We start from the raw sequence: 72,089 nt of genomic DNA on the forward strand, positions 1-72,089 counted from the left end.
TTTCATTGAGAATTAATTTTTCATGCTCACATAAAACTAGCAACTTCCACCTGCAGATAGATTATTTTGGAACACTGTTGCTTGAGGCTGAGGTTTCTGTTAGCACTAGTTTTATTCCATAGTTGACAGTCTAGTCCATCAAACCAGAAGAGCTTCTGACAAAGTGATGAAGAACCAACATTGTCTTTGTTTTCTTTATATTTTTGGAACTTGTTCACATAGCAACTATACAAAATAATATTTAAGCCAATTCATAGTTGTAAAAAAATGTTTATAATGTAAGGAATCATCTACCTGAAGATGTATCTGGCAAGTTTAAGGTTGAGAACATCTTCAACAAGATCACAATTGTCATTTAAAAGTTTCTTTCTCTCTGGGCATTTTAACATTTGTTAAATTCATCCAACATTTGTAACCTTGGCAAAGATGGCCTCGCAATATTTGTTTATATTTTTAAGAACCCTTATGAAATTCACTTCCCTGTTCAATGTGTCCAAATAGTGTCCTCGGTCATTTCCTCTAAGTTATAAATTGCTTATGTCTCTGAGCAATGTCATCGCTTCAGAGAAGGCTTTCCTGCCCACCCTATCCAAAACTGTCCCTTACTTATAACCTATAACTCTACACTTCATTTTCTTTATAACACTTATGACAATCTAACTTCAAAATTACAACTAGAGATCAACCATCATGCAGGACCACTGAAATGTAGCTAAATGAAAGTCCTACAACTAGAGATTAAAGAAGAAGTTACTGTGAGGCTGGTAGGAGGGGTGGAGACAGAGAAGGCTGGTCCCACACTCATGTGTGGCTGATAAAAATTGGGAGTGATATCTCAGCTGTAGAGGACCCCTGAGGAGTGAGGGGTCCCAGGCCCACACAGGCCCTCAAGATCAGGGTTCCAGTGCCAGGAAGAGAAATTCCCATAACTTCTAGCTGTAAAAACAACCAGGAATTGTGGCTGATAAATGCTGGAATCCCAGGCAGTACTTCTTGAAAGTCCTATGCACACACTTACTTGGACTCGCTGTCTCTGAGCTCCAGCACTGGGGCAACAGCTCAGAAAGCACAAGAAACATATGGGGAAGAACTGAATTGTCTGGCATGAGGATGAGATCTGGGGAGGGGAAGCTTTCTGCCAGACAAAAGTGATGGCAGAGGCTTTTGTTCCTTTTCTGAGACCTTTCCACACAGAACTGGCAGGTGGGTGCCATATCTGAGTCTCCATCAACTTGGTTCACACTATCAGGCCCACCCTAGTGATTCCCTGATACCCTGCCTCACCCAACTTGTGAGCCCACCCAAGCTTTTTCCAGTGACTTTTCCATATGAACAGCCACTCTTTGCTCATGCTTTAGACTTTGCTAAAATCTCTCAAACAAGCAGCATCTGATCTCAGCATCTGCTGTACCTCTCACTAAGTGGCCTCAGGACTAGCACTAGCAGCAGCCAGTCTTGGCTTACAGCTTGGCCTCACCTGGGCACTCCAAGCCAAGCGCAAGTAGCAGCTATCTGCAAGTCACTTTGTAGTTCATGCCAGGTGGTCCTGGGCAGACTGCAGATGGCAGCTGACCTTGGCCTACACTTCCTAGGAGGCCCCAGAACCAATGGACAAGGAAGACAGCTTCACACCACATTGAAACACCACCCAAATACCTCCAAAAGGCAAAAAACTCAAGGGGCAGACTCAGTGGGCACCACAGCCCAGCTGAAGTAAGTCCTGCTCTGTGGGTGGGCCCTTGCACAGCTGATTCTCCACAGTGACTGGTGGTCACAGCCAGTCCTTGCAGCTGATCCACCTGGGGGTAAATCCTTCCCATTGATGTGCAAACGGTGATCAAGTCTCAACTACAAAATGAAGGTGTACTCAGCCCATACAAGGGGCACACCTGGAGTACCTAACTTGGGTGATCAGTGAGGCTGTGTCACTGGACCCTACAGATCACCACTACATAAGACCAATCTACCAAGCCCAGGAGACCTAGCAACTCTACTTAATTCACAGAAATGAATGCTGGAAGGCTGTCAAAATGAGGAGAAAAAGAAACATTCTCAAATGAAAGAACAGAACAAAACTCTAGAAGAAGAACTAAACAAAATGGAGACAAGCAATCTACTAAATGCAGAGCTCAAAACACTGATTATAAGGATGGTCAATGAACTTAGTGGGAACTTAAACAGCATAAAAAAGGACATGTAAACCAAGAAGAAGAACTAGTCAGAAATGAAGGATATACTAAATAAAATGAAGAAAAATTCACGGGGAAACTACAATACAATAGATGAAACCAAGAATCAACATGGCAATTTGGAATATAAAAGAGAAAAAAGACCCCAAAATGTAAAAAACAAAGAAACAAAACCTAACAGAACAGTAAAAAGAAAAACAAAACAAAACAAATGATGATAGTGTAACGGGCCTCTGGGACAACTTTTACATTTGCATCATGGGTGGAGGTGTGGGAGGAGAAGAGAAAACAAGAAGTTGAAAACCTATTTGAAAAAATGACAGAACAGTTTGTTAACTGGTGAAGAAAATAAAATAGACATACAAGTCCAAGAAGTGCAAAGAGTTCCAAACAAGATGAACCCAAAGAGGCACACAACAAGGCACATCATAATTAAAATGCAAAAGGTTAAAGACAAAAAGAGAATCTTAAAAGCAGCAAGAGAAAAGCAGTTAATTACTTACAATTACACCGTAAGACTGTCAGTTGATTTCTTTACTGAAACTTTGCAGAAAGGATTGTTAAGGAATATTCAAAGTGATGTAAAGCAAGGACTGACAATCAAGGTTATTCTACACATGACTTGAAGGACATATAAAGAGCTTCCTAGACAAGAAAAAAGCTAAAGGAGTTAATCACCACCAAACAAGTATTATATGAAATGTTGGTCTCTTTAAAAAAAAAGAAAACAAATATATGAATGATAAAATGCCAATAAATACATATCTATCAACAATTGAATCTAAAACACAAAATTAACAAACAAGCAGAACAGAAACAGACTCATACACAAGGTCTGTCAGCAAAAGTCCAGCCATTGTTAAGATAACGAGAATGATTTGTGCAAAATCAATGTTACCGGGCAGCCATGGGGAGTGGACTGGGACATGCATGCATGAACAATGATGACTTCACTGTACTAGTCAGTGGGGACAGTAGACACCTTTGATTGAGCATGTGTATTGTGTGGCTGTCACATTCAAAATGACTGAGTGAGTAGAGCAACAAATCCGCATCAAATTTTGCATTAAGCTTGAACATTCTCTGCAGAAACCATTTGGATGATTCAGAAGGCCACAGCTATGGGCAACTGATGATTGGCAGCTTTATCATGACAATCAACCTGTTCATGCATCACATCTCATGCAGAGTTTTTTGGCAAAACATCAAATTACTCAGGTGACTCAGCCCTCTATTGTCCAGATTTGGTACCCTGAGACTTCTGGCTTTTCCTAAAACTAAAATCACCTTTGAAAGGGAAGATATTTCAATATAGAAGCAGCCCAAGTGTCCATCAGTAGCTGAGTGGATAAAACAACTATGGGACATTTACACAGTGAAATACTACTTGGCCATAAAAAAGAAGAAAATTGTACCCTTTGCAACAGTATGGATAGGCCTAGAGAACATTATACTATGTGAAATAAGCCAGTTATAGAAAGACAAATACTGTATGATTTCATTCATATGTAGAATCCTAGAACAAACTGAGTTAACATGGAAAGTGGGGACAGACTCATAAATGGAGAGAAAGATGACAGCTAGTTTGAGGGAGGTGGGGGTGGAGGGATTGAGCAAAAAGATAAAGGGGCTCATGGACAGGGACAACAATGTGGTGATTGCTGGGGGGAGGGTGGTGTAAGGATACTAGATGGTAATGGAAATAATACAATAAAGATTAAATGAAACAAAAGAAAAAAGAAATGGAACAGATTTTGATCGTCGATGAGATTCAGGAAAATACAATAGGGCAGCTGACGGTGATTGGGAGAACTACGTGAGGTTCCAAGGTGCATACTTTGAAGGAGACTGAGGTATTGTTGTCCTAGGTACAATGTTTCTTGTATCTTGTATCTTCTTCAATAAACATCCTGATTCTTCATATTACATGACTGGACACCTTCTAGACAGACCACATACACACAGAGAGTATTTTGACTGTTGTCAAATGAGAAAAGGGTTGGAAGACCAGTGGAAAAAGTGAAGAGAAAAGAAGTAAAAATTTGGGGGACTTCTGGCCAAGATGCAGGCATAGGTAGACACACTTTGCCTCCTCACACAACCAAAAGAAGGACAACAACAAATTTAAAAACAAACAAAAAAAAAACAGAACTGCCAGAAAATAAAACTATATGGAAATCCAACAACCAAGGAGTTAAAGAAGAAACATTCTTCCAGATCTATAGGAGCAGCAGAGATGGGCAGCCAGGGTGGAGAGGACTCGAGGCCAGGCAGTAGCTGGCAGAGCAGGCAGTCCCACATTTGTGCAGCTAAACTGGGAGGAACAACTGGGGAGTGAGACAGACCACACAACCCAGAGTTCCAGCATGGGGAAGTAAAGCCTCAAAACCTCTACTAAAAAAAATCCTGTAGGGGTTGAGGCAGTAGGAGAAATTCCCAGTTTCATGGGAGAGTTCACTGGAGATGCCCACAGGGTCCTAGAATGTACACAAAACTACCTACCTAGGAATCAGCACCAAAAGGACCCGATTTGCTTGTGGGTAGTGCAGGAAGTGACTAAAACCCAACTGAGAGCTGAGCAAGCAGCCTTGTTCCCTCTTGGACCCCTACCCCACATATAGTGCCATAGAGTTGCCCCGCCCTGGCGAATACTTAAGACTCTACCCCTTACAATGTAACAGGTGCACTGAGATAAAAAAAATGGCCCAAATGAAGGAACAGATCAAAACTCCAGAAAAAATATAACTAAGCAATGAAGAGATAGTCAACCTATCAGATACAGAGTTCAAAACACTGGTAATCAGGATGCTCACAGAAATGGTTAAGTATGATCACAAAATAGAGGAAAAACTGAAGGCTATGAAAAGTGAAAAAAGGAAAATGTACAGGGAACCAACAGTGAAGGGAAGGAAACCGGGACTCAAATCAATGGTTTGGAGCAGAAGGAAGAAGTACAGCAAAGAGGGTTGCCCTGCCCAAGTGAAAACCTAAGGACCCACCCCCTTACAACCTATGAGCTGCACTAAGACAAAGAAATATGGCCCAAATGAAAGAGCAGAACATAACCTCAGAACTAAGTGATGAGGAAATTGCCAACCTGTCTGATGGAGAATTTAAAGCCCTGGTAATCAAAAATGCTCACAGATCTGATTGAGCTGGGTTGAAAAATGAAACAACAAATGAGGGATACCCATAGTGAAATAAAGCAAAATATTCAGGGAACCAAAAGTGACAGGAAGGAAACCAGGACTCAAAGCAATGAGAAAGAAAGAAATATCCATTCAGAAGAATCCAAGAAAATGAAGAGAGACTTAGGAACCTTTGGGACAACTTGAAATGTTCCAATATCCAAATCATAGGGGTGCTAGAACGAGAAGAACAGCAGCAAGAAATTGAAAATTTATTTGAACAAATAATGAAGGAAAACTTCCCCAATCTGGTGAAGGAAATAGACTTCCAGGAAGTCCAGGAAGCCCAGAGAGCCCAAAGAAGTTGGACCCAAAGAGGAACAACACCAAGGCACATCATCATTAAGTTACCCGAGATTAAAGACAAAGGGAGAATCCTAAAAGAAGCAAAGGGAAAGGAGATGGTTACCTACAAAGGAGTTCCCATAAGACTATTATAGGCAAGAAGTGGCTGGAAAGAAGTATTTGAAGTCATGAAAGGCAAGGACCTACATCCAAGATTAATCTATCCAGAAAAGCTTTCATTTAGAATGGAAGGACAGATAAAGTGCTTCTCAGATAAGGTCAAGTTAAAGGAGTTCATCATCACCAAACCCCTATTATATGATATGTTATCTAAGAAAAAGAAGATAAAAAATACGAACAGTAAAATGACAATAAACTCACAACTATCAATAAATGAACTCAAAAGAACAGAAAACAAAAACAAAAACTAAGCAAACAACCAGAACAGGAAGAGAATCAGAGAAATGGAGATCACATGGAGGAATTTAGGTGGGGAAGGGGTAGGGAGGAAGGGGGGTTACAGGGAAGAAGCATAATTAGTAGGCATAAAATAGACTGGGAGAGATACAAAATGGTATAGGAGACAGAGGTCTCAAAGAACTTACATGTACAACCCATGGACATGAACTAAGGTGGGGGGATGCTGAAGGGTTTCAGGGCAAGGTGGAGGTGGGATAAATGGGGAAAAATTGAAAAAACTATAATAGCATAATCAACAAGAATACTTTAAAAAAGAAAAATTGGCAGGCATAAAATAGACAGGGTGAGGTTAAGAATTGTATAGGAAACAGAAAAGTCAAGGAACTTATGTGTACAACACATGGACATGAACTAAAGGGGCAATGCTGGAGGGTTAGGGGTTGCAGGTCAGAGGGAGGATAAAGGGGGAAAACTGGGAAAACTGTAATAGCATAATCAATAAAATATACTTAAAAAGGAGTAAAAATTTGTTGTTACAGAATATTCATGGGGATATAAAGGACAGCATAGGAAATATAGTCAATAATGTTCTCCTTTTTATATAATAAATAAATAAATAAATAAATAAATAAATAAATAAAGATTTTATTTATTTTTAGAGAGGGGAAGGGAGGGAGAAAGAGAAGGAGAGAAACATCTGTTTATTGTCTCTCACACTCCCCAAGCTGGGGATCTGGCTCACAACCCAGAAATGTGCCGAGACTGGGAACTGAACCAGCAACCTTTCCGTTTGTTGGCTAGGACTCAGTCCACTGAGCCACACCAGCCAGGGCTAATCAATAACATTCTTATAACTATGTATGGTGTTAGATGGGTGAAAGATTTATCAGGATGATCATTTAGTAAGTTACATAATGTCTAATCTGTGGGATGTACACCTGAAACTAATATAATATTGAATGTCAACTGTAATTGAAAAATAAAAAGATGATAAAAACACTGAAAAAAAGAAAATATCAAATAGAAAGAAATAAGTCTAATAAGAGATATTAAGATTTCTGCAGTGAAAACATTGAATGTTATTGAGAAAATCTTCATATATTTTTTAAAGATTTTTAATTTTTATTTATTTACTTTTAGAGAGGGGGACAGAAGGGAGGAAGATAGGGAGAGAAATATCAATGCAAGAGACTAGGTTGCCTCTCGCACATCCCCAAATGGGGACCTGGCCTGAAACCCAGGCATGTGTCCTGACTGGTAATTGAACTGGCAGCCCTTTGGCTCACTGGCTGGTACTCAATCCACTCAGCCACACTATCCAGGGTTAGAAAAATCTTTAAAAAGCTAAAATAAGTGAAGATCAACACCCAGTTTATGGATTAGAAGACTAAATATTGTTATGAATTAAATATGTCACTTCTTTCTAAATTAACCTACCTATTCAGGGCAATTCCAGTAAAAATCCTAGCTGGTTATTTTGTAACAATTAAGAAAAGGATTTTGAAATTTGTATGGAAATTCAAGTGATTTAGAACTGAATTGTTCAAAGGGGTAGAGAGGTAAGCTTGAGTTAACTCCCAGATTAACTTCCAAAACTATGTTACAGAACTGATTTGAGAAAGAATGAACTCTAGTTGCTGAGAACAAGTTGGCTCTTTTGTGCCATGTTGTAGCCAAGACAATTCTGAATATTAACAAAATCAAAAGACTTATACTACCTGATTTCAAGATTTACTATAAAGCTATATAGTAAGTAAGACGGTCTGGTAGAAGAGCAAGAAGAGACAAATGACAGATGGTGTAGAAAGGAGAGTCAAGAAATCATCCTCACATAGTTGGGGCTTGGATTTATGACACAGGCTCCATGGCAGAGCAGTAGGGATGAATTTTTTTTTAATCAGTGATGTAGGTCAATTGGACATTCATATGGAAAGTTTAATCTTGACACCTACTTCACACAATACACAGTAAGTAACTTGAGAGGAATTCTAGCTCTAAATGTGAAAACTAAAACAGTAAGCATGTTGGGATGGCATATCTTGGCTCTGGTGGTGATTATACGACTGTATGAACTTGTAAATTTGTCTGCTTTGTGACAATTCATCCAACTATAGATTTGTTTTCTGTCTTTTAATCTACCAATCATATGTACTTCACAATAGAACTTACTTAAAAAGCAAAAATGAAACCCTTATAATTATCAGAAATTATGTTATTATTTGTCTACCTTTAACAGTCCAAACACTCCCACCACAGGTAAAATATACCAAGGCAGAAACCTTATCTGTCTTGCTCTCTGTCAAACCCCCAGCTCCAAATAGGAGGCTTTGCATTGCCTTCTTCAGCTCCAGCTTTCCCTACCTGTTCACGTTACTTACTCCCTCACATTCTTCCTGCTCCTGTTCAAATATCACCTTCTCAGAAAGACCTCCTTGACCAACCACTATTTTCTCAATTGGTCTCTTTTGTTTTAATTACTGTCTGTTTCCATCAGGGCTTTTAGTTGTAAGCAATCAAAGGTGACCCCAATTGATTAAGCAGAAAAAGAGTTTAATATAAGGATATTTTGTGGTTTACTGAATTGTTCAAAGGGGTAGAGAGCTAAGCTTGGGTTAACTCCCAGATTAACTTCCAAAACTATGTTACAGAACTGATTTGAGAAAGAATGAACTCTAGTTGCTAAGAACAAGTTGGCTCTTTTGTGCTATGTATTACTTTGGGGCTTCAGCTACTATTACAGGAGGGAGGGAAAGGAGGAGAAATTACCTAAACTATCATATTGTAACTGAATGGAGGTTGAGTTACCTGCCACTACAAAAGCCAATTGACTCAAGAGGCAGTTGCTGATGTAAAGGAAAGTGCAGATGCCAGCCATCTGGTCCTGAAGACAGGGGACTCATGTCTCAAAGCCCATCTCCACCTCTCACTGGAGACAGAGGTTTTTATAAGGGCAGAACAGAGGGGAACAGAACAAAGATGATCAAGGGAGGGGGATGAAAATTCTCTACAGGCAGACAGGCACAGTCCATTACAATAAGGCAAGTGATGGTCCAATGTGCGTCATCCTGGTTTAGTCATCCTGGGTTCATGTCATCCTGACTTTGGGTCATCCTGGCTCCATGATCAAAGGTCAACAAATCTCTAGGAGTTCAGATGCCTGAAGGTCAGAGTCTGCATCTTTTAAAGTTAGTTTCTAGGTTTCTTATACAAACATGCTGTTCATCTACAAGCTACACATTAGTCATAGTCAGCATTTACAGAACAATGTCAAAAGAATGGTGGGGTAGGTTACAATTCCCCATTACAGTTTCCCACTGTTATAATTCTGTTTTTAAAAGATTTTATTTATTTATTTGTAGAGAGGGAAGGGAGGGAGAAAGAGAGAGAGAAACATCAATGTGTGGTTGCTGGGGGTCATGGCCTGCAATCCAGGCATGTACCCTGACTGGGAATCGAAACTGCGACACTTTGGTTCACAGCCCGCACTCAATCCACTGAGCTATGCCAGCCAGGGCTGTTATAATTCTTTTGCATCAGTAGCATCTGATTCAAATTCTGACGTGGATGTATCTGCTTAGTAGAATCCAAGTTATGTGCCTGTGCTCTAGTCTAGATGCAAAGGAGACAGATTGAAGAAACTCCTATAGGAATAGCTGGTCTTTACCTAACACCAAAACTCATGCAGTAGACATTCTCAAAGCATTGGAAAATTTTCAATTGTGTCTGTTATAATTTCCATCACATTACTTTATTCATTTCTATTATAGTCTTATTAGAATATGCAAATGACATGTTGTATATATTTATTTTATTGTATTGGATTTAATTTATTGCATTACTAAAATACATGCACAAAAAGGATGGGAATCCTATTAGTTTTCTATTGCTGTGTGACAAATTAACATAGATTTAGTGATTTAAAACAACACAAAACTTATTATCTTACAATTTTAGAGATCAGAAATCTGACCCAGGTCTTAATGAGCTAAAATTAAGGAGTCAGCTGGTTTATGTTCATCTCCAGAGGTTCTGGGGGATAGTCCATTTCTTGCCTTTTCTGGCTTGTAGAAGCTGTCTGCATTCATTGAGTCATAGTCTCTCACTCCATAGTCAAAGCCAGCAACAGTAGTTTCATCCCTCATATGTCCAAAACTGTCCTTTTTCTCCCATCTCATCTTTTTCCAACCTGGAAAGGTTCTCAGATTTCTTAAGGACCCCATGTTTTTAAATTACATCCACCTAGATAATATTGATTAATCTGCCATCTCAAGGTCTATATCCTTAATCACATTTTCAAAGTCCCTTTGTAAGGTAAGAGTTACAGGTTCTTAGAAAATAGGGCATGGATATTATTGAGGGCTAATATTCTGGCTACCACCATGACCCTGTCATTCTTCACTGTTGTATCCCTAGAGTCTCAAACAATGTCAGCTACAGACTCAATAAGCATTGATGGGATGAAGGAACCTAGATAATGACAGAGTTGGACCGAATTCTATATTCTCCCTCCTGTCTCACACCCAGCCTGCTTTGTGTGGTGGTAAAAGAGAAAGTTTTAGATGGCAAAACTCTATCAACAGTCCATAAGGGAACAGGCTAGCGAGGATGCTTCACCCAGACCATTTTCCACAAATGCCCAGAGCTTCATGCCGGTTTTTTGGGTCTTTTATTTTGACCTGGGCCCCATATTTTTTACCTATCCTGACTACTTGAACCCATATCACTGGCAATCATGGAAAAAATCTTGGAAACGTGGGGTCCCAGAAACTGATGGGAATCCTGAGGAAGGCAATCAGCCTTACAAATGAGTTTATAGTGTTCTCAGTTCAACTAAATCCTGGTGTTGTGACTTCTCAGACAACTAAAACCTCACATTTAGCATCCTCCTCAGTGAAACCCTCTAGATATACCCACCCACATGCAGTCATGCACAGGCTGACTGAGGCTAATGGAGTAATCACGATATTTCTTCCCAGAGAGTCTGTTTTATCAATAACAAGTAATTTGAAACAATATTTTCTTATAAAACAAACATGGACTTATCATAAGGTTAACATATAACGATATCTTAAAATTTCAAAGAAAGCACCACAATACAGTTGTACCTCAGTACCCACTGTTAATTCTTCCTGGAACTTGAGAGGAGCCCTGAAACCAATGAAAACCAAGCGATGAAGCATTTTCTCTTGGGGGGGGGTGGCATTGTGACTCATATAAGTTTTAGCAGGTGCTGAGTGCTTTAACATTTTTTTCTCATCAAAATGCAACGAGCACAAGGTTTGATGTGTTCTGAATCTGATAAGTACTGAGGTATGACTGTATTTTAAAGACTTGCTGCTTTTGAGCTACCCTCAACAGTCCTCCTGTGCCCTGCTTCCATTGGTGTAATTCTGTTGATGGAGTTTTACTACCTAAAACATCCTCCTGTACCACCAGTTAAGGGGTACTTTGGTTGAAAATGTCAAGAAAATTGTTCCAAACCCACCTCAATTATCGATTATCTGGCTTATGATATAGTCAGTGTAAGAACATACAACAGTCTTTCTTTTTATTTTTCTGGGGCTAGAGCTACCACCATGACAGCTGACTAAAGGTGCTATTTTGCAGATATCACTCAAGGTTGATAACATCCAGACTTCTTTAATAAAGTTCCTAAGGTCACAGATTCCTGGGTCAAGAAATACCTAAGGCAAATGGAGACAAAGCTTCCCCTCATCATCCTTTTACCTACGTCTCTCTAGATATCTAGAACCCCGAAGTAGCCACAAAGTTTACACTGGAGAGTATTGATATGCCCTTTCAATACTCTCCATGCTCTAAAACTACCTATCACTCTTTACTCTCCTTCCTCTGTTCACTGCCCTGCATCTTCACCATAAATAATAAAATTGAGCTATCGTTAATTAACATCCTCCTAAAACGAAGAGTCAAGACATTCACATTCATCTAAAGTAATTCATACTGAAATATGAATAGTTCATAAGTATGCAGTTTATATTTTGAAAGTAGAACAGTTATCCAAATTAGTTAATTCAATAGGGTGGGGATTATGTCTGCTTTGTTCACTTTCAAGCTTCTAATACAGTGCTGCCAGGAAATGGGTACTCAATATTTGTTGGTTGACTGGGAGAATATGGGGAAATGGCAGCTTTGTGCAAGGAAACCACCTTAGTGTCCATATTTTTCTTTGACTACCTACATTCTTGCTCATTTTGATAGGCAGAGAAATAAGGCCCCCTTTTCCCTCGCCCACTGCTTATTACTAAGGTCTCTTTTGTGTTGTTTCATAGTAACAAATGCATGGTAGAGTTCTTTGTTTGATTTGGGGGGATTTTTTTTCACTTAGAAATTTCTCTTCCTCCAAACAATGCTCTGATTTTTTTTTCTAGAATTGTTTGGGTTGTATCCTATTTTAAAAAAAAATCCCATATGTAGGGAATATCAGTGCAGTTCTCTATAGCACATAGCACTGACTGAATTGCTGTTGGAAGGCAATATGCAGGATGCAGAGTCTAGAATCAAAGTTCAAATCTATCTCAGGCTCAGCCAGTTGTGTGACTCCTTAGAAGTCATTTAACAGCTTTGGTAAGTTACTTTCTCCCACTATTTCCACATCTTATCCTAAACCTTCTAACCTGTGAGGCTTAAAAACCTCAATTAAAGTTGTATTAAATTGTTTTCAAAGAAAACCAAAATGTCAATGATACAAATTATATAGGTTATAACTCTGTTACATTTCCACAAGGAGATTTAAGATGTGATAGATAAAACATGTTATATGGTTGCAATGAACAATGCTAGAATTTAATCTTGTTATATTTTTCAGTGAGTCTATCCATGTTCCAAATACAAGCTAAGCACAGAATCTAACATGGCCTCGTGGTTCGGGGGAGATGCATAATAATTTCCGCTGAGGAAATGGAACAATCCAGATGTAGCGCTAACAATGATCCTGCATACCAGGCCTCTCCTGGCCACCCCCTTCCTTTTGTCATCCCCTTCTTCTGGGGGTACACTCCCACTGGCAAGGAGTATAAAAGCTATTAGAAAAAGAGACTGGTAACATGATAAAGTATTGACCCAGTGGGCAAGGAAATGAATTATATAACTATAGAATGGTGTGTGGGAAAATATGTACAGACGGGAGATGAATAAAAAGAGGCACTGTATGTTATTAACTTGGACAGGAATAAGAGAAAAAAAATCTTATCTCACTTTTTTCCTGTCTTCTCTTTCTGGATAAACTTGACAGCTTGAAATTCCTCAGTGACTCTTCCTTCTTTGTTTCACATTTTTTTGGTTCATCTTTCTTACCTTCCTTTCACAGTTTTCAAGTCCCCATCCTAAACTCAAAAAAGGAAGAAGAAGAAGAATCACAGGCCTGGGGCTTGCATAACTCTGCCTGACTGTTTCAGTCTCTCTGTACTGTTTCTTCATCTGTAAAGTGGGAATGACAATACTTGTCCCAGACACAACACAAGAACTAGCAAGCTATGCTAGTGACTAGCAAGTGGGAGAATATGTTCAAAAATTAACCTCTCAAGGGCCACCATCACACCTCTTTTCAAAACCCTCCTCAGCTTGGTGAAAGCCCTGGTGTGGTGCACCCCCAGGGTCTCTGACTCTTCATTTGTTTCCACACTGCAGCCCTTTCACTTGTCCACCCCCATTAATGTTACTTTATTTGCTTTCATTGGCATCCTATTTTATTCTTTCTGCTTCTGTTGTATTTTCAGTTCAAATGAACTAATAGCTCATTAATATCTACAATTTATTTATCCATGATTTTAAAAAACCCCATAAAACCTTATTCTTATGTGAGATTAAAATGTCCATTCTATTCTTCCTCAAATTGGAACCATACGTCATTTTCTTTAAAAACTATTAATCATTTATAAATAAGAAAGCTTAATTTTAATATCCTTTATATTCACTATGTGACTAATTTTGTTTTTGCTTGCTCTGACCTCTTTTGAAATGATATTTCAACAACTCTCCTTAATGTTTGTTGGAATAAAGTAGGACAAATCCCAAAAACTTCTGCAAATTTCTGTAGGAAACAAATTTTCTTGATACTGTCCACATAATTTAAAATACCACAAAAACCTTGTTTTCTTTCATCTCTATGCCCCAAAGGAAATAAAAATGAAAAGTTTAACTCTGACATTACTTCAAGAATATAAATTTATCTTTCAGGATATGGAATTCTGTACCACTGCATGCAACATAGTCCATAATTTTCTTTGTTTGATTCTTTACAATTATTGTTTTAAATAAAGTAAATTGAATAAAGTAAATGGTGGCATTGGACTGGAGTACTCTGATGCAAAATTATAGATCTCAGTGTTTTTTAAATACGCTTTACCTTGTTGCTACTTATTATGAAACATACCCAAATGTTTATCGTGTGTGAACATTTAAAACAAACCTATCAAGTGTCTGAGTACAGAGTTAAGTCAATAGTTTGCAAACATCTCTTGTTTCTTTATATGTATTTAGCTACTGATATATCTTTTTCAAGGAACCAAGCAGACCTGAGAACATACAATAAAGGAAAGCAAAAATTACCAGGTTTGGACTTCACTTCACAGCCGGAAAGATTCTGTTGAGTCTGCCAGCAGGGGATCTTGTGTATTAATACCCTACCTGGAAGAGCTGACACGTTGAAAATGAGATTAACATCTTCCTGTTTTACATTAACTAAGGCTAAAGTGTCATTTGCCTTATCAGGAGAAAAACTTTAATGCTGAAATGATAGGGTTGCCAACAAGGTGTGGTTTAAAGAAAATGTTAAATTATTAAATAGGATTTTTTTGTGTGTGTGGTGGTGCTGATGGTGAGTCTTTGAAGATAAATACCTTGTGCAAATAAAAGCCAAAAAAGTCAGGATGACTGGGAAGCTAAACACAAACACGTGTAACTCAGCAACTCCTTTTCAGGCCAATACTAATTGACATTTGGCTCACAGTAAACAACTTGTCAGAGCACTTAAAAAAAACAACAAATAAATGAATACTCCATGTCAGACAGTACTGATGGCTTGGTATTTGTTGCCAATTCCAGACCAGCCTAGAAACAGAAGAGCTAATATAAATGATTTATTCATTCCGATATAAGATAGCACTTTTTAATTCCCTCACTTCACAATCCATCTAGTTATGTATTTACTAAAGATGAGCATGTAGATGAAAAAATATTAAAAATTCTAATGTAGGGAAGTCTCAAAATCATTGTCAAATAGAAGTGAAAGTGGGGTGGGAGAAGTGGGCAGGAGTAACTTGATGTCCCCCTAGTCCAGGGAGGCCCCAAAGAGGACCTGGTAGGCTTTTCTCTGGCCCTGAAGAAGGCCAGCCAGCTGGCCATCCGTGATTCATCCTCAGGCGACAGAGCTTCTCTGCCCATTGATCTGTTTCCAAGCACAGCTCTGTTACTTGGCCACCCCTTAAATGTTATTTTATTTGCATTACTGCTGTGCCAGGCACTCTCCTGGGAGTAGCAGAGGGTCCAGAAAGGAAGACATTCAGTTTTTTTGTCCTCCGAGCCTCATGTCAAGCTGTGCAGACCAACATCGACAATAACTAGATTTAAAAAGCCAGCTCCAATCAGAGCAGAGACATAAACACCTGCAACAGGAGCCACAAGGAGGGAGAAGAATTCTCCAGGGAGGACCTAGGACAATTTCCTGGTGGAGATAGGGTGTGAGCTGGATCCTGCAGAATGGGTGGGATTTTAACAGGTGGGACGGGGAAATGGTAGGGCTTTCTGGGTAGAATAGACCGATTCATTACATTTTGACACCACAATCACAGAGAACATTACGGTTAAATGGACACTTAAGATATATCAATAGAAAATATATTACAACAAAATACTGTCAGCAATCCACTTTTAAAAAAGAAACTATCTCTACCTGTATACTGAATATACAGATGGTAAGAAAAAGGAAAAAAAGATGGAGACTTTATTCTGCTTCCTAAATGTCTACTATTCAAATCTTAAGAATAAGTCATACCAGTAGCTATTGTTTCTATTCATTTCAGAGCTTCTAATTGCTGCTATCTTATGGGGTATCAATGAGAAGAAAGGAGGAGGGGGGAATGAAAATGCATAAGATTTTCAGGAATGCCAACAATGTGAAGTTGGATTCCCACTGTAACTACTTGCATTCATTGTTCCAAAGATGACACTGGTCCTTGTGTTCAAAGGGAGCTGCAGGAGGACAAGCAGTTTTAAGGTAGCACAAAGGAAGGCAACTTAATGCCTCCCTAAGGAGAAGCTGCAGAGGGCTGTGCTGGTGGAGAGAATGATAATAGCAATAATAACAATAAAAGAAAAGAGTGGGGGTGGAGTGGGGTGGGATGGGGAAGGAGTCCCGATAACTAGAGATGAGGTGGGAGGAAGGGGTGGAGGTAGCCTTTGCAGGTGTTGCAGGAGGATTTGTACGTGATGCAACAGAACAGCGGAAGCTGTGAGCCAGGATGCAGAACATATCCAGGGAGCTCCCAGGAATAATGGAGAGCACACATTGCATCATCAGGATCACTGAGACCCGAATCCTCTGGGGAAGTCATGTCTTTTTTGTACTAGATGTTTTGAAGCTGAGCTTGGGGGTGGAGTGAAAGAGGAGGGGAAAATCACTGGGAAAAATTAAGCAGTCTGAAAGGAGTGTAAGATTATGAAGATAAATGTTTACCTCTCCACTGCATTGTATCTCTTGAAATGAAACTGTTTTTGAATAGTGCTGCATCCATAATGCAAGAATGTGGGCATTGTGAACAAATTGACTGTCTCAGATGATTTGACACATTTTGATTTCTGCTTAGGAAAATATCTGTTAATCCTATTAGAAAGGGAAGGAGAGGGTCCTGAACAGGAATAGAAGAGATCAAATCACTCACCATCTTGCTCACCCTCTCCCAATGCCAAGGCCTTAAAGTTCCACCTATTTCAACAAGACTTGGCACCTCATCTGCACCCTGGCTGTAATATATAAAAGCCCCTTCTTCTTCACCTCCCCATCCTTGCCATGGCCCTGCTAAAATCAAGACAAGGATGTGTGGTTGTCCTCTCCCTGGCAAACTACAGCAGAAAAGAGATCTTATTGTATGCTTTCTCTTTGCTATAATTTTCCTTCCTTTCTTCCATCCTTCCTTCTTTTCTCCTTTCTCATGCCCTCCCTCCCTCGCTCTGTCCCTCCCAATCTTCTTTATGTAGTTTCCTGTTTGCTAATATCCTACTCCAGACCATTCTTTGTGTTTGGCAAAGGAAGCAGTTTTATTGTTTGGTAACTCCAGGGGGGATATGGTGTCTATGATGTTGCCTAGGCCAAGCCTCCCCCAGGAAGGTTAACTACCTCTAGCTTGTTCTCCAAGGGACAAGGATGGCAACCTCCCACCTGAGCACCAGCCATCGTCTTCAACGAGGAAGTTGATCCGATCCTACCCAGGAGTACCTTTGCTTCCCACAATGGTGTATCTCAGAGCTGTGATGTGAATTATTGGGACCCATTATCTGGAATCTAAATCTATAGAGTGCAAATTAAGAATAAGAGAAACAGAAGACATTTCCTCCCAACTACTCTCTGAAAAAGGTGCTTCTTGGAACAACAACACCCAAGTCTGATCAAAGGGTCTGTTCATCTGTCTCAAGAGCCAATGCTAGAGCCCAGCATGTAGCTAAAAATATGCACTCACAGCTATAGCAAATTGTATTCATTAAACTCTACCTAAAGGTCCTCACCCAGAATCTGCTCTATACCAAAGCAGCGTGCTGCTGTTAATCCTCCTTTATAGATTAGGCAGTAAAATAAAGAGGGTGGGACTGAAATGCAGGGGAAGTCTGCACACGTGTTTGGGAAAGAAGAAAAGGAAAGCACAGGGATTTCTTGTTTTCTCCTTCATGTTCTGAGTTGCCAGGGTAGTCCAGGCACCACTGAGAGATGCAGGGCTTTTTCACGTTCACAGTATTTTCCCTTCTGTGGGGAAAATGCTACAGGTAAAATGGGAGTTTAGAGACGGATCAAATAAACGCTTCTCAAACTGTGTCACATTGTTATTCCTGTGCACCTCCTTCCCCCCGTTTTTATCTGTTAAGGAGGAAATAACATGAACCTCAGCTGATATTATTCAGCACTTACCGTGTGCCCAGCACTGTGGTGAGTATGTCACATGTGTAACCTCAGTTGCCCCCTTCTGGGATCCCTGTGAGACAGGGCCTTGTGTCGTCACCATGCAGGGGACAGCACTAAGGTTGTAGGAAGGTGAACTCTCTTGAGCAAGTAAACGTCAAAGCTGGGATTTGAACCTGAAGCTCTTGCTCTGAAAGAGTGTATCATAGTGCCATCTCTAAATAATTCCTGTAAAAATGTGTTTCATGGTTTTCATTTAAGATTTTGGTGACTGTGCCAAATAATAATAATTCTATTATCTTAACCTTTATAATTTTCTGCAGTCGAATGGTAGAATTCCTTGAAGAGGACTATCCCCCCTCACCTTTGTATCCCCTACAGCCCTTAAAACAAAGTACCTTGCACAGAATAGGAGCTAAAGAATTATTTGTTGAAATGCATTTTACATTATCTTTGTGTCTAAATAAAGCCTATCTAAACAAGTCCATTTCCCAAACACTGGGGCTTTCTCTTCTTTGTATCCATCCTCTTCTTCTTGTTTTGTTTTCAAAAGATTGATTTTGAACTGGAGGGACATTGCAGTTGTCTTGTCACTTAGCGTGATTTGAAAGTGAGAGTCTGTGTAGTGCTTTAGCCTGCCCTCAGCAATCAGGCCTCACACTTGCGAGGCTCTGATTGTAGGAGTTGCCTTATTTGCATTGATGAGGATGAGCCAGCTGCTAGAGCATACAGAACTGCACCTGACACAATCACCGAGTTCAGGATTAGCACGGGGAATCAGGAATCCACTGCGCTGCATGGCAATCTCAGCGCTGCATTAGAGTCACTCATGCAAAATGACCCAAATTTGCAATGAGCATAATTAGCAATCCAAAGATGCATATTAATTTGGGGGCCAATATTTTCCTACATTTCCCTAAATTAAAAATAATACTCTTTTCTAGACCAGTCTGGGCATGAAAATAATTCAGGGGCTTGTGAGTTTGTAAAAATGTGTAAACCCCAGAAAGTGATGTAGATTTCTTTAGGTAACTAGCCACCAACCCCCAGTGTCCCCCCTCTCCCCCCACACTGAGATATTAAGTTTGGTATCAAATATGGTAAACGCTTTGTGGTGTCATGCTCCTTTTTAATCAGGAGAAAATAGCTGTTTACAAGGATAAAAAAAATAAAAATAACAATAGCTACAATACGTGAAAAAGGAAAAAATAAGCTTTAAAAAAGGGATTTGACATTTTATATTATGTATTCACATTTCTGAGGCTTTGTTTTGGTCAGGCATAACTACAGATATACTCAGTGATTTTAGGATTTCCTAAAACTACACAAGATTATGTTGAATTTTTATTAAACAGAGTTTATAAATCAAATGGCACATTCTCAAACCCTGGGCTGTGTTTCCATATGTCTGCAGTCTATAGGTATTGAAATGCTCACCTATACTTCAGGAAAAAAACCACAACATTTTGCAAAAATTGAATAAATGATCATTCGAAGCAAAAGCATGCAGTTCAAAAGCTAAACCTCCCATTGGAGAACAGAAAATTTAATGAGCTTTTAATGGAATGCAATGCTCAGAGTAGTAAATTATTTGTTAGTTGACGATGCAATCAGCATGCTGATTAAGGTTGCTTGGTTTTTTACTAAACATTAACTGAATGAAAACGGGTAGTCCTTGTTCTGCTTGGGGGGCTTTAAGGAAGCAAATGGACTTTCAGAACAGAGCTTGTCAATAAAGGTGAGTGCACTCCAGGTGTCATTTGAATATGATGATAAAATACTTCTGATAAATATTTAAAAGCATTTTAAATCCACAATGTTCGCCTAGTGTATTGTGGACTCTGTTTAAAGAAACAGTGGGCCTTAGCAGGCCTAACAACAATCCCTCTATCTCTCTAGAAAGGAATATCTAGATCTGCTTTCTTTTATTGCAAAAGAGAAAAAAAAGGGGGATGGTGTGCTTTGAAAATATAAGTCAGCATGGACTCTGGGACCAGGAACTGTTTGGGAGTTTGGAGTCTATACCTAAAAAAAGACAAAAAAGGACAAAAATCAAAACAAAGAAAAATATTCTGACAGCAAATAAAAGAAGAGACATCTGTTTCTCTGGGTAGATTAGGATAAAAATTTAATTAAGCAGTTGTAATAGTTCGATGCTTTAAAATAATTGCTACTAGAATACGTATATGTATATTTTAATTTATAAATGATGGCATTTTCAGAGCAAGAAGTATTGTGATATTGGAGTTATATTCTGTCTAATTTGGGAGGTTTGAAGGGGAATAAAAGAAAAAGAACAAAAATTGGAAATAAATTATGTAATGGTTATTTTTGTTAGATTGTAAATGCAGATTTTTCAAGATATATCTTTTACCATATATTAATCCATATGTACATTAGCTATAAATTATTATTTCTGGGAGAGATTTTTGTTACTAAATCTGTTTAAATTGCTATATTTATTCCCCCACCCCAAAGAGGATTTTTTTTGTTTGTTTTTTTCTCCCTACAATTGAAGAATTATGGGTTTGTAGGTTAATTTTCTTTGAACAGCTACAAAGTTCTTTTTCTATAAATCCTAATTAGTTTCATTATTGAGGATTCTCTGGCAATGATCAGGTACCCTTAAAATCCGATAAATAACTACCTCTCACTTTTAACTATTCCTGTTTATGACCCAAGAGGTTAAAAGCCTTTGACTGGCATTTGACTTCTGACCTCATATAAATGTTATCTTATCAGTTCCTGCTTGTTAACTTGTATTGAGTGCTTGTCCCTGATGGCTTTTAGATAAAGGGTTGTGGGTTTTTTCTTTTTAATATATTTCCTAAAGGAACTAAACCATTTGCTTTGTTCTATACCTAGTGTACTCCAGTCTACACAGTAACCTGCTATAAATCTGTTATAAAGCCCCAAATATACTTTTATTTATTCTTCACATTATTTTAGTTTAGCTTTATAGTAGGATTTTATGATTGAGAATATATATTTATTATAATTAATAGCAGTAATTGCTAGTGATCCTGATCTTTAACATGTCAGTCAGGAAGCTGTTTAGCTTGTTATTCTCTTTTTTGGAAAAATGCAAAAAATAAAAACAATTTTAGCTTTTCATTTTGTACCAGCATGGGATGAGTTAGAGAGATAATTTATGGAAATCTTGTCTCCCCAGACTTCAGAAGTCCGCCTAATGAGAGAGTCATCAGTAAGATATATCTTTTTTAAAAAATCGAATCCAGACCACAGACAGGATCTTTTTGAACCTTTGGGGAGGAAGGTGGTGGCCTGGTACCCTCCCTTGCCCTTCTGTCCTAAGAATTAAGAGAAATTTCTATCTTTTATTCCACTTGCAGCTATGTGTGTTGTTCACACATTTAAGTGTTTATGTATGTGAGTCCAGGCACTATGTACAAATCTCAATACATTTAAATGCTTGCATTTTAATCTCTCTCCATACCTTGATGGCATCCTGAGAATATTCTAGGCAGATATGGGTGCCTCTGAGGCTGCCTCATTTACAAATGACCTACAATGTGATTTCTAAACAAAATATTACATTAATTTCTATGTGCAAAACAGGCAGAAGGAGGGTGAAGAAGGAAGAGGCAGCCATCTTGGAGTCATTTTGCCTTTTAGCCTCCTTTCTCCTCCTCAGGCTCGATAGTTAGGATATTATCTTTATTTTTAATTGGCCTTCAACATAATGCAGAAGGCATATACAAGAGACCTTTGTATTCGTGTTTGGAGTAAAAAAAGTTGTAACCTCTTTGGACTTTAAATAATAACTGCGACTATAGACAAACTACACCTATTATTCTCTATCCTTCTAAATAAATATACATATAAATGAAGCATATGCCACAGCTTGTAAGAGACCTGTACAAAACCTATTAAGGGAAACAAATGTCTATTTGGACCATTCATTTACTGCTATCTAAAGAATTAATATGTCAGTAAAGTTATCTGCCCTTCCTCCTCCCCCATTCTTTCTTTTCTCCCCAAACACACACTCACATGCACACACAAACACACACACCCAGACACCCACTATGGAGACAAGGCAATCCTGGAAACTCATTTTTTGTAAACAGGAATTCCCTTCCTCTAGGATCTTAAGTATTGAAGAGGAAGGACAAAAGAGCAGCTTTTATTTTGTATTTTATTTTAATTTTCTGTATGGAGCTGCTCTGGCTCTGCACTGTCCCAGCACTGCTTTCATCATGCTCATATTCTGGCAGCACACGGGTTTAATGCAGCTTGTCCTAACTTTTCATTTCAACCATTGCTTTTCTCAAAGTGGCCAGAGTTTAAAGACTGCAAAAGCAAAGGGAAAAGAAATACCACGGCAGGGGGAAAAACAAACCAACCCCCAAACTGGTGCTGGTATTCACAGCACTGACACATTCTCAAATGTTTTCTCTGTAGTTATAACACAAAAGCTCTTTCTTCCCTGTTTTGATGTGTTAAAGACGGGAAAGAGAGAGGACACTTGGAAGTGGTAAAATAAGTATTTGGAAGCCCAGGGAAGGTGTTTCTCCTTTGAATGTCCAGCGTGTATCAATAACATGTAGTTACTTATGGTTTAATATTAATTAAATTTTTAAAAATGGGAGGGGGACGAAAAGTTAATTTTAAGTGAGTTGTGTCACATTTGTTGAATTTCTACCTATCCATGTTGCCTTTATCTATGTGTGTGATTATATTTTTCTGAGGGTATAATTAGAAGTGCATTCAAGACCAGTCATTCTGCTATCTCTAAAAAAGGGATAAGCAGAATCCTAAATCCCTCTGAAAAGGGTGTGAGGGGATCAATAACAAATTATTGTCTAATTCTGGTATTTGGCCAGAAGAAACCACAAACTTTTACCCCTTCAATGTCTGTAATTGGAACTAATTTTTCTAGCCAATATTGGCAGATCGTTTTACTGAATGAAATAAGTAAGAATTTGAAAGACAAATAATTACCTAATTTCTAAATACTCTCCTATTCTGACGGCTAAATTCTGAGTCAAAAGCCAGAGTCCCTTACAGTTGTACTTGCATCATGGCTTTAAAAACAAAATTTAAACATGTAAACTAGCTGATTCAAAACTGGTACAAGTTGTACCACCATTCTTATTTATACTTAATTAATCTTTGAGTATATACTTGCAGTCTTAGTATATTTAAAGCAGAAAAGGGGTTTACTTAAACCAGTTTTATATCAATCAAAATAAACTTCTTCAAACACTTTTAAGGTAATATTTTAAAAATCGCTGTAGTTAGTAATACTTTTAAATTGTAGTTAGAGCATGAGGAAGAGGAAGAAAAATCAAGGTCCTTGTTTTACTGCATAGCTCTATCTTCAATCTTGATAAAGTTACCTAAGGGTATATTAAAATATATAGCTTTTATATGTTTATAAACTTACCCTAAAATATTTTAAGAAACATAGTCCATTTGACTTTTTCCTATTCTTTGCCAAAAATCAAATCTTCTCTGTTTGGAAAAAGCAGAGACTTCTGTCATATCATGGACCTTTTTGTTTTTCAGCGAAGAAGCTGAGGACATAGAGTCAGAAATATCAAAAATTTTAGGACCCAAATTACCACTATTGAGTTATTATTCTTTCCTTTGTAAAGACTGACACAGATGAATTTCTAATTTCCTTTGGTCTCTGGCTTCTCTTTTGCCTGTTTTCCTTTTATTTGTTTAAATTAGCTTTGTTCTTTCCTACTAGAATGTTTAATTTGGGCACACTCTCCCAGCCAGATTCTCATTCTTGCTCTCCCAACTTGCCTGGCTTTTGGAACTGGAAATGGTTTTCCTTATTTGAAAACATTGCGATTCAGACTCAGAGAGCCAGGACCTTTTTTCTGGACATGCTGAAACTGGACATGATTTTATGACCCCTTTTCATGAACATTCATCTGCACATGCTCACAGGTCACACCCAAGATCATAAGCCATGCTTGTATCTCTCTTATGGGAAAACCATAAAATAATATCCACAGGCATCTGATACTAAGGGCATGGCCTGGACATACACCTTGCCCTCTTCCCCTTGGCCTCACTTGCCCTGAAGAATGAATACGTCCATCTTCAAAGTTGATGCTTCGAAGTGACCAGTCATATGCTAGCAGGTCAGCTGGCTCTCCTCTTGGACAGAGGGCCCATAAATCAGAGAAATGTTGATGTGGTTGAAAGAAGAAGGTAGTCCAGCCTGAGGGAAGCCACGTAAATCTCTCCCAGAGCATTGTTCCTGGGTAGGGAGTGGGGGTGACTGTTAGGGTAGCTCCTGGGGCGGAGGCCTGTTATTAATGCCCTAGCCCTCCTGCAGTGGGTGCTAACTTGTTGTGCAGGAGAGCTGCCACCACCTTTCCCAAACATCGGCTGCTTGGAAAAGTCAAGCACTGCTGAGCCCTGATTTTCATTTAATAGTCAAAACCAAGATGCATTTGGGCTATGATGATAGGACAGCTCCCTTGAAAAGATTATTTTGAACTACAAAGGCATTCATTTAGGGCTAGCAATGTTGCAAAAGGGCCTGCTAGAAATTAGCAGCCTGTCCTGGTATTTGGAGAGCAAGAGTGACAACTTATTGGAAGTTCTCAAGGAATCATTTATATTTCACACTCCACTAGGCAGCTGATTTGAGATTGTCTGTTAGCATAACAAAGGCTCTGAGCCTGTGAACTTCAGAAACCTTTCGACCTCTTAGCTGCTGGCATGAATAGCCCCCAGTCCTGCCTATAGAGATCTCCCAAAGCTCCCCTGTTCGTGGCTAAATTGTTAATCAGGGTAATTTAATATAGTTTTCAATATGCCTCATCTTTTATTGGGAAAGGTATTCACAGCTTCCCTACCCCTGAAAAAAAGTTCTTTTATTCAAGTGTGAGAGGGGCAGCTGCAGACAGACCCCCATCCCTTGCTGCTCCCCCCAAACCCCCTCTGTAGCAGCAGCAATGTTCTGAGCAGCAACCATAGTGAAGGGCCAAAAAAAGAAACTCCAACCATGATCCCTTTGCATGCACTCAAACCTGAACCTGAAATTCCAGCCTATTTACACCAGGAACCGACAAAACAAAAACCGGAGGCTCAGCCATAACTGAAACCTCAGAGCCAACACACACACACACACACACACACACACACACACACACGCCACACCCCATTCTCCACCCTCCCTTCCCCACCACCCTTCTCCTCCCTCCTCATCTCCCAACTAAGCTTCTCTTCTGGCTCCCAACAAAATGCACCAGACCCCAAGGCCTGCTAATTTTCATTTCGCTCACTCTTTGGAGGCAGCCTACACTGTCGTGCAAGCTCCTTCACACAGCCACCCTCAGCCTGGAGCCTGCATCCTCTCCCAATGTCACATACACTTGCTCTCACCCACTGCCTCGCACACCATCAATTCACATGCACATGAGTTAGCTGAAAAGAGCCAGAGCACAAATATATTCATTTTAATCCAGTTAAGACCTAAGAGGTCTCATAGGATATTATTCAATAGTTTGAAAACCAAGAATAAAACTCAGATTTTGCTACACCGTTTTATCTCAAATAGGCCTACAGCGTGCCTTTCTTTTGCTTTCTACCAGTACATATTGTAAAAAAAATAAAATAAAGTGAATAAAAAATAATCACGAGCAAACCACCCAGCTGCAGGCAGACACCGCTCAAATATCATTATGTTGTCTTTTATTAATGACTGTGTTTCTCATATCCATGTGCAAAGTCTGAAGAAAATCTCACACAAAGAAGGAAAAAAATGACACTACTATTTTTTAAAAATAAAAATGGAAAGCCACAATCTCTCAATCTCATTTTGCCACTTGAGAATTTTAGACAGCTATGATCTTTTATTTTTCATTTCCATGTGAAGATTTTAAGACATCTGGACAACGTATCTGAACATTTCCTGATGGCTCTGGTGGCGGTTTTCTGTGTAACCCTCGCTCTGTCTTTATGTGAGTGAGGCCCTGTGTCTAGCTTCTTCCTGGAACAGCCATTTCTCATGTGCCCTGGTTTGGTTGGTGTGCTTGTCTCTCAGTCTCCTGAAGTTGGATAAAGCCAGGATCTAGTGCCTGAAGTATTTTCTTTGGATTTGCTCTAGTCAGAGTGGTCCATGATGGGGGTGGGGCCAGTTTCTTCATTCAATTGGGATCCTGATCTAGTATCTAAAAACTGCTAAGAGATGGGAGACAAATTTCTGTATACAGGATCAAGGAAAGGGTTATTTGCCTCCAATATATAATGTACCAACATAGACCCACAATTAATAAGACAAAACAAATAACCCAATCACTTTCCCAAGATAATTTTTCTTGGAGTTAAGAAAAACATTTAAAGAATATGTTTCCTGATCAATTTTAATAACCAAACAATGCCCAGAATGACACTTTGGAACAGAAAATAAAATAAGTGTATCTGGTTATTATATTATATGGGGATCCTAAAATCTGATTTTTCTTTCTTTTTTTTTTAAAGGAATCTGACAGTTTTAAATTCTGTGTTGTACAAGTTTTTAAATTATAAGCATTTTTGTCATTAATCTGTGCATTATTTATTTTAATGATATACTTTTTAGTGTATTTTGCTTTGTAAGTAGTGCTTTTCATTTTCTTGATGTCTTAAGCCAGAATATTTAAAAATTATTAATTGACAGTTACTGCAAATCAGTGGATAAATATTTATGGTTTCTCTTTTAAAAAGCCAGATGTGTGAAATTATCCCTATATACGGTAGCAGAAATTTTATTTACAAAGATGTTTAAAGAGAAAAATATCATTTTTAAACACAAGAAAGAGAAAATATACAATTTGCATTTTTTCAGTGCTTTGGCTTAATATTTTTTCATTAGCCTTTTCTTCATTAGAATTTATGATCCATGTCCATCATTACACTTTCACATCTCTGATTTCTGTTAATTTTCTAACAGAGGTTAATAAATATAAAGGGGTAAAAGGCCTATTTACTTTCATGTAAAGTGCTCAATATTTCAAGGTTATTTGTATTTGTGTTTTAAATTTTTCCATGTTCTAATTTAAATTATTAAAATCTAAATGGCATTAATTCTATTTGAAGTTAGGAAGTAACAGGGGAACCTTTCTTTTTAAGGAATTAAACAACGTGGTTTTGCTACATTATGGTGTTTCCTTGGGGTTGGACCATCTAACGACCTCCTCTAGCATGGCACAGTTTGGGCTTTATATTTATGGAAGGAAAAGGGTCTGGGGCAGAAGGATGTATATTTGGAATGGTGTTTGACAGGGGGAATGAACGCAGACACCAGAACAATTATATTACAATCCCATTGGGAATGCCAGCACCAAATTTAGCCAGACTGATGGGGTACTGTCTAGACGGTCCCTTTTGTGTATCAGCTGTTTTTTCCCTGCTTTATTGCACTGCCTGAATGTGTGAGTTGAACATGCATATGGATCTCAAACATAACCATTCCTGCAACCATACATTGCTACTAAACTTCCTTTCATTTGGCTCAGAATCACGGGTTGTGTATTCCTACTGTATTCCCTTTACGATATTTAGTAATTAAAATGCAGCTTTCAGAATTAGTGGTTTAACAAAGGTCATAAAGACAAAGTAGAAGGTGCCTAGGTTGTTTTTCTATATTAAAAAATGCATTAGGTAAACATTTCTATCTTCTCATACATGTCCACCTCTTTTTTACACAAGAAAAAGAAATCCAGAAAGAAAAGAAATAAAACAATGAGAGGAAACAGGCATAATACATGTAAATTACCACCTTTCCTTTTGAAAAGGGCAAAGGATGGAAAGAAAGAATATTTATTAAATGTTTACAGTGTAATTAATGGCAGTGTGTGTGGGTTCCCCCCCCCCCCCCTTCCCTTTATTTGGTAAACCAAATAGAGTTCAGTAATCAAGGTTCTTGTGAGGTCTTAGAAATAGACTCCCAAACTCTTTTAAACACATGCTTATAAGATTACTGTAGTGTTATTGGTCAGATAGGAAATCTCAAATACATTTTGTATCTGGGCAACAGTCAGGATTTTGTTTTGTTAAGACAGTGGCAAGAGGGCTAGGACTTACTTACATGTGATTACTGCATCCACACAAAACATTTATTGTTCAAAGGAGCAGGGATGCACCCCTAGACAGGATGCACACTCCACGGGTGATAAGTACTAAGGTTGGGTGCCTCTCCTACAAACCAAAAGTCTGAAATGAGCACAAATTAATTATTCTAATTAGAAAGTGAGAAATAGAAAAACATTAATGCTAATGAAAGTAGGTATCAGACCTTCCTCTTTCTGTAAATGTTTTATCAGTAACTCTGTCTACATTACTAAGAATTAAATAGTATAAGAAATTGTAACCCCACAAAATGTAAGTCATTATAAATAAAATTCTTGCCTTGTAGTAGGAGGCCAAACGAACCCATTGTTTCAAGAAAGAGAATCCCATGTTTCAAAGCATAGGTAACTTTTATTAATATATACACAAACTATTTGGAGCAGGAATTCTACTCTCCATTTGTTGATTTTCTTTTGCCTTGAAAAAAGAAAAATGATGAAAAATTTTGCCCTTTAGGAGAAAAAAATCAAAGTTAAAGTTAGTGACAGAAAAAAATTTAATAGCTTCTGGTTTTGTGTACTAATTTTTTTCAGCAACTAAATAAAGAATTTTTATATTTATAATAATAATTTTCCATACTTTATACCTAGAATTCAATAACTACCACCTACTGTGGACAATGAAAATTTTATGCATCTTTTGAGGACTGGTATTGAAGAGAGGGCTAGAGGAAAGAAAAAGTAAATTTTGTCCTCAATTTTACTGAACAGGATAAGACTATGATCTATTTTTCAGCTGGAAACATCAGATCATAAATCAACATTGATAAGATATGATCAGAGACACAGAATTGGGGAATTCCCTGGTTGGGAGAGGGTATAGAGCTTGAACAACCGATCTTGAACATGGAGACCTTGAGTAGGCACTTGTAGGTTGGTGTTAACAACCTTTGAGGCCTAACTTTGGTATGATTGAGAAAAAAACACAATCAAAGGCTGAAACAGAGAGCAAAAGAAACCAAGACTGAGAAATAAGAAAGCAAGGGAAAAATGGGGCAGGGGTTGGGGAGTGGGGGAGGAGGATGGGGAGCCCGGGTTGGGAGTGGGTGGCATGCAGGGTTAGTGAGTGAGAAAGAATGAAAGACAGAGCCGAGAATGAATATTCTAAGCATTGTTTTAATCTAAAACAGAGACGCTTCCAGGAGAATGAATTTCAATGGATCTGAGCCAAAAATAATTATAGAGATTTTCTTGTTTTGTTTTGTGAATGAAGAGCATCTCTTTTCTCTAGATATTTGAGAGGCAGAAATGACCAGAGCCAGGAGATTGAAGTGATGCCCCTCTGCCCCTTCACTTTCCACACAGCACAGGAGCAGACCTTTCTTTCTTTCCTTTTCCAAAAGCTATTGGCATCGACTAGTGCTAGGAAAAGGAAAGTGGCAGCAGCCTTCAAACCTAGCTGGATTTTCTATTTTAACAACCGATTATTTACTTTGATAAAGCTGAGTATTAAAATTGGAAGCAAGATTGGGGGAGATATGTATTTTAAGTTCTGGAAATAAAAATTGAGCTATTTACAACTAAGAATATCCCCCTATTTGAGATACTTGAAATTTCCTTTGGGGTTTGTTTTACCAATTACATTTGTTTCCTTGTGTTTGATCATCAATAGCAGGCTACTGAAGGAAAGAAAGTATTCTTCCAATTTTTCTCCATTTTTTTCTCTGTGATGTAAAATCTTTATCTTAGAAACATTTTACAGGGGAAAAAGTTGTCATTTGTTAAAATAGCTTGAGCTATGACTAAATTTTCATAAAAGCAATATAATATACTTTTCATGAAAGCAGAAATAAAGGGCTTTATACCAACATGAAATACACAGAATCGAGGAGAAACCCACTAACATTAATAGACTTTTGTGAGGAAGCAATCATAAACAACACAGAATTAATACCTAAAAACTATTACTTAAGTTAAATTGACTGACACAGAAATCACGCCATTAAGTAGTGTCTTATTTTAGGTGTTGTGCCACGTGAAAGATCCTGTTGTCATTTTTATCACTCATAAATGTTAATTCTACAGTGGGTTTAAGTTATCACTTTTATCTGTATTATTTACATTTAAAGAAAACTATGTATTCAGAAACCTCAGAACCAATTCCTTTCCTTTACATCATATTTCACAACTTGTAAAAATTAACCTTTGTTTTTATAAATATTTGACCTGTTAAGTTTAATAAATTATCCAGTGAAAGAACAGCATAGAGAGGTGTAAACTTAATGGGGTTAAATACAAAAAAATTGATACATATTTAAAATAAGAAAAACTATTTATGTTACATTGTGAGTCAAGATTATCTATTGGCTTAAGCATAAACATCCCAGAAACTAGCAAAAATACATATAATTTTCTTTAAAACTTTACACATATAGTTGTTTCTGTTTTTCTGTCAAAAAACTGTTGACATATAGTGGTTGACAGTAAAGCTACATAATTCTATTATGTAAAGTTTTTAAAAAATTTCTTAAAGATGAAAAATGTCTTCATGTATGTGGGACTTTATTTAGGGATTTTCAAAATATGTTTTAAATGTCACCGTGCACATATTGTGTAAATTATGAATATGAGTTTTATAAATCCACATTTAATTTAATTAATCATATTGATTCACTTGACATTTTTCTGCTCCTGAATTTCTCCTCCCCCCCTTTTTCATCTCTCTACTAAACACAGTTCATTCACAATGGTAGACTAATTTTTGAAGCAGATTTTACAAAATAAAACTGATGATAGTTTTAGAAGAACTTTTAAAAGCATTCAACTTAGACTTGTTAGCAGTGGTTAAAATGAATATTTAAGAATTCAAAGTACTTAATCACACTAATCTTAACATTATATTTAAAACCCCATCTCCCAAATGAGTAGATCCACTTTTTAAAAAGAGCCATTATTAATATTTATAACCAGAATACTCACTTAAATTCTCTAAGACAAAATAATCAATCAGATTAACAACAAATATTTTTCCAACTTTTAAAAGAAAACTTTACTTCTTAAAATAACTTGTAAAATAGAAAAATATTTAGCAATCTTTAATGTCTATTAAAACCCCCAATATATAAAATTTGAAAATTCATATCTGGTTACACTACATCATTAAATTATTGAGAAAAATAACCCACTAAAATATTTAGAATATGGTATATAATAATTTATTATTAATGGCATGCAAGGTATCACATTAATATGTGTATTTACTATCAAGCTCTAGAACTGATTAGGAAATGAAGAGACCAAAATACATTTACAACTGATGTGTCTCAAAGATATTAGCAATAATAACTAAGCTAAAATGACACAGAGCCCTGGGTATGTGCACCAAGGTTTCTATATTTTACTAGAGTATATGTATACAGATATACTAAATGTAGATGTATTTGTCATTTGTTTGCATCAGTCATCATATTATAAAATAAATACTTAAGGGTTCTCTCTTGATCATTTCTTCTGCAGCCCCTAATTGCTAAACTAATCTCAGAGCTTTGCTCAGAAAAGTTACATAGAAATTGCCTCAAAGGACATCTTGTTCTTTTCATTCTGGGGTGGTATGGGGTTCAGTAAGCAACTGAGGGTGGTGGAAGGAAGCAGAAGATGCAATTGAAAGGATTAAGATGGAAACTTCCTCAAGCTTCATGGGCTTGTATGCTGGCCACAGATGCCATTATGGTGTAAAGATAAGATATGACTTTAAAAAGAGCCTTCACTCTTCCTGAAAATTCAGAGGCAAAGCCGAGCCTCTTTCTTTAGCTCATATACTTCACTGTGTTGGTCCAGGAAGCATGGCTAAAGATAGTTTCATCCAGCTCACATGCTTGGGTTTTGTCACTTCATGTCATAACCTCCACATTACTTAAATGTAGTTTTAAAATGTGTTCAGTGGAAATGCTGATATAAGCCTAAATGTAGCTGTACTTGCTGTTTCTGCTCTAAGTTCATTCATAGTGGTGGATTTAGTTAAAGGGCCCAGAACACCCATGCTTAGCAGTAAGGAAACAAAATCCTCTTGGTTTCAGTGGGGTGTAGGTGTATGTCAGAGCAGAGGGAACTCACTGTGGATATTTAAGATAAGTACCTTCTACAGATATGTACATATCATTGGTGTCCTATATAATGTAAAGAAAAATATGCTGCGTTACAAATAAAGCTCTGTTAGCTTTTTCCCTCTTCTAAATGCTACTTTATATATCTTGGACACAGAGAATATGCAGTAGCATTTATGATTGTAATAGCTGACTCCAAATACGAACTGCTGAGGTGATCCTAGGTGTCTATTGAATCATAATCAAGGACTACCTGGCAAGCATTAAGTGACAATAAGGAGTATTCTTGCTAAAATATTAGATAAACTGATAATAGAGAAAATGATCACTTTAGCAGAAAAGTCAACAGAAAATAGCAGTAATTATATGTGCCTTGTACACGAGCATACTGTATTACATCCAGTTGCAATGCACTGTTATTAAAAAAAAAGTATGGTACCTCTTCTAGATGAGATAGCTGTATTGGGAAATTTTATAGCATGGTTATTTTCCAGAGCACAACATTTAGCTTTTCCACTTTTTGGGGGGTAGAATTTCTCCTTCTTTAAACCATCTAAAAACTGGTTTTCATCACACAACTGCATAAATATTTTTATGCAACTAGCAATAATTACTTGTTTTGTATATGTCTGCTAGAGTGATTCAGTGTTTGCTGTTGTACTTCATAAAATGCATCTGTATTAGAGGCGTGTGAAAAGAGGTATCGACCCTATATAATATATTGCTATATCAGTAGGGGCACACAGCCCTAATTCTTTGTAAAAGGCACAAAAGTCTGTATTGCTTTGAGTTTTCCTTTTTGAATGTTATGTGAATGTTCTGACTAAAGCATAAAACTGGAGGTAACTGAAGACAAGAAACCTCACAACATGGAAATTACTCAGTATACAAAGAAACTCCTTCTCAGATAGATGTACAATGGGTGACTGGATAAAAAAGCTATTGGAGGGATTTGTTGATAGTGGCATCATAGAAAACTCTGGAATCAGTGTTTGTGAGATTCACCACACCAAAAAAATCAAACACAGATTTCAAATCGTTCAAGAATATCTAATCATTTTATGTCACTCACAAAGTTCTGCACAAATAAAAATGAAAGTTAAGCAGAACCCCTCCTGCCAGTCTTTCATCTTACACCAGGCCTTCCAGTTCTCTCTTTTCCTTCCAACTCCTATTTGTCTGTCATTTTCTTTTCTTTCAAGTTCCCTTTAATCCTGCTTTCCCATGTCCCTCTGTAGTCTTATTTAACCAGTGATGCCAATAAAAGTAAATAGTCTATTTAAAACAAATGAGTCAGGGCCAAAAAATACGGAGTTAGTGTGTGCCTTATTTTTCAGTGAAGCTACACCTGTGGCGTTGTCTTAGTTCAAATTTTTACAATTTTAAAAACAAAACGCAAAGAAAATACTGGAGAGCTGAAGTGCTGTTTAATGTCTCTGGATTTACTTATAAATATATGTAATGTTAAATGCAGTGAAATCCTTGTGAGACTACTTTCGTGCTTACTGATCCCAGGGTGCAGAAAGAATTAGCTTATCCAGGCAAACTCAAAGTCATAATTAGTCTTGTGAATTATAATAATCAGGTCTCATCCTACATTTCTTTTTCATATGGTACTCCCAGTGGGAGTTCTGCATGAAAAGGGAGCAGAGGATTGGGCATTAATAATGGTATACCTGTGAAATATGAGCATTTCTCTACAGTGCTCATCAATGAAATCAGAAATCTGCCCCATTTTGGTCCTATACCCTTCAACGAATTAAAAGAACAACATCAATAGATTTTTCAAATTAAAAAAATATTCTTAATTTTTAAAACACCTCTCAAAATTATAAAATAAAAATGAAAGCCATTTTTTCTGACTTGATTATTCTGGTCACTCAAACACCTTGTTGACTGACTGACGTGACCTATAGCTTTAATATATAGGCACAGGCTAAATTGTTTTGAGAAGTATAATATAGCCTACTAATGCTGAATTGCTAATGTTTTGTCATTTTTGAAACCTAAACAACTTCTTTTAAGAGTTACATTATGATGAACTGCTAACTAGGCTTTAAAAAGTAGGCAAAATGCAATCATAATTGTACATCTATCTAAAGCCCAACCCTGCACAGCTCTAATAACCCTACCAATTTAGACAATAGTTCATCAACAGGTGAATAGTTAAGTAAACTGTGGTATATTCAAATGATGGAATACTATTCAGCAGCACACACAAATGAAACATTGATACACTTTCCTGTATGGACTAATCTCAACATAATTATGCAGAGTAAAAGAAACTAGACCAGAAAAAGAGTACAAATCATTTGTATAATAGTCTAGGAAGTTCAAACTAATCTATAGTGACAGAAAGCAGACCAGTAGTGGTCTGGGGGAAGGGTCAAGAGTCAGGAATTACAAAGAAGCATGAGAAAACTTATGAAGGTGATGGATATATTCATTATCTTGTTCATGGTGATGGTTTCACAGATGTGTATGTATAAAAAAACTTTAAAAATTATAGTTAAATAAGAAATATTAATTTTTTACCTCAATACAGTTATTAAAAGCAAACGGGCCAATTAGAATGGATACAGCAACCAATTAGAAAGGATGCTAGACTCTAACAAAAAATTCGCCAGTAAGTTTCAAAATTATCTAGGTAACTGAGATCATGTACAGCTGACCATTAAGAATTTGGAAATTGAGATTGCCCTCTTACCCCTGGCTGATCCCTAGTTTAACTCAAAATCATTTTTTATTTTTTTCCTGTTAAAAATTGATACGGTCCTGAATGAGATGAGCATAACAAGCTTTAGATTCCATCTTCAGCTTTAGATTCCATCTCCAGCATTGTGGTTTAGGGCAGGTGACTAAACCAATGTCAGAAAACTACCAGACAATTTTGTGAGGTAGAGGTAAACTGAAAGTACTTTCTCCTAGAGATAATAGGATTCATCCAACAAGCATTTCAATTTTGCAATTGTGTGTTTTTGTCATAACATCTTTGAAGATTTCCCTTCCCTATCTTTACTACCAAGTGTAATAAAAATGGAGTAGGGAGGTGAATTGGGGGATATTGTGAGTAAAAGAACAGAAATTACCTGAAATTGTTTGTTTTAGGTAGATATCACTATGTAAGCTGATCAGTTGCAATCCACTTTAGTAAAAATTTATTAAAATCCACAATAAAGTATAAAATAATCATATTGCAACTCTATTCTGAAATGGAGGATGACTAATTGAGTCACCTGTTAAAGTGCCTTGTGTGGTAGAGAGTAAAGGATTGACATAATTCCAGGTTGTTATTTTTATTGTTCTATTTTTATTATAGCAAATGTGTGTTTATTTACTTGCAAATAACATTTCTGCTGTATAACTTGAGTTAGATCACTGCTCGTCTCAGGAACACAGAAAAAAATCTACCCCTACCTAATTTTTAAGAACCTTAAGGGCTAAGCTGAAAGTCAAGAAACATATAGGAAAGACTGGAAGCAAATTACATGTATGTGTGAATTGATATTTTACTAAAAGAACATGCTTAAAACTTCAGGTTTATCAAAAATATGTCAATTAAATTGAAACCAAAATCTATTAAGTATAATGTATTTCTAGATGAAGAAATACATGTGTTTTACAAGATCTGAAATACAAACTTTTTTATCTTCTTATATTTTTTAATTTTGATTTTAGAGGTATAACATTTAAAATGTGTTAATGAAAACATTTTTATTTAGAGACTTATGTACTTTTTAGTTCTTTAAAATGTCCTTTTTGCTAGGATCCATCTTCATGTCTCATAATTAGAGTTCTAAATTAAAATTAGTAGAAAGAAAAATGTGCCACTGATCTTAGGTACAAAGTTGTAGCGTGTCTTCTGTTGGTATGCAGCTAACTCCTGAGTCTTCAAACTATATATAATAGCTGTGATTATAATTTTTCCAGATATTTTTTAAAAATGGAAAAAAAACCCCAAGGGAAGTTGAACTTTATACTTTGTCCATGTCTCCAGTTGTTTTCCACTTCTTTCCTCCCTCTTTCCTTCTCTCCTCTCACTTCACTGTTTAGCCAATGATTATTTTTTTCTACTTTTGTTAATGTCAGTGACCAAGACATTGTGTTAACCTTGAAGACCTTTAGGCAAGATCCTTCCCTATTTCTTGACTGTGCTTAAGGTTAAAAGAGCTTTCTAGATATACTGTTAACTATATCTTTCTACAGTGTCTGTGGGATTGTTTTCCTTTGGCTATCTCTTAGTACAGGATTTTTGCTTTAACCAGAAACAGTTCAGTGATAAAGGAATTTAAAAGTTTCTTAAGAGGTCCCACCACTGACCCTCCCCTCCACTTGAGTTCCGATGTTCCAGATAACCTAGTGAGATGAGAACACCTCCTTCTCCTTCAAACTATTGGGGAAGGGATCCATATAAGCTGTTTGTAAGTCAATATACAGAGGGAAAATCCTGTACTTAAGGTCCTGGAAGCAGGGACTATTGCCAGAAAAAATCCAAAGGGCTTTCTGGCATGGAGATAAAGATCCATGAAAAAGCTGATTTATTCTCTCTGTAGAATCATATCTTGGTTCGGCTGTGACTTCCTGTTGTTGAGATGATCAATCAACTTCTCATCCTTCCTGCATTCCTCACCTGAAAGATTGAAATTGGCATCCTACTTATGATACTACATGATCACATTCTGGACATCTATGTTTTTTATTCATCTTACTCATTTCACTGCATTTTCTTTAGGGCCCAATATGCTAATGTATGTGAAATCACTTTGCAAACAATAAAGTATGATAAAAATGAGAGATGGTTTTACTGGAAACAATAGAACACTAGAAACTGATATGGTATAGCAATGTCAACCAGGTACATATTGGTCAATTCAGACCCTTCATTTTTTTAGGTCCTGACATAACCAGCTGGTTTGTCAGATACACACCTTTTTAGCTCACAGGAGATCAGATCATCACTCGGGGTCAAAGAGCTGCTCTTTGTGATGTTTTACCGTGGAATCTGGAGGAAATGCTGGCAGAGCTTGTCAGCCTTGAACATTTGGACATGGAGAGTCTTATCGGAAAAAAAAATCTTGTCTTCTCAGAAGATATGTGAAAAATGTTTATGGACAAGCCATTTAGATGATATTGTTAATGAGCCCTATCCTCTGTCTTCTAATAACTTTCCTACCCACTCCTACAAACTTAAAGACCCTCTTTTTTCTCTCATTGATCCATTAACATAAAGTCATTTTCTAATTCACTATTGTAAGTAATTACAATTAGAATGGATTTATTAATTAATGGCTATTATAATCATTATTAATTACTCTTAACTATACAGCATTCCATTTAATCTATTCCATAATTCTTCATCTTTAGAAAGAGAAATCAGAGTCACCCCTGAAGACAATTGAGCCCATGAAATCAGTTAGGGACTATTGTTAGAACAAAGAAATAAAAGTACTTAACATTTCAAAATGAAGAGCTAAACAGACCTCACAAATCTCCATTATTTTATTGCCTGTATCAGGTTAAATTTGTAAAAATTAGAAAATCAATACACTTTCCAAATTCTACTTTGTGCATTGCTCTCATTCATCAATTATTCAAGAGTATGATGATCTCAAATTTGTACTTATATAGATCTAAAATGTTTGGGCAGACAATAAATAATTTTATCTATTTTTACTACAAGTTTGCAAAATATAAAATTAAGCAAAAGTAGTTTTTAACTCAGAGTCTGAGAATTATTTGCAAGAAATTGATGTTGATTAAAAGACAAAATGTTATTTTAGTCTATGTCCAAGGAAAGTTTTTGGACTATTTTAGAACATTCAAATCTCCATGTATTTACTTTACCTACAATGACATCTTTTGCTATACATATTATTTATCTGTAACTAATTATTCTGTGTGTTGTTTATTATTCTGTCCAAAGACCAACATATCATATCAATTCTTTCTCTAATACAATAAAAAGTGGCAAGAACAAATTATACAGAATCTCCTTCCAAAGTAAGCAAAATTATTCTATGGAGAAGCCTAAGCAGACCTGATAAGGAGCAACAGATAGATATGGGATAAAGGCAAGGTCCTCTGCCTAAGAGATCCTAAAATTAAGTTGAGTTATAGAGATACAAAAGATATATAATTAGACATAAATTATACATTTTCCCCAAATAACTAATTCAGATATTCCCTTCTACTGACCATTTTTGCTTCAATCCAATAATCTCCTACTTTAGTACACAGTCAAAATACTTTTACCTTACTTGAGATTATGTATCCCAAGAAAGATGCCACAACATCATTTAGGATGCCATTGTATGAGAACCAGGAAATATGCACCTGGAGCATTAAAAATGTCCTAAATGAGAAATGAGATATTCTGCAGAATTCTACAAATCCCTGCACTGCTACTTCCTGATTTCTGTGTCAGTTACCTTGGTTGGTTTCAATAGTCACTACTATTTTGGTTCTTGTACTATTTTGTTTTTTAAAGTTTTTCAGCAAATGGTGCTGGAACAATTTTATTTCCACACACAAACACACAGGAGACACGTACAAAGAAAGCAAAAACAAACAAAACAAAACCCAAAACTTTAATCCACATATTAAAATTAACTCAAAATGGGTAATATACTTATCCTGAAGAAACTTGATAAAGAAAACAGGAGAAAATCTTTGTAAATTTGGTTTTGGCAAAGAATTCTTAGATAGTTAAAAGCATAACCCATTTTCTAAAAAGTACCTTATTAACATTAAAACCTTCTTTTAATCAAAATATACTGTTTAGAGAATGAAAAAAATAAGTCACCACTGGGAAAAACAAGATATTTGCAAAACCTATATCTATTAATGAAACTGTGTCCTAAATATACAAAGAACTTGATCTCAAAGCTCATATTTAAGAAAACAAACAAAATAATTTTTAGAAATGGGAAATTACTTGAACATAACTTATCAAAGTAGATATTAAAATGGCAAATAAATGTGAAAATGTGCTAAGCATCACTAGCCATTAGAGATATCTAAGTTAAAATTATAATAGGATACCACTGCATACTCATTAAAATGTATAGAATTAAAAAGACCAGTAATGCCAAGTATTGGTAAGGATACAGAAGACTGGAACAATCATTTTGAAAACAGTTAGAGCCTGACTGGCGTAACTCAGTGGATTGAGTGTGGGCTGCAAACCAAAGTGTCGCAGGTTCGATTTCCAGCCAGGGTACATGCCTGGGTTGCAGGCCATAACCCCCAGCAACCACACATTGATGTTTCTCTCTCTCTATCTCCCTCCCTTCCCTCTCTAAAAATAAATAAAAATAAAATCTTAAAAAATATATTACAAAAAAACAAAAAAAACAGTTAGGCAGTATTTTAAAAAGCTAAACATACAACTATAATGTTACACCTATAATGTTAATATGTACTCATTCCTAAGTATGTATACCTCACACAGGGGAAAGAAAATATATGTTTATACAAAGGTTTTTATAGAGATGTTCGTGGCAGCTTTATTTGTAATAGTAAAAATCTAGGAATAATTCAAATAAGTAAATGAACAAATAAATTTTATTATATAGATATAATAGAATATTATTCAGGAACAAAATATAAGGAAAGTACTGATATACACAACATGAGTACATATTAAAAGAAATATGCTATTTTGAATGCATATGATATATTTATTAAAAAAGATCAAGTAATTGCAAACTAATCTATACTAAAAGAAAGCAAACCAGTAGTTGCCTAGAGATTATTAGAATAAGACATTGTTGGCCCTGGCTGGCATAGCTCAGTAGATTGAGTGTGGGCTGCAAACCAAAGCATCGCAGGCTCGATTCCCAGTCAGGGCACATGCCTGGGTTGCGGGCCAGGTCCCCAGTGGGGGCCACATGAGAAGTAACCACACATTGATGTTTCTCTCTCTCTTTCTCCCTCCCTTCCCCTCTCTAAAAATAAATAAATAAAATCTTTAAAAAAAAGGAATAAGGCATTGTGACGGGGTGAAAGGAATCTTTTGGGAATGATGGATATATTCACAATTTTGATCATGGTGATGGTTTTACAGATACATATGCTTGTCAAGACTAAACAAACTGTGCACTTTAAATATGTACATTTACAATGTGTCAATTATACCTCATTTATGCTCTAATAAATATTCCATATTCCACTCTCTGACTTCTTTTATTCATTCTCACTTTACAACAAAATCGACTCTATTTCATATTCCAATTTTCAACCTTTCTCATGATGGAAGACTTGCGCCTCATAAAATAAGCCAGGTACTGATAAATTTTAATTAAGAAATTATACATATGGTTCTTGGTCTTACTTCAGTCTTTGGCATTTCCTGTTCGACCTCTGGTAATTAAACTTAGCTGCCCTCTATGGCCCACCTGAACCTGATGCCTACTTATTCTTTTCCAATTCTCACTGCTTTTTTCCTGCAGTCTTGTGGTACCAGACCCAGGAGCTGCACGGTCTGGTGGCTATCCCAGGCATCTTCTTTTGTCCATATTAGTGTACACATAGCATTTTGGTCAATTCAGAAAAATAAACTGTTTGTTTTAATACTTAGTTGGCCATCTAGGACATGAACTGGTAAATTGCTGCATAAAATAGTCAAAAGACTATGAGAGACAGAACTAACATGGTAGCTGTAGGGTGGAAACATGACAGGTTTAAGAACTGGCTACTGAAGAGAGAGAATCAACATGATTTGATGATTGACTGGGGATTAGAGATCAGGAAGAGAGAAAAGCTGTGGGTCATGCCTTAATTTTGACTCAATAAATGGTGGTAATCATGACATTATTTATTGAAGTGAGAAACACAGACAGAAAAATCAGATTTTGGGTGAAGGAGACATGATGAAGTCAGTTTAGCATAATTGAATTATAGTTGTGACTGTAACTCAACTTAGTTGTGATGTCCATTGTATAGTTAAATATAGGATCTGCAGATCAGGCAAGAAGAAACCTAGGTTTGAGATATATATTTGAAAATACCCTGGCTGGTGTAGCTCAGTGGATGGAGCGTGGGCTGTAAACCAAAGCATCGCAGGTTCGATTCCCAGTCAGGGCACATGCCTGGGTTGTAGGCCAGGTCCCCCATGGGAGCCACGTGAGAGGCAACCACACATTGATGTTTCTCTCTCTTTCTCCCTCCCTTCTCCTCTCTAAAAATAAAAAATAAATAAGTCTTTAAAAAAAGAAAATAAAGTATTTCAAGAAGATTAAATGGTCAAAATTGTTTTTAAAACATCAAGAACTCATAGAGGATATAAACTGAAATCAACAGGGTTCATCTAAAGAGGCTATCAATGAATATAGCTAGTAGAGTTTTAATGAAATGGTAAATATTTGAAACATAATAAAGAATTCAGAGAATGGAAGAGTATATAAAAGTGAGAGAATGGAATACCTTGTCCTTATGATGAGAACAGGGCAGATTTTTATCTCTTCTCAGAATTAAAAGCCACAATTATGAACATATTTACTAAAAACAACTTGAAATGAGCCCTGCCCAGGTAGTTCAGTTGGTTACCAAGGATGTGGGTTTGATCCCTGGTCAGGGCACATATAAAAATAAATCAATGAATGCATTAATAAGTGGAACAACAAACCAATGTCTCTTTTTCTCCCATTCCTGTCTCTCTAAAATCAGTAAATAAAAAAGTTAAAAAATAAGTTGCCATGACTGTCAAAAGTTCTTTAAAAAAAGCTTTAAATGAAGTCTTCTACCTCTCTTCCACATCTATTCTCTATTCTTTCTTCTAGGTATCCCTGATGAGGTAGTTCATTTTAAAGAGATAATGTGCACAAAATGCTTAGCACAAAGTCTAACACAATAAATGCTCAAGTAATGTAACTACGGGCATTCCTAATTATTTCAATCTAACCTACTTCTGAAACTCATGGAAAGGTAAATTTTTGTACAGCAAGAACAAATATTGTATTATTTTAAATGGGAAAATAAAAATGTATTCTTAGAACATCTAAAAACCCAACTAGTTCACCTAAACATCATTAAAACACTCTTACACAGCTTTATACTAATCTACTAAGGATTTATGCACTATAAAAACACATAATACTTGATTATTTAACATTTAATGAATACATCAGTGTGCATTAGATAGTTTTAAATACAAAGTGCATTTTCTACACTACAATGAATGTATGTCTAATGTACACAAACAAAAAGAAAATATGAAAAAGGCATAATGAATGCAATTAACATAACAAAATTTTAAAACGAGGCCATTTAAAAAATGCTTCTTTCCAAAGTGAGGTTTAGTGTTGAGGGAGACCTTTCCATTTAATAATAAATAACACCTTTAAATAAGGCAAACATGAACTACTGTCCACACGGAGAATATCTGAGATATGAATGCTGTGTATTCTGAATCCTCTTGTACAACTCCCTGGAAGCTCATTATAAGATTTTAGAACTCAATCACTAAATTGAGGGTAAACACTAAAAAAGTTGTTATTACTATTAGCAGCATTGTGTTGTCTCTTGTGTAAGAGCACTATTGTTACGGGACATGAGCAAAGTAGAGCAGTGGTGCTCTGATGGGAACACTTTTGTCTCCCAGGAGACGTTTAGCAACGTCTAAGGCACTTTTAGTTGTCACAAAATAGAGGTCAGGGATGCTGTTAAACATCCTACAATGCGCAGGAAACCTCTCTTACCCCCAGCAAAGAATAACCCAGCCCAAAATGTCAATAGTGCAGAGACTAAGAGACTCTGAAGGAGCAAAAAAGAGTGGAATCAAACTATTATTTCAGAAGAAACCTCAATTGGACTAAGGAACAGATTGAACATTACAAAATCAGAAGTAGGAATGAAATGATGTTATTATGTTAGGGATCTATATAGCGAGTCTTGTCATCAATTTATTAATAAATACAAGAAAGGAGCTAGTTTGGGAGGAGACTTTGAGGAAAAACATTAAGTTTAGTTTTCACCATGGTACACTTCAGATATGGATGGAACATTCAAATGCATGAAATAATGCTAATTAGTGCAGAAATTTTAACCTAAATTTTCTGGTTAATTCTTCTTTTAAAAAGCATTTAGATATTTGTCAGGTTATAAGCCATCTGAGCTCTGATTCTGTGCCATATATTATACATTTTGTAACATGCATTCTCAATCTTCAAGGCATTAATTCTAGAAAGGTCTTACCACCCCATTTTATGGATGAAAAAATGAGGCTTGGAAAGGTTAAGTGACTAAGGTCATATAGATACTAAATCGTTATACTAGTATTTAAATCAATGTCTTCTAAGTCTGAGTCTTAGTTTTTTTCTAAAATAATTTTCTCTAAGTACTCACGAATGTTTCAGTTATTTCAGACAATCTCCTACAACCACATCTTTACTGAATTTAACAAGTAACTTCCTCCAGCTATGTACTCACACACACACACTTTTAAAAATACATCTTAAAAATAAAAGTAACACATGGTAATGTAGAAATTTGGAAAATACAAAAAGCATAAGTCAAGAGGACAAAAATCATTATTAATTTCACCACTTAGAAACATCTACTAATAAATAACTTTAAGGTAATGGCTTGAGTCTTTACTATTTTTTTTTTGTGCTTTTTCCCTGCTAATGGTTTTGTTGATGTACAGTGATATTTCTAAAATGAATCATGAGGATTTAGAAAGAAGAGATAAAGGGAAAGATGGTACACAAGCTAGAGAATTAGTCCTCAAATTCATGAAGAAGAAATGGTGTGTTGGGGTGGGGAGAGAGATCGGGAAGAGGGTAATTTCTAGAACCTCTTTTTGCCCAAGGAGTACTTGGAACTTAATAAATCTTAGTTCATCTGTCATCTCTCTGCTCTCCTAATGACAAGATTAAATTGAAGCTACACTTTCCTGGGTGCTTATCATGTGCAGACGCAGTACTCACATTATCTTATTTTATCCCTGCAGCAACTTTGAGTAGGATATTATCATTTCCAACTCAGAGAAGAAACTTAGGTTTAAAGAGGTTTTAAAAACTTACTAAGTTCCACATCTAGTAAATGGGGACATGAGGATTCAAAAGCAAATTTGGTCTCGAAGGCAATGTTCTTACTCTGTGCTGTACTGCCTCCACTTGCTGACGAAAATCAGGTGTGCAAAAGTGTGTAACTCAGGGAAAGGGAGTCTGAGCAGTTGAAGGAAATCTGGTGATCTCAGGCAGAGAACACTTTCTCATGGTTTCTAGCTTCACACTTCCTTTTCTTTTCTCTCCGTAGGGCTGATATTAGGCCTCTAAAATATGATTCCAAGCTTGAGTCACTAGATGTTTTATATTTGGGTCATTGAAAAAACACAGTTTGATAAGAAATTCCATGAGGAGATTATGATGTGCCTGATATACATGGTCAGCCCCAATAGTTTGTAGAATAAATGATCAGGAGAAGGGAACTCTACTAAACTGAAGATCACTTCGCTGGAATCACTTAAATGATAAGCTGAGCCAGGTTCCTATTGAAGTTTACCACTTATCTATTAAGAGTGGCTAAATCTCAACAGATGTTGGCTGACTGAAGTTACTATTACCTGCTACTTTTTTAAAAAAGATTTTGTTTATTTATTTTTAGTGAGGAGAAGGGAGGGGGAAAGAGAGGGCAAGAAACATTGATGTGAGAGAGAAACATAGATTGCTTGCCGCTTCTATGTGCCCCAACCAGGAATGACAAAACCCTCAACCCAGTCATGTGCCCTAACCAGGAATTAAACTGGTGACCTTTTACTTTGCAAAAAGTGGACCAACTAACTGAACCATACTGGTTAGGGCTCTTTTCTTAAAGTCAGAATACTGCTCTTGGAAAAGAGAAGAATATTAGAATTAAAAATTGTGTGGTTACAAATTATCAAATTTTAGTTCAAATTTAAAATAAATAAAGTAACCCTGTGGTTTTGACAAAATGTTTGGAAAATGTAGTTTTTTGGCTTTGAGGTTGAGGTTGTAGGGTGGAGCTGTTGTGGAAAAGTAAAGGTTTGTATGCATTTTCCCAGCTAGGCTTCTAGGTTGGGAATATTCTGCATATCTGTGGAAACATGCTCTTCTTGTGAATCTCAGTGGAAATCACTGGTTTTACATGAAGGCTTATATTAGTCTAGTCACTCAGACATTTTATGCATAACTGTTGGGTAATAGTCAGTGTTTATTTTTGTGATAAGTGTTTCAAAGCTACTGTTCTCTGGGGTTCTCACATAAAGGAAATAGTTATCTTTTTAGAATCTTAATCACACTACAATTAAAATGAAGTGCAATCAATAAAATATTAATACAGATATGTTTGAAGATCAACTACTTAATTGTTAGGTCCACATCTACCATTCTTTAACTTTCTGAAGGTCAATATATAGCAGAGTCAGCGAGTTAACCAGCCAATCGAAAACACAATTATCTGTCTAATTGTGGGTCTATTATTAATTCCTTAATAAAGTGTATGACTTGCTAATGAGAGTTTATGCTTCCTATTATTTTTAAAACCTCTAAGACTGGGTTGCTACTTTAAAGTCTGAGATTATTGAGCATTATTTTTAATGCTCAATATCCCTGTAACAGTATAGAAATTAGAATTGTAAGATGTTGAAGCAAGAAATGGCTTATAAAAATCCCTCCTTACCCTTTCTTTTAGAGGAGACACTGGAAATCAGTGAAGATAATGGAGTTGCTCAATGTCACAGTTAGTGGTAGAGATGAACCTGAACCAGAAACCCAAATCTTGTTCCAAGGCCCTTGCTCTCCAAAATACTAAGCCACTGAACTTCAAGATTCCAGATCAGCATCTGGTTTTGCAGATACTGTGGGTAATTTGCTGTGCAACTTGTGGGCCTGGCTCGTGTTCCTTGTTTTCTAAGCACAGTGAAGTAGGAATTAAGTACCCAAAGGCAAAAGGGAGCATCAGAAGCTAGTATGAACTGAAAATTCTATCTCACAGTGGCAGATGCGGTGGCAATTTTTTTGAGGCTGCTTTTAGTGAGTGTAGGCCACCTATCTCATATTCGGAAGTGAGTATCTGAAATGACTAACACCAACTTTAATCCTATGAAAAGTATTCCTTCTAAGTTCCAGGCAGATGGAACTCCTCTGAGTTCTGGCCAAATAAAATGGATTATTAAAAAACATTGATATCTTAGTTGCCATTATGGTGTTTATATTTGCAGAAGACCAAAAATAACTATGAATTTTTCCACTAATTTTCTATTGCTACTTTCTATGTGAGTCAGCTTTAATTATTCATTTTACTTCATGCTGGATAACAAAAAGATGATAAACTTTGGTCATTTGTGTAACTCTAGAAGCATTCTACAGATGGAGGAAGCAAAGTTTTTGAACTCAGGTTTTACTGTGTCTAATTGTACAAGTTCATAGCAAAAAAACAAACAAAAATTGTAAATGGAAAGAGCTATTCATATCAGTTTTTAAAACATTTACTTTCATCGTGTAAATGGTCACTGGGTGGTTAGAACAAGTTAAAAATGTTTGAGTAAGTTTAGTATTTTTATGAAACTTATAGCTATTTTGTTAAACTGATAGCAGCATTTGCCTGTCAGCTCTGCCAAAAATAGTTTCAACTCCTTCAATGACATATTTCAATTTGATTGTTAGATAAAGCTCTTTTGCAACAACCAAATCAAGTTGACCAATCGAATCCTCATTCTGCTCTTATTCACACTTCCTCATTACCTTTTCATGCCTGAACAAGTTACTCGGAGTCACGGAATAGAGAGAAGAATCAGCTCTTCCTACAAGATGTTTGTGCCTCAGCTTTTCAGAAAAGAATGTACCTCTGTGTCTTTTTTGTATCTGTAAACTGAAATTAGTGGTTTACAATATAATACACTCTTAAAGCTGGCAGAGGCCTTAGACAACATTCAACCCAGTGTTTCCCAAGTTGAGGTCTATGCACCATTAGTGTGTATAAGATAATTTTAGGAGGCATATCGATATTGAATGACATAATGAGAAAATTCACTTCCTTTCAGGTTTTTTGACACTTCTAATTATATCAAGAAGAAAGTTTCAGGCTGGTGCTGACAAAGAACTCGCTAACACTTTTCCTTTTTAAGAAATAGAAGGCAAGCCTCGGGCTCAGAGTTTTCAGCAGACAACTATGTGGAGCTGGAATTTAATAATACTGTATGGTTTCCATTGAACTAATTTTCCTGGGCTACTATCTATTTATGGCATGGACACAAAATTTCCTTTTAAAACACATTTATTTAAGTTAAAAATAACAATAGTTCATTTAAAGCCACAAATTAAATAAAAATTAGTGCAGTGAATAGAGCAGAGCAACTATTGCAAAGAAGCTGTAATCACTGATATGGTAAAAATCATGAAGCTGCTGTGGGAGATGAACATTATCTATGAGGCGGCAAGAAGAACATTCCACATAGAGGGAACAATCATGCAGCAGTGCAGAAGTATGAAAGTTGGAGACTTTGGGCTCAGGAGGTAAATATCTCAAAAACTCAAATGTGAAGTCATAGTTCATAATTTTTCCCCTTCAGTCTTTTGCGAAGTTTAATTTATTAACAGAGTGATATCATTTTTGTCTGACACACTGTTTAACTGCTTCAATGACCCGACTTAGTCTTTTCACAGTATTCCTCTTCCATACAACCTCGGCAGGCCAGAAAGGTGCCAATAGAGAAGTAAGCATAATAGGAGCCCTGAGCAGTGGCAGATTGGTCAGTTTCTTGGAAACACAAAAGAGCATGTTATAAGATGCTTGAGGACTACAGTATAGATGTGATTCCAAAACTGGATGGAATCAGTTAGTAAAACCTAAGGTTTGTAGGTCTAAACCTTGGGGTTGAGATTAGGTTTTAAAATTCATAAAGAATTTTATGTGTAATGCAGGGAAGTGATGATATGAAAATGGAGGCCAGTGGGGTTTTTTTTCTTTTGCAAATGATTATGCAGGGTACTGAGGTTGTCACAGAAGGGCCCTTTATATCAGCAGGCATGTTGTCATGATGTGAGGTGGTTGTACATTTTTAAAAGCATTAGGATTATATTTTTTAATTTTCTTTATAAGAGAGTAATTTTATGTTTAGGTAATCAAGCATCATTGTACAGCACATAACCTACTTTTAGGTATCTTCATACAGTCACTGAAACTGGTTCTATGGAGCAGACTCTTAGGTGCTAGGAAGAAGGAAGGAAGGAAGGGAAGGAGAAAGGAGGGAAGGACAGAAGGGGGAGGAGGAAGATGGGGGAAACAAGCAAGCAGGCCATAATCCCTGTGGTTAAGGTGCTACCATGTGAGATTGGGAGGAATAGGTTAATGTGCTGAAAGGCAGTCAGAAGGTAGTACTCTGGGGAGAGAGTATAGCAATGGGAATAGTTAAAGTTCAAAATTAAGAGAAATTATTCCAGTGAAAATTGCACTCCATATAGTCATTTGAAACCTAACTCCTTTAGAATGTGTAAACTTTTTCTTTTGAATATGAGATTAGTAAATTGTCATACCTTCAGCAATCTAGAAATATCAGGATACCAAAGAAGTGGCTGTCCAAGAACATGACTAGAAAAATATTTCAATCCTAAGGCTGCTTGGATAGACCCAAAGTGTCTATTATGCTACCTACTCTTCATACTCCAGCCATATTGAACCAAGTAAAGCATCAGAATTAGTAATCTTCTCAATGAGGCAATAATGAGCTGATACCCATTTTGCTTATTTGCATGAGCAAATAAGTAAATTATTTGCTCATGCCAGAACAAGATGGTCATTGCCAATGATATATAATACAAAGCCCATCCATAGGCTACATGTAAGATTTTCATGGGTTTCTAGGAGTCCTTGGCTCACATTTTGAGAACTACTACTCCATTGTACTTTATGGGGGTGTCTTCTTGGATAGCACATACCTGGGATATAGAGATGGAAAGTTCATGCTTTTAAAAAGGCCAGAGATGGAAACTTGAGGTGTGCAAATTTTAGGAAAACTTCAGAAAAGCCTCAGGCTAATATGTTCACACTTTACTCAGTAGATTGTTTAGAAATAATTTTTGATGAGTAGTTTTTTTTTTCAGGAAGTATAGGAAGTTGCTTTTCTTTTCATCTGTGACATTCAGCATTTCAGCCATATACACACACTTTTATAAGAGATGTTTAATCATTTTTTAGTTTACTTTTCAAGAAACTTGAAATGAGTTTGGGTTTTCTATGACTTTGACTGGTAAATAAATATGCAATACAGGGAACATCCACCTCATTTTAAATTTTCATTTTTTTCCCCACAGAGAGAGCATATTTACTAGTCTCTATTCCCAATTTTTGTCACCAGTGAAATAGTCTGGTTTGAACATGAATGAACCACACACACACACACACACACACACACACACACCTATGCAAATCCTCACCTACTGTGACATACAGTTTAAGAGTTTGTCATTCTAATTACCACTAGTTGAAACTCTGATTTCAAAAAATAATGAAACAAATTGAGGAATCCTTACATTTTACCTTATCTAAGCACCCAGCAAGAAAGATAAATTTAATTTAGAAAATGATGACTAGATTTTGTATCCAGCAGGAAGGTATACAGCATGAATAAGATGCCAAGAAATAAACCAATAGGGTATCATGTATGATTATTTTGAAAGGGGAAAAAGAGTATACGGGACTTATAACTTATTATTTCAAATGCTTGTGTAAATATAGTTTAGTTCATTGTCACCTTTCTAATTATGTTTATGTTAAGCTCCAAATTACAGCCTTTGCTTCCTTGTTTAAAATGCCACCAACTGAACTACCATTTCCATTAATACAAACAATGTTTACAGTGCCCAGGAATGATGGTGCAAATACAGCAGTCTTTTGTTATTTGTAAACTAGACATACTTCAAAGAGATGCCCCATTAACTCTAGCTGAGAATTCAGAACAAAGCCATTTAAAATACTATAATTTTAGATTCTTCATTAAATGTTTATATTTCTATAATAATAATTATTATGTAGATAAGATATCATTTTATTTCTGAAAAATATAATTTGTATATCTAAATACATTAGGGATTAAATCATAGTTTCCTTTAAAACTAATAATTAATTAACTTTGACACTTTTTATTTTTATTTTTTAAGAAACTTTAAAAAACTTTAGTTACAGTTAACATACAATATTATATTAGTTTCAGGTGTACAGCATAGGGTTTAGACATTTAGATGACTTACAAGAGTGAGCATCCCAATAACTCTAGTACCTACCTGATACCATACATAGTTATTACACTATTATTGACTATATTCCCTGTTCCATACTTTAGTTTCTTAATAAAAAACAATTTCTTTTTTAGGTCAGTCATGGACCACTAAATACTTGGAAACACACCTATAGCTTTTTTTGTAGTGGAGTCATATTCTCAGAAGACTATCAAATTATTTTCAAATATTAACTGCACTAACTATTGATATGAACTTGGCAAGTCGCTGGACCCCTCTGTGCCAGTTTCCTCATCTGTAAAGAGGAGATAATAATAGATCCTATCTCAGAGGTTCATTATGAAAATTAAATTAGTAAGTATTTGTCAGAGAGAAGAGTGAAATAAAAGTGTTACTATTGCTAATAGAGCATTGCATTATAATAAGCAGAAGTTCAAGAAGGAATAAAATGAGAAATATGTCAAGTGTAGCCCAGCTAAATGGAAAGAGGACTTCGAAAAGTCCTAGGTTGTGAAGGAAACATTTACGTCTTTGGTCCACTCCAGTAACCAGGATATTATCTAGAAATATTATTGAGTTTTCCTTATTTAGGCTTATTTCCTTAATAACACCTGAACACAACATTTTTAACATGTATGATCATCAGAAAGATAATTATGAATAACAGAGTACTAAACTAACTGCCATCAGCTTTGACTACTTCTAATTTCCAGGGTTCTCTAGTTTCCAAATTTGATACACCTGGCATTTAACTCTTTTTTTTATTCCCATGTTTAGCTATTGACTCATTTGGTTCTTTTTTTTTTTGTCTTTTTTTTTTAATTTTATTTTAATCATTGTTCAAATACAGTTTTCTCCTTTTTACTCCCAGTCCAGCCCCCCTCCCACCCCTCCCCACTTCCCTCCCATTACCACCCTCCCCTTAGTTTATGACCTTGTGTCCTTTAAGTTTGTTCCCGTGAACCCTTCCCACTGTCCCCTTAAATTCCCTCTACTCTCTTCTGTGGGCACTGTCAGCCTGCCCTCTATTTCAGTGTCTTTGGTTATATTTTGCTTGTTTGTTTGTTTTGTTATTTAGGTTCCTGTTAAAGGTGAGATCATATGGTATTTGTCTTTCACTGCCTGGCTGGTTTCGCTTAGCATGTTTTCCAGCTCCATCCATGCTGCTGTAAAGGGTAGGGGCTCCTTTCTTTCTGCTGCATAGAATTCCACTGTGTAAATGTACCATAGTTTTTTGATCCATTCATTTACTGATGGGCACCTTGGTTGCTTCCAGCATCTAGCTATTGTAAATTGTGCTGCTATGAACACTGGGATGCATAGGTTGTTTTGAATTGGTGTTTTAGTATTCTTAGGATACAGTCCCAGCAGTGGAATTGCTGGGTCAAAAGGCAGATCCATTTTTAGCTTTCTGAGGAAGTTCCATACTGCTTTCCATAGTGGTTGTCCCAGTCTGCAGTCCCACCAGCAGTGCACTAGGGATCCCTTTTCTGCACAACCTCTCCAACACTTGTTGTTTGTAGCTTTGTTTATGATGGCCATTCTGTCTGGTGTGAAGTGGCATCTCATTGTGGTTTAAATTTGCATCTCTCTGATAGCTAGCGATATTGAACATCGTTTCATGTGCCTTTGGATTTTCTGTATGTCCTCCTTGGAGAAGTGTCTGTTCAAGTCCTTTGCCCACTTTTTAATTGGATTCCTTGTCTTCTTAGAGTGCAGCCTTGTAAGTTCTTTATATATTTTGGAGATTAAACCCTTGTCTGAGGTATCATTGGCAAATATGTTCTCCCATACAGTTGGTTCTCTTTTAATTTTAATACTGTTTTCTTTAGCTGTGCAGAAGCTTTTAATTTTGATGAGGTCCCATTTGTTTATTCTCTCCTTTATGTCCCTTGCTCTAGGGGACAAGTCAGTAAAAAAGTTTCTTTGTGAAATATCTGAGATTTTCCTACCTATGTTCTCCTCTAGGACTTTAATGGTGTCACATTTTATATTTAAGTCTTTTATCCACCTTGAATTTATTTTTGGATAAGGTGTACGTTGGTGCTCAAGTTTCATTTTTTTGCACGTGGCTGTCCAGTTCTCCCAACACCATTTGTTGAAGAGGCTATTTTTACTCCATTTTATGTTGCTGCCTCTTTTGTCAAATATTAATTGACCATAGAGACTTGGGTTTATTTCTGGGCTCTCTGTTCTGTTCCATTGGTCTATGTGCCTGTTTTTATGCCAGTACCAGGCTGTTTTGATTACAGTGGCCTTGTAGTATAGTTTAGTGTCAGGTATAGTGATCCCTCCTACTTTACTATTCTTTCTCAAAATTGCAGCAGCTATTGGGATCGTTTATAATTCCATATAAATTTTTGAAGTGTTTGTTCTATGTCTGTGAAATATGCCATTAGTACTTTAATAGGAATTGCATTGAATGTTTAAATTTCTTTGGGTAGTATGGACATTTTGATGATATTAATTCTTCCAACCCATGAACACGGTATATGTTTCCATTTGTTTGTGTCTTTCTTGATTTCTTTCTTCAGTGTTGTGTAGTTTTCTGAATACAGGTCTTTTACCTCTTTGGTTAGGTTTATTTCTAGATATTTTATTTTTCTTTTTGCTATTTCAAATGGGATTTTTTCCTTGATCTCTGCTTCTGGTGTTTCATTGTTGGTGTACAGAAATGCCTTTGATTTCTGGATATTGACTTTGTATCCCGCTGTTTTGCCAAATTCATTTATTAGGTCAAGCAGTTTTTTGGTGGAGTCTATAGGATTTTCTATGTACACTATCATGTCATCTGCAAACAGTGACAGTTTTGTTTCCTCCTTTCCGATTTGGATGCCCTTTATTTCTTTTTCTTGTCTGATTGCTGTGGCTAAAACTTCCAGTACTATATTGAATAGAAGTGGTGAAAGTGGACAGCCTTGTCTTTTTCCTGATCTTAGTGGAAAAGATTTTAATTTTTGCCCATTGAGTATGATGTTGGCTGTAGGTCTCTCATATATGGCCTTTATTATGTTGAGGAATGCTCCCTCTATTCCCACTTTGCCGAGTGTTTTTATCATGAATGGGTGCTGTACCTTATCAAATGCTTTTTCTGCATCTATTGATATGATCATGTGGTTTTTGTCTTTGCTTTTGTTTATGTGATGTATTACATTCACTGACTTGCGAATATTGAACCATCCTTGCATCCCTGGAATGAATCCCACTTGATCATGGTGTATGATCTTTTTAATGTATTGTTGGATGCGGTTTGCCAGTATTTTGTTGAGGATTTTAGTGTCAATGTTCATCAGTGATCTTGGCCTGAAGTTTTCTTTCTTTGTTGTGCCTTTATCTGGTTTTGGAATTAGGATGATGTTGCCCTCATAAAAAGAGTTTGGGAGTTTCCCATCTTCTGGGATTTTTTGGAATAGTCTGTGAAGGATAGGGGTTAGCTCTTCCTTAAATGCTTTGTAGAATTCTCCTGTGAAACCATCTGGTCCAGGGCTTTTGTGTGTTGGGAGTTTTTTGATTACTGCTTCAGTTTCTTTTGTTGTTATTGATCTGTTCAGACTTTCTGCTTCTTTTTCATTGAGTTTTGGAAGACTATATTTTTCTAGAAAGTTGTCCATTTCACCTAGGTTTTCAAATTTCTTGGCATACAGCTCTTTGTAGTAATTTCTTACAATCCTTTGTATTTCTATGGTATCTGTGTTAATCTCTCCTCTTTCATTTCCGATTGTGTTTATTTGGGTTTTCTCTCTTTTTTTCTTGATGAGTCTGCTTAAAGGCTTGTCAATTTTGTTTATCTTTTCAAAGAACCAGCTCTTGGATTCATTGATCCTTAGAATTGTGCTTTTAGTCTCTATGTCATTCAATTCTGCTCTGATCTTGGTTATTTCCTTTCTTCTGCTTGCTCTGGGCTGTCTTTGTTGTTCCTCAAGTTCTTGTAGATATAGGGTTAGGTTGTTTGTTTGGAATGTTTCTAACCTTTTTAGGTGGGCCTGTATTGCTATGAACTTCCCTCTCAGGACTGCCTTGGCTGTGTCCCATAAGTTTTGGGTTGTTGTGAGTTCGTTTTCATTTGTTTCCAGAAACCTTTTGATTTCTTCCCTAATTTCATTCTTGACCCATTCGTTGTTTAATAGCATGCTATTTAATCTCCATGATTTTCAGTGTTTTGGGTTTTTTTCCTTGGGGTTTGTTTCTAGCTTCAGTCCCTTGTGGTCTGAGAAAATGCTTGGTATGATTTCAATTTTCCTGAAATTCTTGAGGCTTGTTTTGTGTCCTGTCATGTGGTCTATCTTTGAGAATGTTCCGTGTACATTTGAAAAGAGTGTATATTTAGCTTCTTTTGGATGGAGGGCTCTGTATATATCAGTAAAGCCCCTTTCATCAAGGGTATTGTTCAATGCCACAATATCTTTGTTGATATTTTGTTCGGAAGATCTATCCATTTTTGATAGTGGGGTGTTAAAATCTCCCGCTATAATTGTGTTGCTGTCCATATCTTTCTTGAAGTCCTCTAAGATTTTCTTTATGTATTTGGGTGCTCCTATGTTGGGTGCATATATATTTACAATATTTATGTCTTCTTGATAGATTCTTCCCTTGAGTATCATGAAGTGGGTCTCTCTTTATGGACCTTTTTTGGAAGTCTATTTTGTCTGATATGAGTATTGCTACCCGGGCTTTTTTTTCCTGTCCATTTGCTTGGAAGATTTGTTTCCAGCCCTTCACTTTCAGCCTGTGTAGGTCTTTTATCCTGAGGTGGGTCTCTTGTACACAGCAGATATGTGGGTCATTTTTTCTTATCCATTCAGCTATTCTATGTCTTTTGATTGGAGCATTTAATCCATTTACGTTTAAGGTTATTATTGATAGGTACTTATTCATTGTCTTTTATGTGCATGTGTTCCTCTCTCTCTCTCTCTCTCTCTCTCTCTCTCTCTCTCTCTTTTCCTTCCCTTCCTTAAAGCAGTCCTTTTAGAATCTTTTGCAGAGCTGGTTTGGTTGAGGTGTATTCTTTTAGACTTCTTTTGTCTGGGAAGCTTCTTATTTGGCCTTCTATCTTGATTGAGAGCCTTGCTGGATATAGTAGCCTTGATTGCAGACCTCTGGTTCTCTTTACCTGGAGTATTTCTTGCCATTCTCTTCTGGCTTGAAGTGTTTCCATTGAGAAGTCAGCTGTTAGCCTTATTGGGGCTCCCTTGTATGTCACTTCCTTTTTCTCCCTTGCTGCCTTTAATATTCTCTCTTTGTCTTGAAATTTTGCCATTTTAATTATGATGTGTCTTGAGGTGGGCCTCTTTGGGTTCCTGTTGATTGGGACTCTCTGTGTTTCCTGGATTTGTGTGACTTTTTCTCTCATCAAATTAGGGAAGTTCTCCTTCATTACTTGTTCAACTAGGTTTTCGATCCTTTGCTCTTGTTCTTATCATTCTGGTATCCCTATTATACGGATATTATTACATTTCATATTGTCTTGCATTTCTCTTAATCCCTCTTCATTCTTTCTGAGCCTCTTTTCCTTTTCTTGCTCTTTCTGGATGTTGTTTTCTACTTTGTCCTCCAGCTCGCTAATCCAATCTTCTGCTTCATCGATCCTGCTTTTCATTCCTTCTACTGTGCTCTTCAGTTCAGAAATTGTATTCTTCATTTCCTCTTGACCTTTGTTGAGAGTTTCTATTTCCTTTTTCATGTTTATATAGTTTGCAGTGAGGTTGATGTAGTTTCCCTCTAATTTCTGATAGCTCATTGTGAGTTCATTGAACTTCCTGGTAATCATTGTTTTGAACTCACTATCTGATAGTTGAGTTGCCTCTATTTCATTTAGCATTTTTCCCGAGGCTTCCTCATTTCCCTTCAATTGGGGGTTGTTTCTTTGTTTTCTCATTGTTCGTAGGTTTCTTCTTTTTTCTTCTTGTTTGTTAAATTGATCTGTTCTGATTCCCTGTAATTATGGTGTGAACTTCTGTGGTAGAATATTTGTGAGATTCAGTGGTGCAATCTCCTTCGTGTATCCTGGTGTTCACAGCTTCCTCCTACTCTTTTTTGTGATCAGTTGGAGGAATAAGGCGAAATGGTTTAAGACAGCAAGACAGTATACTATGATATTTACATTAGCAGCCAGTAGAGAAGAGATGGGTTATCCTTTGGCTCCTTATAGTGTTAACCATGATCCTCCACCCCACTATCCACGTTTTAGAAAGGATGGAAAGAAGGTAAGACTCTTATTGGGGACGAGAGGATTGTGAGTTGGATCTAGGAAGCTGTGAGACTGTGAGAGGTCAGATTCTAAGGTAGGGTTGGATTAAAGATTAGTATATAGGACTAGTGTGTAAAAGAATAGAGACAACCCCCACAATAGTATAGTTCAGAAAACTGCAAAGTGGGCTGAGATTAGGTAGGGGTATTGAGAAGCATTTACAATTGTATAGACTAGGTCTTACTAGCAGTAATAGTAAAGTGACAGTCTTGTGGCAGAATTGATGAGGTCTAGATAACAAGAATAAAGAGTATAGAACTTTGAGAGGTGTATTAATGGAACACAGATGAAGGATAGTAACTTATCAACACATTGTGACTGAGATACCATGAGGAACATATCAAATGACAGTATAAGCAGCCAAGCAAAGAAGATTATACAGAAAGAAAAAGAATACCAAAATATTATTAAAATAAAAAATGTCGGATGAGTGAGAAAAAGATAATACAAATTTATAGTAACTTGCAAGATTAAAAAAAAAGGAAAGAAAAGCAGAAGATGTAGTGCAGGAGAGATAAATTTGGAGTGGAAAGAATAATATTAGGATGAATGGAAGAGAAACATAAGGGATTGCTAGATAAAAATAATAAGAATTGAAAAATAATATGTCACATAAAACACAAGATAAAATCAATCAACCAACAACAGCCGCAAAAACAAAACAAAACCAAGTAAACAAACAAACAAACAAAAAAAACAACAAAAACCTCTTGTTAGTATCTAACTGGCCAGACCAGTTTTTCTGATCTTGCTGGCTTCAGCTCGCTGAGGGACCTTTGAAATGCTTCTCTCTCTCCCAGCCAGATCTCAGCAAGTCTGTCAGGTACCCTGGGCCCTCCCAAGCACACTGGCTCTCTGGATCTCACTTCCACGTTCTTCCGGACTCCAGGGTCCTGCAGGGTTCCAGCTCTATGAGCTCTCCACCGATCTGCACTTCCACTGGGCTAGGGGTGCGGGTGCTCTTCCAGGTCGCCCCTGGTCATGTCGGCTAGTGGCCCTCACTTCTCCCAGGTCTCTGGGCGGGTGTTCATAGTCCCTGGGCGATTTTTTCCCAGTCCAACTGGCCAATCTGTTCCTTCTAGCAACACGTTCTCCCCTGGAGTTGCTCACCCCCCATATTCGGGGGAGGGAGCAGTGACTCCCCTCTCCCAGGAGCCCTGAGGCAGACCCGGGAGTACCGGGCCTGGGGACTGCACACCCCTAGACCCCGAGCTGATCCCTGGGCCCCTTTTGTCCTGAAGCAGTCTCCCTACCGTCTGGTTTTTCAGTGATTGCAATAATTTTTGATGTCCTGCTTTCAAAAGTGATTCGGTAACCTAGTCCACTTGCTCTGTTTCTCCACCGGTCTGGAGTTTCCCTCCTCTTCACAGAAGCCGAGAAAAACGCTGCCTAGAGTAAAGCCACCATCTTCCGTCCTCCCCCAGGAGGGTTTTTTCTGGTCCTTCTTTTTGATATTTCTAATTAGTCCGAACATGGATCATCATTATCTTTCTTCCTTGTCAACTACTCCATGATGCTTTTTCTGTTGTTTGCCCTAATTCCCCCTTTCCTGTACTCAAAAAGGTTTTTTTAAAGGAATATATGCTACCTTACCTCACCTGGTTGTTTATACTGAACTTCCCTGCTTCTAACAGCATAAGAGACACACCGTGCGTTACTGGAATGAATGATGGTTACTGCCCTGCTACTTCTCAGTGGTAACAATCCTAGTTGATTCCTCACCAACACATCTAAATCAAAGTAGGGAAGGAATGGCTTTATGGTACAGTATACCAGTTTAAAGGTATCAGTCTGGTCTTACTGCTTGAAGTCACAGGTTAGAAGAAAAGAGAACCATATATCTTTGGATTTGAACTGGTGATCTAAACATGAGTTCCAGCACCTGTTAAACACCCCAGAGCTATTCTAGCTCTTAAAGTGATTTCTCACTGCTCGTTTGAAAACAGACATTAAGGAGGAGAAAAAGGACACACTGAAAACCAAACATGAACTAAAGACCTTTAAAAATCACTCTAATACTTGCCTAACCATGCTCACTGGGAAGACTTGCTTTATTGAATCCATACTTTATCAGAATGACTTCTCAGAAGACACCCTGTTTAAAAAACAACAACAACAACAAAAACAACAAAACCTTGCTCAGCAGAAAACATTTTAGATAATGGAAGGAAAAAGAGACAAAGATGGTGATTATTCCATGTCCTCATCCCCTTCTTTGTCCTTTTTTCACTAAAATTCAAACCAAGTTTCATGGAGAGCAGAATATGGCAGCATGATGGAAAAAACTCTGGACCAAGCAATAGGGTCCGAGTGTGGGTCCAAGGTCTGTTGCTTAGGAACGCTATTTCTCCCTGTGAATTTCAACATCTGTTCATATGAGGAAGTAGTACCATCTGTCTCACAGAAATGTGAAGATATCTCTGTATGTTGAGATAGTAATATTGGACATTATTATTGTTTTTTTTTTTATTTGCAGTAAATGATTTGATACTATAGATCTAAATAATTAAAGTCCTTAAACTTTATTTTATACCAAACTGGATGTGTGTGTTTTTTTGGCTTTTTCTCTTTTTTTTCCAGAAATTCATAATCTTCACCTCTTGTGGGGTGCAATATATGGAGGGCAAAGAGCTTAAACATTGGAATATGAGATATCTGAAGTTAGACTCTGTTAAGCTCTCTAAATTAGTGACAGCTCTAACCCTTGGTACTCCTTTCTGTAGTATGGGGCTGACCTCCATTTTGCAGAGTTGTGGAGAAGATTAGGGACAATGTATGAAAGTGCCTAGCTTAGTGAATAGTTCATAGTAAACAACCATTATTTTGTAGGATAGTTTTTGTTTTTTTATGCTTTCATACTATCATCCAAAATATGGGTTTGCCTTTGTTCACAATTGCGTTATGGGTCTTCAAGTACTGTGCTTGATGGATAGTAAAGGCTGATAAAATTGGGCCTTGAAAAAGATGACTCATTTGGATTGGTAAATCATTCAATGGTAATATAGTGGGCTCAAAAATTCTTCTTTTGTTCAGATATCCTAAGTAGAAATTCTTTAGAAACTCAAGTTCCTGGGGAATGTGAACATTGTTAAGACATGGTTACTAGATTTAGGAAGCTTACATCCTAGCAGATTATATTTCTTTCACTAATATATGTTGTTTTTGTGTGATGACTGGGCTATGAAGTAAGAAAAACCAAAAAGGCTTTCTGAGATTAGTCAGAGGTTGTTGAAGTCATCATTCTGTCAAAGGGTATGCATGAGGGGGAACTGAGTGAGTGGGGGAAAATTAAAATCTGTTAACTGTTTTCAGGCAGAGTACCAGGCAATTCCCAATCATTGTTTTTGTTAACCCTAAAAACTATCCTATGGCATGGGTTGCAAAATGTTGATTTTATGATTGAAAAAAATTGCTAATCTCAAAGAGGGAAACAACCACATCTAAGATCTCACACCCAGTGAGTGCTGAAGATGGTATTTCAATCACTAACTGGAGGAGTAGGGTTAGAAAGTGGGTTTTGTTCGATTTAACAGAAAAGCAGTTTAAAAGCCTGAGTATCCACCTTCTCTAAAAATTTCTTAATTTTTTATTTCCCGGATTTTCTTCTTTCCTTATCTGTTGGGCCTAACAATGGGTTCAATTCTAGATTTTGAAACCTTCTGATGAGGGCAATAGCCATTCTTTGTGTGCATATAGCCCAAGGTCTCATCTTGTGATTTAACCCACACACTTATGGCAAGAAGAATGGAGAACTATTTCAGACATGCTAGCGTTTCATACTGAATGAAAAGAAACTCATCCAACATTAACTTATTTGTAGAAATAAGGTACAGAATATGCCACAATTAAGATATACAACTCAGTCATTTATCCTTTTATTTTCACAAATATTAGTAATTATTGCTCCCCCTCCCAGTAAATCACAAAACTTTATACAAGTGTACCTCAGAGACATTGTAGGTTTGGTTCTGGGCAACTGGAATAAAGCAAATACCACAATAAAGTGAGTCACAGGAATTTTTTTATTTTTCAGTGCATATAAAAGTTGTGTTTACACTAGACTGTAGTCTATTACATGTCCAATAACTTGTCTAAATAACAAAGTACATATCTGAATAAAAAGTACTTTATTGCTAAAAATGCTAACCATCATCTGAGTCTGTTGGAAAAATGGTGCCAATAAACTTGCTCAACACAGGGTTGCCACAAACTTTCAATGTGTAAAACTGCAATATCTATGAAGCACAATAAAACAAAGAGCAATAAAATGAAGTAGGCCTGGAAAGCAGTCTTAAGTAACCAGTGTAGTCAGCCATGAGCACCAAATTACAAGGCTTAACAGAAAGGATTGTTTTCTCATATATCCACAAATCTGAAGATGAATAATCTAGGATAGATAAAGAAAAAGGGTGGATCCCTCTTACTTTGTTCTTCTTTCTCAAAATTGTTGCGGCTATTTGGGGTCATTTACCATTCCATATACATTTTTTAAACATTTGTTCTATAACTGAAATAAGTCATTGGTATTTTAATAGGCATTTAATAGTCATTAATGAGCAAAGAACCTGTACACTTCTGCAAGGAGGACATACAGAGGGCCCAGAGACATAAGAAAAGATGCTCAGCATCAGTAGCCATCAGAGATGTGCAAATTAAAACCACAATGAGATACCACTCCACACTGCTCAGAATGGCCATCATTAACAAATCAACAAACAACAAGTGCTGGTGAGGTTGCAGAGAAAAGGGAACCTTAGTGCACTGTTGGTGGGAATGCAGACTGGTGAAGCCTCTGTGGAAAACAGTATGGAATTTCCTCAGAAAACTAAAAATGACCCAGCAATTCCACTGCTGGGATTATATCCTAAGGATCCTGAAACACTAATTCAAAAGAACCAATGCACCCAATGTTCATAGCTTCACAATTTACAATAGCCAAGTCCTGGAAACAGCCTGAATGTCGATCAGTAAATGAGTGGATAAAAAAACTATGGTATATTTACACAATGGAGTACTATGCAACAGAAAGAAAAAAGGAGCTCCTACCCATCACGACAGCATGGATGGAACTGGAGAGCATTATGCTAAGGGAGTAAGCCAGGTGGTGAAAGACAAGTACCATATGATCTCACCTGTAAGTGGAACCTAATCAACAAAACAAACAAGCAAGCAAAATATAACCAGAGACATTGAAATAAAATACAAACTGACAGTAACCAGAGGGGGTGGGGAGAGGGATAATGGGGAATAATAGAGGGATGGCCATCAAGGAACATGTATAAAGGACACAAGGACAAAGCCAAAGGGGGTAGGTTTGATGGTTGGAGGAGGGGATGGGTGGGGCTGGGGGATGTGTTGGGGTAAAAATGGAGACAACTGTACTTGAACAGCAATAAAAAAAGATAAAATGACTCTATATTAAAAAAGAAGAAAGGTGGAGGGGTGAAGAGATCAACAGTCTGTCTCTTTTTCTTTGTCACTGTGTGTGTGTGTGTGTGGCTACAACACTTAACACAAGATATATTAACCAGAGAACTCTGGTTCAGAGTTCTCTTAACCAGAGAACTGCTGTACAACTGAGTCTGCCACTTTCAAAAACATTCTGTGAAGCTCCAGCTAGCAACTTCACCTTACATCTCATTGGTCAGAATCTGTCACATGGTCATTCCTAGGAGCAAGGAGAACTGCATTGTGGTTTGGGATGTAAAAATTGAAAAAAAAAAAGATTATCAATAAGGCAGAGAGCAGTCTCTTTAGAAGGTCAAAAATTTTAGTTTTCTAGTCTCCATGATAAAGAAAAACAAGGCAGAGGAGGGTTGTGAATGGCTCTGTGGAAGCCACCAACTTGTTCACAGTATCAGGCACAGAGGTTGTTATCTTTCCCTAGACTGTATTTGATGCCACAAAGGCATTGTGGTTCTACTACTTACTGTGAAACTACATTAAAATATTTTCACCTCTGTCAAGCTTAGCCTCCCTGTTTATAATACAGTATAACTACAGTGCTTATTTTAAAGTAATCTTGTGACCACTTTATACACTCGTAAGTATTAAGTCCTTAACATAGTGCCTGGTACATAGTAAATTTTAATAAACACGATCAATTTTAAAAATAATAATCATGTGTATTATTAACACTCATACTTCTCCTTGACTAGAACGAGCATTTATACATATTGCCTTTACTTTTTTTGCTTGTTTGTTTTTGTGCTAGGAATGTGCGCTCTGGGTGTATACCCCTGACACAGACCCCACTGGACACCAACTCAGGCATTGGCGAAAGGTTCCATGACAGCTGAGTTCAGACATGCTGATCACTGAGCTCCTTGATGCAAAGCTGCTAATATCTCTCATCTCCAGCTGACGGAGGCTGGTGCCACTCTGAAGCATTGCGAGGTGCCATGCCAATTTATGCGAGGTCTTTATTGCAGAAACTCTTGCATAATGACATCTTTATTCATGTGAAAATACAGGATAAATTCCAACTATAGGATATTGTTTATGTTCATCAGAAATGTTATTTGTCTTTACAAAGTCTGGTTTCAATGAACTGTCTATGTAATGGATATTAAATAAACATGGAATTTTACATGTTCATAATATTTGGTTTCTTGTTGTGATTTTGATGAACTACACTTTCAAGCACTGTCAGTTCATCCTTATTTACAAACAAAACGTTTGCTTGTAGCAGAGTGACTTGCTGTATTTTAAGATAAGTCAACTTCTCTACTCAATGTTTAATGTGAAACTGACTCAAAAATGTTCTTTTAGGCAACATTTACATTTCTCTCTGTATAACATATATTATACTATTTTAACTTAATTCTATGAGCTATATAAACCAAAGACATTCTAATTCTGTTTTTAATGTATTTTTCCAAGATAAATAATTTATAATGCACTAATAAAACTAAGGAGCTTATATTAAAACATAGTATATGGCCTACTGAAATTGATATATGGAAATTGACTCTCTTAAAAGTAATTTTGTGAAGTTATTTTGTATAAAATTGACTTTCTTATATGAATTCTTGACAACAAATATAAAACAAAAAGAATTTGAAATCTCTCTCTCCATCCTTCTACACATTGAAGAAAAGTAATCAAATACTTTCTAACTTTATGATTTTGGGTTTCTTAGAAAAAGAAGCCAGATGAATAGTAACCATTTTAGTTGTGCATATCACCACCTAGCTTTCTATTTAAAATAAAAACCCTTTCTCCAGTACACTTATTCTTTTCACATCTTTAAAGTGATACAGTTTTGGGGGGGATTTATTTGTGAAATATTTCTATTTTGCCACCCAGGGGGGAGAAATATCATTTTTTTCCTGTTTGTTCATTTGAAAGCTGAAAATAAGTAACCTTGAGCCCATGTTCCTTCATCCTGTAGCCTTTGCTCATAACAGGTACACTGTAAGCACTCAAATGCATCAGATGAGATAAGAAAAGCTATGAAAGGGCAGATAAATATTGTAAACATCAAGGTTCCTTGAACTTTTAAGAGGTTTATTTCAAATGAGTACTTATGGGATTCCATGACCAGCTAACATCATCATGGGGCCTGTATCTGACACTGTCTTTACAGGGAGGCACCAGAAAGATGCCTAAGAAGGGAAGCTGACCATCCTTTAGAGAGGGTTTCAAATAACAGAGTGACAGTGCCTTCATACCTGTCTGTTCTTTAGTTTTGAAGCTGGGATGATGGTTGAAAGAAGGGACAGAGAAGGGAGGGGGGAATTGAAGACTCTGGAAAGCAGAGATGAAGGAGTGGAAGAAGCTTACAGGAATTTAAGTGACAAAAGTGCTGATTCCTAGGATAATAATTCAGAGCATCCTGGCACCAGTCTGCAATGGCCAGCAGGACTTTTTAAAAGAGTTAAAACTTTGGATTCCATAAAAAATGCTTTTCTGTGCCATTTTTTGGGTTGGGCTACTTTTGTGGATGACTAACCTCACCCATTCCTAAGATTCTTTCCTTTTGACTGGTTTCATTTTTCAGGCAGTGACCTTTCCCTGACCTTGGCCCCTAACTCTGGGTCACCTTGTTGTAGCTCTCGTGTAGCAGTGAATAGAGGGCTTACCAGATTGTTGGCACCGGATAAGTGGTACTGAACACAATTGTCTTCTTTCATGAGTGGAAGGGAAGTTGCCTTTCCTAGGGTTCAGAGAGCTGAGCTGACTTATGCCTCCTTTTCATTTTGTTGCCTAGTAATCTTCCCTCTGGCCAGATCTGCAAACTGGTTGCTTTGCAGGAAGGTGACATGCACCACTGATGCAAAAAGAAAAAAAAAAGACTATTGGCATCAACACAACATTCAATGGTACTTCAAAACAGTTTCATTTTATGGTGAAATAGGTCAATTATTTGTCCCAAATAATTAAAAAGTTTAATTGCTTAAACTTAATCTCAGATATCTTTACATTCCTATGTTGTAATTTAATAATCCTCCTCCTTTTAGTGGAATCATTATCTAAACACCACGCTTTGCCAGTTTTCTAATCCATTCTCTAAATTACCCTAAGAAAGAACTCCCTCTACCTCAAAATGAAAATAACCTGTATCTCCCAAGTTTTCAAATAGTGAAAAGAATTGCTTAAAACCTCAGTCAGAGACTCTAAATAACCTCTCTCCTTATCCCCTGTGTTGCCACATAGCCATAGCTCTACTAGCAGGGCGGTCATTTCTGAAGTTCTAGACTGTTCTGCTGCTTCTTTTTCAGAAAGAAACTTCATGGGTCCTAATGCTGAGATTCAGGGCTATGGTGAATGGCACATTTTGACAGGTCACATGGAAATGCAAGATCAGCATACTAGCCTGTCTTTTTTGAATAAATCAATATGGCAATGTCAACAATTTTCCAGGTTACCTCTCTATATTCTGCATTTGCTCCCATTCTCAGGATGTCAGCATTACAGAAGGACAAAGAAGAAAAAAAAGAAGGATCTCAGTAGCTAATAAGAAATATCAAGCTAATCTCTTACCTTGCCATCCAACATTGTCAGTTCTTGGAAAAATCGTGCTTCAAATTATTTTTCAAATGAATAGACTCATGTCTTACGTTTGGACATTTAATTAGGCCTAAGAGGGGAAAGAAAGGAGAAGTTTTTAATATCATTTTTCTATGTAAAAGACTTACGGATACTTCCACCATGTTAGGTAATTCTCTATCAAATATACTTGCGATTCCAAGTGGCTTGGCCCTGGTTGGGAGCATGCAACCATCAGTCAGCATCAGCTTTGCGTGGGACACATTGTGCCCTGTGTGCTCTAAAGCAATCAAACAAGACTGCAAATGTTCTTCAAAGGATACATCTAGAATGTTACTTCGTTAAGCATCTCGTTGGCATTCATCCTATTTTCCACTTTGAATTGCTGCATTTAGTTTTGTAATGACCCTCTATAGCAAGGAGGTTTTATTAACTCTTTGATCTTTTAGCTTTGGGATAAAAACAAAGAAAATACAAATGAACACTTTGTACACTGTCTTATAGAGGAGACCAGAAGAGAAAAGGAAATATGTTTTCATCAAACAGATTAGTCTGTGTGGAGACTTTCAGCCCTTCCTGTTATTTTCTCCCTTTAAGCAAAAACAGTTATCAATGTTGTATATGTGTTTGTTTTAATGTGTCTGTATAACTAGGTCTTTGTTTCTCTTCTCTCCAGCTCCCACAGATGAGGTTAGGGTCAGATACCTCTTTGTGGATATTCTTTTTAAGACACTCTCCATCCTTGATTTCCTCTAACCCTAAGTGCAATTCTTGGGAAATCCCCATTGCACTTATGGGCTACTGGTAGTCATACTCTGTTTCCAAGCGTTCCCTTTGTGGGTGTCAGTGTGAATGGGGAAAGGGAGAGGACCCTTGGTCAGGTAGTTAACTAGCACTGCAGTGAAAAAAAAAAAACTGAGAATACTTTGCATGTGACTCCCAATTCTGTACTTTGTTGTAACTGTGTCTTTATCTATAGGAGTGAAATCTCAAAATTTTGTTATCTTGCTCCCCAAGTCTCGAACTCATAGCTTTACTAATACATATAGATGAGGCATTGCCTTTCACACTGACTGACTGTATTTTAATGTTACTTTTCAACCTTTGTTTTGCTGCCTTTTACATACTCATCTGATTCTATGTTTTTGGTCTTGATCACAACTTTGGAAGCAAAACTTTAGGTAAAATGTTATAAATTACCAGCTTTTTATGATGAAAATTAATGCAAAGGGTGGAAATAGTTACTAATCAGAACACAACTTCTCTTTTACCTGTCTTATAGTCAGCAGTTTATCATATCACACACACACTTTCTTTAGCATCTTGAAACCTGAAACTCTTACTTGTTAAATCTAAAGCAACCTAAACTGCCTGGGGACTTGCTAGATTTGCTCAACTCACACTCTGAAACAACAGGTGATCTAGTTGTGTGCTGGCAACATCATCATGTCCTGTTGTAGAGCTTTAGGTCTATTGGAAACAAGAAGCCACTTTTTTTTTTATTTTGAAATGGCTTCATTTCATTTTGGCTAAGTTTTTTATTTTATTTGACTTATTTAACATGAATCGCTATGGCATGGTATGTGCTAAAAGTGTTACTATGTAATTCACTGGCCTTACTTTAGAAAAGAAAAAAGTGAGTGATAGTTCACCTACCTGCCTTGCCCCAAGAAAGCAGGGCCACCATTAAAGCCCACATCGTTTAATTTTCTGTGTACTTTAATTTGATTTTTCTGGTTCAGACAAAGAGTGGGAGGGAAATGATCAAATATTAAAATGGGGACATTCAGCTTCTCATCTTCAGTGTTTTCTCGAGTGATAACCTTCTCTGTCAGAGGAATGGTAACCAACTTGGAAAGTCCCTTTTCACATCCTCACAGTTGATAGTGGAGTCTATCAATTCTTTTCTCCTTCTGAGAACAGAACATACCTTTCTCTTCTTAGCAATCTTATATTATTTTATATTTAATTTGTCACATCATACTCTAGATTATATTTTCCCTAAGATAAAAGCTTGCTTATGTTGTAGAATATGTTCTAAAAATATTTTACCATGATATCAATAACCATAAATTGCTGTCAACTGTGAGGCTGCTTCTACTGGGAAATTTTAAATTATAAATAAATAACTGACTTTGAAAGTGTCTCAGTCTGCCAATTGTGATCAGAGAATAATTTAAGTTTTCCCTGCCTCATGTGCCTCAGTGAATTGAGTGTTGCCCTACAAACTGACTGAGAGGTCATCGGTTTGATTCCCAGTCAGGGCACATGCCTGGGTTGCCAGCCACATCTCCAGTTTAGAGTATGTGAGAGGCAACCAATTGATGTTTCTCTCACGCATCAATGTTTCTCTCCCTCTTCTCCTTCCATTCTCCTCTCTCTCAAAATACATAAATAAAATCTTAAAAAAAGAAAATAGTCTATATTTACAAACACATTAGTAATATTTCTAAATATTCATTGAAATACTTCTTAATAACAAAACAAGTAGCAGAGCAATCAGTATTTACACACATGCCATACTTCCCTCTTAGGTACAGAGCAAGATGACAAGCAAAGAGAATGACTCAGAGTGATTATCTAATGAAGATTTGATAAATATATATATATACATATTGAAGTAATGCTGAAAATTGAAATCTTGCAATACTAATTGTTTAAGTGGTCCCAGAGAGACTGGAAAAGATTGGGAGAAAAAAATCAAGTTACTTAAATTTTTTTTTCTATTTTTACCTTTTGATGGTTCACTTAGAAAATTGTTTAAAAGTGTATAACATTTTTTTTTCAGAAGCTAGTAGCATTTTAAATCTATTTGATAATATACATTTCTTTTAAAAATCTCAAAATATGTAATCATGCAATAATATTGTAGAGGGTATGCATAAGGTATACTATTAGTCGGAGAGAAAAACACTTTATAGTGGACAATTATTTAGATTTTTTATCCATGTTACTAGGTCAAAAAGTAAATTTGTTTTTCTACTTTGCAAAATGATAGGAGAAAATGAATTTAAGGCTTAAGGGCTCTTTGTCAAGTCTTTGTTTGCCTTGATGTTTTTAGAGAAAAAATTTAAGGAGCTTATGGTTAAAATGGTGAATTAATTACATGTACTTTTCTCCTCCCACAACCTCTGCCAAAATGATAGCAAATGATAGCAAAAGAACATAACAAAAGTATGTTCTTTTAAGAAAAGAAAAGAAAAAAATAGTGGACATGGGATTTCAACAACTATTTGGGAGATAGGCAGATGGAGAGCTTTTGACTGATCAGAGTGACACAGCCAGTAGATGTGTCCAAAAGTTCTCAGAGACTGAATGCAGAAGGGAGGGTGAACTATACAGAGTTGCACCTAGAAAACAGGAGTGGTAGAAAGTGTGAATACAGACAGAGTGAACTCCCAGATCACTTCTCTCCTTACATACACACACACACACAATACTCTCACATCCTCTTCTCAGCTGGAGAGAGGAGGTTATTTTCCAAAGGAAAATAATTATAAAGGATTCCAGGTATAGCAGAGGCTGAGGCTAAGAAAGGACATAAATAATTGAAAATTACTAAATTATAAAACCTCCATCCCCTTCTCTGGCTCTGCTTTCCAAATGTTGGCATCCAGGAACATGCCTTCCTAGACTGAAGACTTCAAGATACCTCACCCTAGACCTATACAAACTGAAATTTGGGCTTCCCCTAAGAAAATACTGGTTTACCAGTCACCCTGCTATAGTGAAGTCTAACCATCAGTCTCTGACCATATCTGCAGACTTTTTACTGAGCTTTATAATGTTCTATTCTTAAATATGATTGGACAACTAAGGGTCACCAGGCACATAAGAAAACACATCAACATGAACAACAGAGACAAACAATCTAAAGACAGAAGGAAAGACAGTGGCCCAAAGAACAATGAAAAATGCAAAGTTATCTGAATATTAATATCAATATCTTTAGATATATAATAGAAATTATTGTATCCAAAAACAATAACAGAATGCTTTATAAAAAAGCAATAATACAAGAAATAACTTTTGAAGATTAAAAATGTTGTTATAGTCTTACTTAAAAATTTGACAGTCAACTTCTGGCCAAGACGGAGGCCTAAGTAGATACACTGTGCCTCCTTGCACAACCAAAATAAGGACAACAACAATTTAACAACAAAAACAACCAGTACTGACAGAAAATTGAACTGTATGGAAGCCTGACAACCAAGGAGTTAAAGTAGACACATTCATCCAGACCAGTAGTTGGGGTAGAGTCCAGCAGCCGGGTGGAGAGGGCTCTCAGCAAAGCAGTGGCCAGTGGACCCAGTGAGGCAGGGGATTGTGGACAGGTGTGATGCAACCACAGTCCCAGCACTGGGAATAAAGCCTCAAAACACTGATTGAAAACACCCATGGGGGTTGAGGTGCCAGAAGAAACTCCCAACCTCATAGGAGAGCTTGTTGGAGAGACCCACAGGGTCCTAGAACATACACAAATCCACCCACCCAGGAATCAGCACCAGAAGGGTCCAATTTGCTTGCGGGAAGTAGCAGAACGAACTGAAATCTGACAGATAGAGGAGCAAGCATCGTTGTTCTCTCTTGGACCTCGCCCCACACACAGCATCACAATCCAGGGACCGGGTTTCCCCACCCAGGTGAACAACTAAGGCTCCTCCCCTCACTACATAACAGGTGCATCAAGACATAAAAAAAAAAAAATGACCCAAACCAAAGAACAGATCAAAGCTCCAGAAAAAATACAACTCAGCGATAAAGAGATAGCCAACCTACCAGATACATAGTTCAAAACACTGGTAATCAGGATGCTCACAGAATTGGTTGAATTTCGTTGCAAATTAGATGAAAAAATGAAGGCCATGCTAAGTGAAATAAAGGAAAATGTACAGGGAACCAATAGTGATGGGAAGGAAACTGGGACTCAAATAAATGGAGTGGATCAGAAGGAAGAAAGAAATACCCAGTCAGAAAAGAATGAAGCAACAATAATTCAAAAAAAAAATGAGAAGAAGCTTAGGAACTTCCAGGACATCTTTAAATGTTCCAACACCAAATTATAGGAGTACCAGAAGGAGAAGATGAAGAGCAACAAGTGGAAAAGTTATTTGAACAAATAATAAAGGAGAACTTCCCCACTCTGGTGAAGGAAATAGACTTCCAGGAAGTCCAGGAAGCTCAGAGAATCCCAAAAAAGTTGGACCCAAAGAGGAACACACCAAGGTACATCATAGTTACATTAGCCAAGGTGAAAATGAAGGAAAGAATCCTAGAAGCAGCAAGAGACAAGGAGGCAGTAACCTACAAAGGAGTTCCCATCAGACTGTCAGCTGATTTCTTAAAAGAGACCTTGCAGACAAGAAGGGGCTGGAAAGAAATATTTGAAGTCATGAAAGACAAGGACCTACATCCAAGATTGCTGTATCTAGCAAAGCTTTAATTTAGAATGGAAGGGCAGATAAAGTGCTTCTCAGATAAGGTCAAGTTAAAGGAGTTCATCATCACCAAGCCCTTATTTTGTGAAATGTTAAAGGGACTTATCTAAGAAAAAGGAGATAAACACATGCACAGTAAAATGACAGCAAACTCACAATTATTAACAACCACACCTAAAACAAAAACAAAAACAAACTAAGCAATCAACTAGAACAGGAACAGAACCACAGAAGTGGAGAACACATGGAGAGTTATCAACAGGGGAATGGGAGCAGCAGAGAGAGGGAAACGGTACAGAGAATAAGTAGCATGGATGGTAGGTAGAAAATAGACAGGGGGAGGGTAAGGATAGTATGGGAAATGTAGAATCCAAAGAACTTATAAGTATGACACATGGACACAAATCAAAGGGGGGGGAATGTGGGTGGGAGGGGGTGTGCAGGGTGGAGGGGAGTGAAGGGGGAAAATGGGACAACTGTAATAGCATAATCAAAATATATTTAAAAAAATCCAAAAATGAAACAAAACAAAAAGAATAAAAAATTCAACAGAAAGGTGAAAAGATAAAGTTGAGAAAATAGTCTAGACAGCTGAACAAGTCAAAGTTAGAAACCAAGAGAGAAAAAAATGAACTAAGAATTATCATCTATCTCAGTATAATGAATACACAAAGAAAACACCTTCTGCTTGTAATCATGTTCACAAATTATTGGTGTATATCCCATTTGTTAGTGGCTGGTGTTATTACTCTCTCATGAATTTTACAATAGAAAAATATGCCACAACTTACAGGAAAGGGCCTTCAAAGAGTTGGAAATTGGCCTAGTTCACTATGTGGCAAACTCAACATGGTCCAGTTTTAA

At 36.8% G+C, this 72,089-nt stretch overlaps 2 long non-coding RNA genes across 3 annotated transcripts; one reads left to right on the plus strand and one right to left on the minus strand.

The window, feature by feature from the left end:
- Positions 1-10,273: 10,273 nt before the first annotated feature.
- On the minus strand, positions 10,274-15,891 carry LOC118499480. Its single transcript, XR_004901974.1, has 2 exons — positions 14,651-15,891; positions 10,274-13,425 (listed from the first exon to the last, which is right to left on the minus strand). It is a non-coding gene; the product is annotated as an uncharacterized LOC118499480 (long non-coding RNA).
- A 3,773-nt stretch (positions 15,892-19,664) lies between these two features.
- LOC118499481 lies at positions 19,665-60,227 on the plus strand. Of its 2 annotated transcripts, XR_004901976.1 has the most exons (5): positions 19,665-19,947; positions 21,405-21,407; positions 46,006-46,173; positions 50,684-50,903; positions 59,377-60,227. It is a non-coding gene; the product is annotated as an uncharacterized LOC118499481 (long non-coding RNA). The 2 variants fall into 2 exon arrangements; XR_004901975.1 differs by lacking the exon at positions 59,377-60,227 and having other exon boundaries at positions 50,684-51,334.
- Positions 60,228-72,089: the final 11,862 nt, after the last annotated feature.

Source organism: Phyllostomus discolor, chromosome 3 (assembly GCF_004126475.2).
Source record: "Phyllostomus discolor isolate MPI-MPIP mPhyDis1 chromosome 3, mPhyDis1.pri.v3, whole genome shotgun sequence".
Taxonomy (NCBI): Eukaryota; Metazoa; Chordata; class Mammalia; order Chiroptera; family Phyllostomidae; genus Phyllostomus; species Phyllostomus discolor.